General features: G+C 37.9%; 3 protein-coding genes across 5 annotated transcripts; 1 reads left to right on the top strand and 2 right to left on the bottom strand.

The window, feature by feature from the left end:
- Window positions 1–4929: 4929 nt before the first annotated feature.
- Window positions 4930–5775, bottom strand: LOC145140204 (uncharacterized). Its single transcript, XM_079073773.1, has one exon. The coding sequence runs from the start codon at window positions 5773–5775 to the stop codon at window positions 4930–4932; it is 846 nt and encodes a 281-aa protein (XP_078929899.1).
- Window positions 5776–33815: 28040 nt separating this feature from the next.
- On the top strand, window positions 33816–38604 carry LOC145135926 (protein SPA1-RELATED 4-like). 3 transcript variants are annotated; one of them, XM_079070138.1, is made up of 8 exons: window positions 33830–34073; window positions 34152–34882; window positions 34969–35126; window positions 35364–36219; window positions 36471–36617; window positions 37248–37559; window positions 37977–38036; window positions 38281–38604. In XM_079070138.1, the coding sequence occupies exons 2-8, from the start codon at window positions 34280–34282 to the stop codon at window positions 38467–38469; spliced, it is 2325 nt and encodes a 774-aa protein (XP_078926264.1). In that variant the 5' UTR covers window positions 33830–34073; window positions 34152–34279; the 3' UTR covers window positions 38470–38604. The 3 variants fall into 3 exon arrangements, with proteins under 3 accessions (XP_078926265.1, XP_078926264.1, XP_078926263.1); XM_079070137.1 differs by having other exon boundaries at window positions 33831–34073; window positions 34177–34882; XM_079070139.1 differs by lacking the exons at window positions 37977–38036; window positions 38281–38604 and having other exon boundaries at window positions 33816–34073; window positions 34177–34882; window positions 36471–36663; window positions 37248–37403.
- Window positions 38605–39252: 648 nt separating this feature from the next.
- Window positions 39253–42299, bottom strand: LOC145137318 (beta-glucuronosyltransferase GlcAT14A-like). Its single transcript, XM_079071467.1, has 5 exons — window positions 42109–42299; window positions 41055–41734; window positions 40898–40973; window positions 40705–40820; window positions 39253–39825 (listed from the first exon to the last, which is right to left on the bottom strand). The coding sequence occupies exons 2-5, from the start codon at window positions 41647–41649 to the stop codon at window positions 39329–39331; spliced, it is 1284 nt and encodes a 427-aa protein (XP_078927593.1). The 5' UTR covers window positions 41650–41734; window positions 42109–42299; the 3' UTR covers window positions 39253–39328.
- Between the last annotated feature and the right edge of the window lie 29790 nt (window positions 42300–72089).

Here is a 72089-nt window from a genome sequence, read left to right as displayed (position 1 = left end):
GTGGTTAACCGGCACACTAACATGGACTTGTGAGAATGGCAAAAAGGTCTAAACATTATGATTACGGCATCCCTCTTCATAATTGTTTAGACAAACATGTGAGCTATCTAAGGAAAGGTGTATGATTTTGATAAAGTCTTATCAAAGCACTCTTGTATCAGAAATCTGAACTTTGGCAAGAAAGTCAATAAAGTATTGATTTCTAGAAGTCCAGTTGATTTCTGAGTACATGTCAAAGCTAGTGGGAGCATAAGTGTTGTGTTAGTAAGATAATAATCATTGTGCTAGTGGGAGCATGATTATTATGGTTAGTGTTGCAAGTTAGCAATGTTAATTATAGAAAACAAAAGGTTCAATTCGCTTTGAAAAGTTGTTTTGCTATAATTAAGGGAGAGGATTTATACTTCATTCCAATTCTAAAAGCTTAGATTGAGGTTTTAATCAACTTTAGTCAAGGATATATATGAATGTTATGTTGGAATGGTTCAACATAAGGCAATTCTATATATATTGCATTCTCAAATTTCGATTATGATTACGACATCCCTCTTCATAGTTCGAATTTTGAGAACATGGCAAATAAAAAAAATTATAGCATGAATCGGGTCCCATATGCTTCGGGTATAGGATCGATTACATGTGCTATAAAATTTATCCATTCTAAATTTTCCAAATGCCTAGGGCGTTAAGAGGGGAAAAGGAATAGAACTGGATTTGACTAAAATAATTAAGCAATTGTCGAGGACAATCTGAGGTTTGCCAAAGATTGGTTGCTCATGGACAATGGGAAGTATAGAGATAGGACCATATTGATATATTCTGAAAGGAGGCAACTTTTGTTCATAAGTGATTGTCAAAATGGGAATATGGAATTGTCTCCATAGGTGGAAGTTATTCTTTGAATCTGTGTAAGATTAGAGAACTTAATGCAAGAAGGGTGTTCAAAGGAATGTACTTTGAATGTGAGACTTCGTTTCCATGGAGTTGATCTCCATTGGAATACTCTGTAATATATTTTGACAAGTCTTTGTGACTTTGTGCATAATCATTACAAGGGGACCATTGCATATAAGTTTAGAATCTAACAGATTATGGTAAATGGCAAGAATTTGGTATTCTTACATTTACAAAGTAGGGATTGGGATTGTGAAATGAGCATCATTGAAATATTGTCAATCGATATATTTCACAAAGAATGGATCATAGACAAACATAGTGTGCATACTTGGTGTATGGCATAGCTAGTGTTTGGACAAACATAGTGTGCATGCTTGGAGCATGGCATGACTATTGTTTTAATTCAAGTATTGAGTTGATGAATCAAAACATTAAATAATGAGTGATCAATATGGTGCTTAGATAAAGGTGTTTTATTTACTCTCAAAGAGTTTTGGGTCCATATAGGATTAGTATTATTATTGTGTTTCACTTTTCATGTTTTGACTTCCAGAATAACTAGGTCATTCTTCTCGAATGACTAAGTTATTCAAACCATCCGCAGTCGGTCATATGTTGGAAGTAGATATGAATCAATACTATCATGAAGCTGGTTTGTAGATGTCCAAGGTAGTGGACATAGCAAGAGTTGTTGCAACATTCATGAGTGCTCATAAGTTCTGAGTATTGGATTAAACCTACGCTCATTTGAATCACTTCATGGATTTTATCATGAGTGAATCATGAGATGATAATATCTTATATTCTTCAAACCTAGAGATATGAGTTGTTGACTATGAGTTGGTTATACATTGATTGCACGAAAACGCATTGGTAACTCGATGTTATAAAAAGTGCCTTTGTGTATGATTCAACAAGTAGTTAGTACAAGCATATATGAGTCAAAGTTTATCCATTCCTTTTACCCTTAAAGGGATAAAAGCGATATATGTGGGCCCCTCGATGATTTAGTGATGACACCCTGAGTGCTTGGCCAAGCCTGGACTGATTTGATTTGTTCAATTAGTCGGTCGTCATAAATCGGAAATCGGGAAACAATAAATGGACGGAGAGAATGATTATAATCCATGTCTCAGTCCATATGATATCTAGAATGGAGGAATATATGATCACTTATCTAATGGACGCGTTATTGATTTGTTCAGAGTTCGACAGCGGCTTTTAAGAGCTACGATTGCTAGTCGGGTTATGAAGACATACTTGCAATAATAGTTATTAGACTTATCCAAGTGGGAGACTGTTGGATTAGTGTCTAAGTCCATAACTATAATTGGTATATACTTGACCCGACCCGACATGGTCCATTTGGGTTGGATGGCATCATGCATTTGGATAGACTAAAATGAAAGAAATAACACTTAAGTTTTATTAATATATTAAAAGTTATAATATATTAATAAGATTATTTAATTAGTATTGATCAAGAATTAATTTGGAATTAATTAAGTGATTAAAAGGAGACTAATTAAATATATGGGTTGATTATGTAAATCATCCATACTTGTATAATGGGCTAATGCTCCATGGATTATCAAGTTGGGCTAAAAGCCATAGGATGCTCCATGGTGTTTTTGCACCCATGGATCATGGAAATGAAAGGCCATGACAATTAGGGTTTACATGGTGTAACCCTAATTGTGACACACTATATAAGCATCTTATTCTTCCCAAAAATCGGCCACTATGAAGGAATGGTGAGGGCTAGCTGATTTCATGAAGTGTCTCATTTCTCTCAAGTTATTCTAAGTGTATTTGGTGTTCTGTGAACCATTTGAGGTGTCACACTTGGGCCACTAGGCTCTTAAGCTCCATGGAATCAAGCTACAATAAAGAGGTATGTATTCTATCTAGTTTTGTTGTCCTAGTATATATGATTGTATGCTAGTTAGGATAATACCTTGGAATATTCATATTTGCATGTATAATAGAGAAAACATAGATCCAAGGTATTTAGGGTTGCATGTACACTTAGGAGTGTTAGAATGCTCAAAACCCAACAAGAGCAGATTTAGATTGTAGTGGGCCAGGCGAAGAGGCTCAGGACTCATGATTCGGGTCTGGGAATCCATAAGGGCCAGGGTCGTTGTGCAAAGTGTGGGAGGACCCATGAGGGAGCCTGTCAGGAGACAGGAAGGGGATGTTTCAGTTACGGTCATATGGGTTATTTCAGTAGGGATTGCCCTTGAGGATCCGTTCTGATGTGTTTTCACTGAAATCAGGTGGGCTACAAGAAATACGTTTTTCGAGACTGGTGACTGGAACAATGAGGGCACTTTCTCTAGGCACTTTGTGGATCACTGACGGTCGTGAGGGTAGGGTGGAAGCCCCAGCAGTGAGGATCCGAGCATTGCAGCTTCAGTCGGGAGAGGCAAGAGTTTCATCCGGTGCTATCGTGGGTATGTTCTCTTTTGTTTCCTCGTGCCTTATTATTTATATATGTGCTTTTGAAACATGTACTTGTATATGTAAGGCATTACCTTCGGTTTAGTTTCCCTGTAATTGCATGGGTAGTAGTATCAAGGGTCGTTATATGCCATTTTGCACGTCGGGAGTTATGAGTGGGGCACATCTTGTTGAGCTGGATTTAGATTGTCAGACATTTTGTTGTGGGCCATCGGTGGAAGAGATTTGGAGGTACCGCTTGGAAGATCACCAGTCAGTTCAGCGTGTTAGTTCAGCATCGGGGCAGAGGAAGTTTCAGTGCAAGTTCGTTGACTTTTGGAAATTCAAGATAACTGTGGGGTGCAAAGGATATATTAGGATTTGAGTGCAAGAGGGTGGTTGTTGGATCAATGTTCTCAGGACGTGAGGGTAGTCCTTGCAACAGAAGCTTGAGGAAAAGATCACATGGAAGTTGGTTGTCCCCTCTTGGGACAACGAAATCAAAATTCATAAGTGATTGTGTCGCTCAGTATGAGCTCATAGTTCCCAATCCTTGTAACATCTGACTTGTGCCTGTTTCCCATGATTAGGTTGAGCTCACCATTCCTCAACTTCCTACTTTGTCTTAGTCCCTGCATATCAGAACAAATGTGAGTACCACATCTCGTATCAAGAATCCAAGAGTTAGAAGTAGATATGCTATCGAGTTCTATCATGAACATACCTGAGGTGCTAGCCACCTTGACTTTGCCCTTCTTAAGGTCCTCGAGATATTTAGGGAAACTACGCTTCTAGTGTCCCTTTTTTTGGATTTGGTGTCTAAGCCCATAACTATAACTGGTATGTACTTGACTCAATGGTAGCATGGTCCTTTTGGGTTGCCTTCACCAGTGCAATTTGATAGGATGTACTTTTAAGAATAAAGTTATTTGTGATTTATTAATATATTATAAGTATAATATATTGAGAAATCATATTATTTAATTAGTATTGATCAAGAATTAATTTGGAATTAATTTTGTGATCAAAAGAGACTAATTAAATATATGGGGATTGATTGTGTAAATCAATGATACTAATAGTGTGGGCTAATGGTCCATGGTTATTTAGGATGGGCTAAACCATTGAGATAATCCATGGATAGTCCATGGAGGTTAACCCATGGATCCTAGTAATATGAAAGGTCATTAGGGTTTAAAAAGTGTAACCCTAGCATTTGCCACACTATAAATAAACCTCCTAGAGCCAAAATCGGTTGCCACAACATTCTTGAAGAGTGATATTGATTTTGTGCAAGTAACTTATTCTCTCAAGCCGCCTCTTGCATATTGGTGTTTGTGAACCATTAGAGGCATCTCACTTGAGGTGCTCAAGCTTTCAAAGGTCAAGAACTACAAGTCCTTCTAAGAGGTAAGTCATCTAACTAGTTGTATTGTTCATTTGAGAATTTGTATGCTAGTTAGGATATGTGCTTTGGAAAATTGAAAATATGCATGTATAATTAGAGAAAACATAGATCCAAAGCATTTAGGGTTGCATGTGCACCATAGGAGTGTTATAGTGCTCGAAACCCAACACCTTTGACTGGCACTAAAAACAAACGAACTCACTTGGATCAGTAGAATGAGCTATCTCAACTTGGACCTTTCTCTTATGGCCTTGGTCAGACTGTCCGATCTTACCATTTCCCTTTCCTTTGGGATGAGAAACCCTTTTCCTTTTAATAGAACCATGATCAATGGCTAAGACCGGAGCAGTAGGGTTGGAGTTGTTGGATTTCTTCATGCTCGCTTCAGCTGCCTTGAGCATGCCATGCAACTCCATTAAGGTATTATCGAGGTTGTTCATATTGAAGTTCATGATAAACTGCGAATATGAACTACTAAGCGAGTTCAAGACCATGTCAATGGTCAACTCCTTAGGCAGCTCGACACCTAGATTCCCAAGTCTGTCTATGTACGACTTCATCTTTTGAACGTGCGCACACACAGAAGCTCCCTCTTGTTGTTTACATACCATGAGGGACTTAACGATCTCAAATGGTTCTTGCCTAGCTTGCTCTTGGAACATGTCCTCGAGCTGCTGGTTTATGTCAAACGTGCCCCAATTTTCAAAGTTCTTTTGGAGACCAGAAGCCATGGTCGCTAACATAAGGCAAGCCACTTTGGTTGATTCATCGTAATGCTTGTTGTAGGCAGTAACTTCTTCTGGGTTAGAATTCTCTCCAAGTATGGGAACATCTTCATCGAGAACATACCATTCGTTATCATATCTCAATGTGAATCTCAAGGTCCTGATCCAATCAAGATAGTTGGATCCATCCTCATTGAGCCTTTCCCTGTTTAGAAGTGACATCAGAGAGAAGCTTGAGTTTTGAGTTAGAGGAGGTTGAGGAGGAGGAGGAAGATTGTTATTGTTGTTGACTGGGATCGACATCTACAAAAGATAAGATTCCAATTAGTTTGATGTATAAAATTCCTTAATAAATAATCACCCTAAATCAAATTATTAGATTAAGGCTAGGACCTATATTTGGCTTCATGATGTGTAAAGGGATGTCGTAAACACACCATAAATTTATTTAGGTAGACAAAACTCTTTGTCAATTTCAATCACTATGAAATTCCTAGATCTTTGAGATTCATTGACTATCAATGGCATGTTAATCTCGGATTATGTTCATCTCAAATTCAATGACGGGGATGTCGTGGATCATTGAACAGATGGTGAATCACCCATACAAAACTGTGTGGTCCCCGGCTCAAGTTACGCTTGAGAGTCGCGAGTCTCACATCATTCTCTACCTATACTCTCAAATTGACGTGTCGGTTAACCACGTGAGCTCCATCAACAAGTTATAAAGAGAATGTGCAATTTTTATGGACAACATAAGATTCACTTTTAAATAAATAAATCGGGATTTTGTTGTATACTTGTATTTAGAATACTTTTAGATTGGCCATTATCACTATCAAACCCTTTCGGTAACTTCATTCTCAAAATGCAATAGGGCGGTGAGAGTGGTAAGCGCGACGCATTTTAAAAACCGACCTCATTAGGAATCATAGAGACCTCCTTAAACCCTTACATTAGAACGGGTGAGCCTAGTCGCGGTAAGACTGACAATGTCAATATTTAAAATATACGAGGACACATATTGTAATTCTCTTATACATACAATAGATATGGATCTTACATATATACAAGGGGTAATTTTAAAACTCTTTAAATTTCGTTGTCTATTAACTCCAATTAATTACAAGGATGTAATATAACAATTAATAAACATGAGGGATTAATATTCAAACTTATAAATTTCTATTATAAATAATATTAAATATTTAAATTCACTAATTAAATAATAAATATTCAAATTCAAACAAACACATTTAAATAATATTTATCAATTTTCTACATTTAAAACATTTAAATTTGGTATTTATCCATATTTAATAAACCTTCATATTTGAAAAATGGAAGAAAATCTGAAACCCCGATTCTGCCGAGTTCACGTCATGAGCTCCTAGCTCTCACGTCGTAAGCTACGACTAGGGTTTTAACAATTAAGAATTTTTCAATTATTCTTCTATCATTCAATTTCAAAAAAGTATTTTCAGAAAACATGGATCTAGGGTGAATGTAATCATGAACCAATGGCTCTGATACCACTGTTAGGTTATAAAAGCATCAAATACACTCAAACAAGGTAGCGGAAAAATCGAAACAACAACGATATACCTAAGTGTACATGCAACCTATGGATCTATGGTTTCATACTATTACATCTACCCTATGAAAACCGAAAATACAATGGAAGAACACATACCTTTTGTGCAGCCAAAGATCTTAGCGCTTGACTCCTAGTTTGGATGATAAGGACCCAAACCAGAATCCCTCTCTTGGTTCACACCCAATGAACTCAAAAGAGTAGAATAAAAATAACTAGTATGGGATGAACTATAAGGAGAGTTCTTCCACAAGGAGGGAGAAAGAAGGTGGCGAAAATTCAAGCCAAGAATGAGCAAAGTGGAATGAATCCCTAAGGCCCTATTTATAGCCTTGGATACCTCCTAGGGTTTTATTCTCAAGCCCATGTGCGATGGGATACCCTGTGAACGAAATTTCCCTTATCCAAAGGGAATTTTCGTCCATCACCCTTTTTCCTAGGGTTCTGGAGTATTCCTGACTAACCAACTATTGCTTAATTGATATTCAACCCTTCTATTAATTAAACTGTTAATTAATTCCCAAATTGTTTTCCAATTAGTTTCTAATTAATTATTAAACAATAATAATTAATAAACCAGTTCCTCCTATATTTGTTCTACTTGATTTGAGTCTTGAGGGCAACCCACGAGGACCCTGTTATTATTAGAAATATCACCAATAGTTAATGAACTTGGACACACTTCCAACTAGGGGTGAGCAAAACCGAACCCGGAAACCGAAAAACCGACAAAAACCAACGAAACCGAAATCGAAGCATAAACCGACGGTTTGGGTTTGTATTATTTAGAAACCGAAAAATTCGGTTCGGTTTGGGTTTTAGGAATGTGCAAAACTGAGAGAAACCGAACCAAACCAAACTTTAAAAAAAATATTAATTTTGCGATTTATTATGTATGGATGTATATATATATATATATATATATATATATATATATATATATATATATATATATATATATCTTTTCCTTGACTTGTAAACACAAACAGATGGCTGGTGTGTTGGTTAAGGCGGTGGACATATAAGGAAAAATATCAAGGTTCGAGTCTTACTCTCGACGTGTGGAGCTTTTATTTTGTTTACCATTATCAATTCCCTTTGTTTCTTGTATTTCTTAAATCGAAACTTTATCCCACATCGACAGAGGATGAAACATTCTTCCTATTCACCTCTTATATAAAGCAATACAAACTACTAAATGCCTCCAAGCAAAATTTCGAACGGGTTTTGGGTTTAAACCGAAACCATGTTTGAAAAATCGAAAAACCGGGAAACCGAACCCATCGGATTGGGTTTAGGGTTGGTTTTAAATAATTAAAAACCGATACCATCGGTTTCGGTTCGGTTTTGGGTCAAAACCGACCCATGCTCAGCCCTACTTCCAACAATCAGATGCAGGTCCGAGATGAGGACATGCAGAAGACAACTTTTCGGACTCGAAATGGTCATTATGAGTTCATGGTGATGCCTTTTGGGATCACCAATGCTCCAGCCGTGTTTATGGATCTCATAAACCGCGTGTGCAGACCGATGCTGGATCGGTCTGTGATAGTATTTATTGTTGATATCTTGGTTTATTCCAAGACTCAGGAGCAACATAAGGAGCACTTGAGGGAAGTGTTGGAGACATTGAGGAGGGAGAGACTTTTCACAAAGTTCTCTAAGTGCGAGTTATGGTTGCGCGAGGTGCAGTTTCTGGGGCACCTTGTCAACTAGAAGGGTATTCCGGTCGATCCGGCCAAGGTCGAGGCCATGATGCAATGGGAGGTTCCGAGGTCTCCATCTGAGATTCGTAGTTTTCTTGGTTTGGCTAGTTACTATCGGAGATTCATCCAAGACTTCTCCAAGGTAGCTATTCCTTTGACCCGGGTGACCAAGAAGACGGTTACATTTCGCTGGGGGCTTGAGCAGTAGACAACTTTCGATGAGACAGCGGTTGTGTGAGGCACCAATTCTGACCCTGCCAGAAGGTGTTGATGATTTCGTGGTTTATTGTGATGCTTCAATCACAGGTTTGGGGGCAGAGTTGATGCAGAGGGGTTGCGTGATCGCTTACGCTTCGAGACTGTTGAAGCCTCATGAGGCGAACTATCCAACGCATGATTTGGAGTTGGGGGGCCGTTGTTTTCGACCTCAATATTTGGCGGCATTACCTCTATGGGGTTCATTGTACTATTTACACAGATCACAAGAGCATGAGGTACCTGATGGATCAGCCGAATCTGAACATGGGGCAGCATCGATGGTTGGACGTGGTGAAGGATTATGATTGTGAGATCCTTTATCACCCGGGGAAGGCCAATGCGGTGGCCGATGCTCTCAGCCGCAAGGCGGTCGCGGATCCAATCAGAGACATATTCTTAAGGATGACCGTGATTACTCCATTGTTGGATCAGATTCGTGAGGCTCAGGCTATGAAGGAAGAACACCAGAAGAGTGAGCGTATTGTGCATTAGGTGGCTTTCTTCGATTATGATAGTTGTGGATTGTTGACTTTCATCGACAGGTTTGGGTGCCATATTGGGGTGGTCTACACCAGGTTCTAATGGAGTAGGCCCACAAGTCGAGGTTCTTCATTCATCCCCCGGACGACGAAGATGTATAGGGATCTTCATCCTGATTATTGTTGGCTCTGCCTGAAGTGGGATAAGTCATAGTATGTCAAGCGGTGCCTGACTTGCAGGAAAGTCAAGGCCGAGCATCAGCATCCTCACGGCAAGATGCAGTCGTTGGAGATTCTCGTATGGAATAGGGAAGATATCACTATGGATTTTATCACGAATCTTCCCAAGAATACGCGTAGAATGGATTCTATTTGGGTCATCATGGATCGTTTAACCAAGAGCACGCATTTCATTACGATCCAGGAGAGTATTTCTGCAGAGCAGTTGGTCGAGATTTATATCAGGGAGGTGGTGGCACGACATGGGGTGCTGGTATCAGTGGTATCTGAGAGGGATGTTCGTTTTACTTCCATATTTTGGAAACGGTTTCATGAAGAGTTGGGCACTCGTCTCCATTTCAATACAACTTTTCATCTGCAGACCGATGGTCAGAGTGAGCGGACTATTCAGACTCTTGAGGATATGCTATGTGCGTATGTGTTGGATTTTGGTGGGAATTGGGATATGTATCTTCCGTTAGCGGAATTTTCATATAACAACAGTTACCACGCTAGCATTGATCGGCCTCCTTTTGAGATGCTCTACGGGAGGAAATGCAGGACCCCGATTTGTTGGGGTGATGTCAGTCAGCGAGTCATGGGGAGTACTGAGGTGGTACTCAATACCACTGAGTCGATTCAGCAGGTTCGAAGCATGCTCCAGACAGCTCAGAGTCAGCAGAAGAGTTATGCTGACAGGCGCCGGTCAGATTTGGAGTTTTAGGTGGGAGATATGGTTCTCCTGAAGGTGTCACCCTGGAAAGGTGTCATCCGATTCAGAATCGGGGCAAGCTGGGCCCCAGGTATATTGGTCCCTTTAGGGTTTTGGCTCAGGTGGGCCGGGTTGTGTATCGTATAGATCTTCCAGATAGGCTCAGTCAGATTCGTAGCACGTTTCATGTCTCTCAGCTGCGGAAGTGTTTGGTGGATGATTCCGCAGTTGTACCATTGGAGGATATTCAGGTGGATGACCGCCTGAATTATATTAAGAGACCGGTTGCAATTTTGGATCGGAAGACGAAGATCTTGAGGAACAATGTTGTAGAGCTAGTGAAGGTGCAGTGGCTACACCACAAGGGGTCAGAGTGGACTTGGGGGCCCGAGGACGAGATGAGGGAGCACTATCTAGAGTTGTTCAGGGCAGAGGACTTCGAGGACGAAGTCTAATTCAAGTGGGGGAGAATTGTAACGCCCGATAATTCTAAGGTATTTATTTAAATTTGGTTATTTTGTTATTTTGATTTTGGGCCTTGAAGTCGTTGGACCTTTTCAGTTTGGGCTTGGTGTGTCGTACGCGGGGTGAACCACCCAATGTACGCATGGCATACTGGAGTAAAAGGAACGCGAATGCCATGCACGTTCCCGCAGCGTACGAGTGGGTACGTGCGGCGTACGTGTCCAGACCCCAAAACCCTAATATTTAGGGTTTGAGTACTATTTAAAGAACATTATGTCCCAAGGATCTTTTCTATCAGCCTCCCTCTTGTCCTTAATCAGCCTACATGAAACCCTAACTCCATTGTTAAGTTTTCTTGAGCTTGGAAGGTCTTTTTGAGTGTATTTTTGGTGCTTTGAATGAAGGAGGTCATCTTGAAGCTTCATTGGAGGAGTGAGAGTTTGTAGATCCGGGACATCTTCATTTGGCACTCATTAGAGGTATAAAGCTCTGAACTTGTTGTGTTATAGCTTAGATCTAGTTCTAGCTTGGTTTTGGTTAACTTTTGGTCCCATGAGTGAGTTTTGGTGGCTTGATGCAATACCAGAAGTTATGAGTTGCCCCTCTTGACGTTTTTGAGATTTCTAAGTCCTAAAGTTAGCATCTTTTGGGTTGGAACTCACCCATGCATGAGTTTGAGTTCATTTCATGGAAGTAGAATGTTATATTTCGAGTTTGGGTTCATTTGGGGCATGCAAAGTCACCAAGTCAGTGACTTTATGGTTTTAGAGGTCTATTAGGAGCTAGATCCATGACTTGGACGTTTGATATTAAGCATTAAGTGATTAATGGACTCTTTGGCCTTTTGATGATTACGCTCAACATAAATAGGAGTACGCTGCGAGTACTCGTGAAACTTCCCGATCCAGTAAAGCAGCCTGGTACGCGGGGCGTACCAGGGTTACGCCCAGCATAGCGCAATCAGTGGGCTTCGATGTTGGGCATTAGGTTTGGGCCATTTTTTGAGCTTAGAAGGTTGGGGATTAGTTAGGCCATCTGAAAACAAGCTCATTGGATTTAAGGGAATTTATTGGGCTTTAGGGTAAGACCCATATTGGGAGTTTAGGCCCAATTTGAAAAATTAGGCCATAAGTGGGCCCTAAAGGATCATTTGATATTGGGCCTCTTAAATTGTGGATTTGGGCCTTAGTCTTGGATCAAGCTAGGCCAGGGGTAAAATGGTCATTTTACCCTAAGTATGGATTATTGAATTTAGAATGGAACCCAAGTGTTAATTGGGTGTTATTTTGTACTGATAGCTCGGTGAGTCGTCAGGGCAACAACTAGGGATCTTCAATGAGTTTCAGTATTCGAGGTGAGTTTCCTCACTGGGTTTAGCGGGTTTAAGGCACCAATGTCGGCCCTTATTGATTATGCTAGGATGCTAGTGTTGGATTATGTGTCTAAGCCCATAACTATAATTGGTATGCACTTGACCCGATACAACATGGTCCATTTGGGTTGTAACACTCTGGAACAATTTGATAGGATGAATATTTGAGAAAAATGTTATTTGTGATTTATTAAAATATTATAAGTATAATATATTAATTGAGAAATCATATTATTTAATTAGTATTGATCAAGAATTAATTTGGAATTAATTTAGTGATCAAAAGAGACTAATTAAATTAACGGGGACTGATTGTGTAAATCAGTGATACATATGGTTTGGGCTATTGATCCATGATGGACTAAGCTTATGTGAAAGTCCATGAAATATTAGTCCATATGAGTTATGGATCATAAGCCTAAGTGTAAGAATTAGGGTTTGCTTATGACTCTTGGAATTCTACACTATATATGTATTCCTCAAAAGCCAAAATCGTGAAGTAAGAGTTCTTAGAAGCCAAAAACGATTTTGTGTCTCCAAACCTCTCTCTCAAAGTCCTCCTCTTTTACTTGGTTTGTTATAAGACATTTGAGGCATCACACTTGAGGTGCTAGGCTCTTGAAAGACCAATTCCTACAAGCTACAACAAAGAGGTAATCTTCTAACTTACTTTTATGATTCATATGTCAAATTGTATGCTAGTTGTAGGTTTCAAGCTTTGGAAATTCTTGTTGCATGTATAACTAGAGAAAACTTAGATCCAAAGCTATTAGGGTTGTATGTGCACCATAGGAGTGTTATAGTACACAAAACCCAACAGTGGTATCAGAGCCATGGGTAGTTTTTTGTTATATAGATGCATAGCTAATTGTTCAAAGTTGGAGAAGTCGAAAAACTGCACTCTGACAGGAGGATTCGACGAGTCCATACATTAACTTGTCGAGTCCATGCTCATAAGTGATGAAATCGTCGAGTCCATTATCCGACTCAACGAGTTGGATCATCTGTTGGCAGGTTTTCGGGTTTTGTGGCCTCAATTGGATTAGAATCATTACCACAAACTGTTTTGTATCATAAAATCTATTTTTTCTGATATGGTAGTGACTATTCTCATCCAATTAAAAGATAAATTGTCAAATTTTAAGATAATTGCTAGTTTATATGATAAAGTTAATTGTTTGTAATTTTTGATTTGAAATTATCTTACTACAAGAATTGTATTATGATCAAATTAGTAAAAGATAAAAATGGTTATTTTATAAGTTTATAATTTGATCTAAATGTTTTAAGGCGTTACAAATGTTGTCATCAAATTTGGAACTCAAAATTTTTTTTAAGGAGTTACAAATTTTGTCATCAAATTTGGAACTCAAAAGTTTTTTTTAAAGACTTACAATTAAATATTAGTTAAATTGATCTTAATGTTTTTGAAGAGTTCCATAAGTTATGGAACTTGAAAAGTCTCATCTTCATAAAAAAAACTTAACTCCTTAAGTTATGGAGTTCAAAAGTTTTCAAGAATTACAAAACTTGCCCTCAAGTTTTAAAAGTTGAAAAGTCTCAATTAAAAAACATTGAATTCATAGAAACCCTAGTAATTTGAAAAGTTTTCAAAAATGTAACTCATGGGTTGAAAACTTAAAATTAATTAAATAGTTTAATTTGATGTTTTTGAATAGTTCAATTAATTTTTATGGACTTTATTAATAGTTAATTAAATGTTTAATTAAAAGAGTATTATTAAATCCATAATCATATGGTTTAAGTTTAATCAAATTAAGAGTATAATTTATTAATAGATTAAATCATCAAGTATTTTAAAAGTTTAAAATATACTCTTATACTATATAAAATTAAAAGTCTAATATATTATATATGTATAAGTTAAAGGTCAGTCTTACCGTTAGTAGGCCTCATTCACGAAGCCGGTCTATAAGGGGGGGGGGGGTATAAGGATACTGCCTATAAAATAGTGGTTTAATAGGTGTCCACTCTCACCTACCGCTTCCGTGACTAGTGGAGGGTCGTTAGCCGAACAGGTAGGATAGGACATTAATCTTCATTAATAAGTATAATGATATTATAAAGTAACTAAACTTTTATAAATTCCTAATCGTAGTTACTTTAGGAAAAAGGTGAATTTGGTGCTAACCCATGAAATTCCACTTTGCACCTTGCTAAGTCGTTAGTGGAGCATGTGTGTTAACCGGCACACTAACTTGGGACTAGCAAGGGTGGCAAAGGGTAGCTTGGTGTTAATCATGGATCAATGAAGCGTGTGTGGTTAACCGGCACATTGATTAGGTGATGTGTAACACCGAGAGTACCAAGCTAATTTGCATGGTTATTCACACCTTGTTTGTGATCCTCGGCATCCCAGTCACAAACTTGAAGGGAATAATCGAGATTAAACATGTCATTGACAAGTTCAATGAATCTCAAAGAATCTAGGAATTTCAACTCATTTAAAACCTAATATTCATTTTCATTTTTCATGGTGGAAATTGGTAAATCGTCATTTACCTACCTTCAAATATTTTACAATTGGATTACGGCATCCCTCTTCCGAATTGAGAAATATTGTGTTGGGTCCTAGCCTTAATATTTCATTTAGGTGCTATATTAAGGACTTAAATCAACTAAACTTGAATTTCTCCCTTGTAGATGTCTAGTTCAGACAACTATGGTCTTCCCGAATCTTTTGGAAAAAGCTTTCCACATGAAGATGATATTCCACAATATCATACTTCACTTCCTCCACCTCCTCCAATAGTTCTCCCTAACCCACATGTTCTTCGACTTGAAAAGTTCAAGGTCACTCAAACCCTATTGGCAAGCAAACACAAAGATGGAAAGTTTGTGTGTGCAAATGTCTTGGAGATGAAGTCACACATTGACAGACCGGGAATGTTAGGAGTCGTTGTCTTGAGGAAGTTGGCTGTTGACTGGGTTCTTCAATCACTTCCTGAGTCATATGGTGAGTTCATTAAATATTACTATATGACAAAATGCGACATGTCCCTTATTGATCTTACCATTTGCTAATTGCTGCTGAATCAGCAATGATTTGGCGCACTGATAAAGCAAATTTGATTGGAAGATCTGCTTCCCAAACTTCCATGGACATTGACAATGGAAACATTGGAAGTCCAGAAAAGATTTCTCTTCCTAAGGGAAAGGGAATTGCTAAGTCTGAGATTGTCTCGTGTACCATTCCAAAAGAGTCTGTCTGCTTCTACTGTCAAGAGATGGGGCATTGGTTGCGAAGCTGCCTTATCTACCTGAAGGATCATAAGGATGGTAAAGTCAAAGTGTTTGACATTACTTTAGGTAAGTCCACTATCTAACTCTATTAAGTTCCTATTTTAATATTCTTAATACATGATGTGATAAGATTGCATTTTGATGTTTTGTAGGATCGAAGAAAAGAAAGGAAGCTTAAAGGAAGAGTAAGTTGAGTCTGGTCGCGAAGAGATGGATTTCGATCGCATGGTTCGATGATCAGATTTGTGAGCTGCTACTAGGAGTTATGATAGATTGCTTAGAAATATGTAGTAACATAGTTTTTATTTGTAATTGCATTGTAATGAAAAGTTTTTCCGCGTTTTATAAATAAATAAAATTTTGATTTTATCTTGTATTATATTTCCTTGCAATGACATTTGTGAAAATTAGTGTTTATATATTGTTAGAAATATTGAATATGGATTTGATTCTTTAGTTTGTGGTACTGTCAAAATTTACCAGTTAAGGAAAGATTCTCATCACCAAAGTTTCAATTGGATAGAAACTTGGAATCATGCAACTTTTGTTGTGTGATGAATGAGAACCTTCGTCTTTGGGAAATTAAGACTAATTCCTTGTTCACATGTATATGTGAGTCAAGTGAAGGACTAAGGAATCTAGTACACATCATTGTGCACTGGTCAGGTCCACCACAAAGAACGATAAGACTATTCGTTATGATTTACTAAAATTTTAGTAAACATGGTTATACTTACAAGATTAAGTATAATTCTGAATCATTGGAAAAGTTTCAATGTGTGGCAGAACGAATAAGAAGAATCAAATTAGGCAGAAAGATAAAAGTTTCTCCAATCTGAAAGGAAGGGAAAGTAGTTGAGTATCGTGTTTTATGATCATCTTAGTGATTATGGAACCATATCACAATTGATTCTCTAAGGACATCTTAGTGCACAAATATGGCTAAGAGGAGGAATCATGAATTGTTGAAATGGTTAAATCAAAAGGTGAGTCATACTTAGTTCCAATATCAAGTCTTAGAGTCATACTCCAAGATTGTAACTTGGGTGACATATCTTAAATAGGTTATAACACATTCAAATTGGTAGTTGTGATGTTTTGGATAAAAGAAAGACCAACTAATACCAATTGTGTGAAGTGTTATTCTTGATAAGAATCCGCACTAACTCTTGAATATTTGTTTGTCAAGGAATCTTTCCTGACAAGAGAATATTATATGTCAAGAGGACAGTGGGAGTCTTAAAGATCTTGAATAGTTTCAAGAACTAATCAAGAATAAAACCTATTGTTTATCACTAGCACACGACTTGAGGTTTGTAACCTATCGTGTTGACATATTCTTGTTTCCGTGCCCATTCCAGTTGAAGTTGACAATGCATGTGAGTTCTATGAGTGCTCAATTGTTTGCATAACAACTTGGAAGCAATGGTAGGCCCTTGTGCTACCAGGTAGCAAGAAATTAAGATTGAACAAGTTCAGTCCATATGAGTTTGGATTTGTCACTAGCCTTGTCTTGTGATTATGGTTATGACAAATTCACATGGATGGGAACACATACACCATAAAATCTAAGTTACATAAGGTTTCTCTCCTATTCATGAAAATGATTGTGAGGAAACGCTTTCACGGAGTAGATTTTAAGAAGATAGCATTTGTGATATTTGCATTCTCAAATTTGATTATGATTACGACATCCCTCTTCATAGTTCGAATTGTGAGAAATGGAAAAAGGTCTAAACATGAGAGCTGTCTAAGGAAATTGATTAGACTCACATGTGAGCTATCTAAGGAAAGGTGTATGAGTTTGAGAAGCCTAGATAAAGTCTTATCGAAGCGTCTTGTATCAGAACTCTGAACTTTGGTAAGAAAGTCAACAAGTATTGATTTCTAGAAGTCCAGCATATTTCTGGGTAAATATCAAAGATAGTGGGAGCATAAGTGTTATGCTACTAAGAATGTAATTATTATGCTAGTGGGAGCACAATTATTACGTTAAGTGTTGCGAGTTAGCAATGTTAATTATAGAAAACAAAAGTCTCAATTCACAAAGTCGCAGAGTTTGAAAAGTTGTTTTGCTATAATTAAGGGAGAGTAAATTATACTTCATTTCAAATATAAAAGCTTAGATTGTGATATTTTAATCAAATTTAGTCAAGGATATATATGTGAATACCATGTTGGAATGCTTCAACATTGGAAATTCTATATACGGAAATATTATAGCAAAAGATTGGTCAGGTATCATGTCTTTATGTAAGACATTATGAATCGTATCCCATGTGTTCTGAATTTTCCGAATGCCAAGAGTATTAAGAAGGAAATAGGACCAGAACCAAATATTACTAAAGTTGCTAAACAATTGCTAAGAACAATCTAAGGTTCGCCAAAGATTGGTTGCTTGTGGGCAATTGGAAGTATTGTAATGGATGGACCATATTGACATTATTATGAATAGACAAGATTATATTCATAATGAGCTGTCATATGGCAAATATGGAAATGTTTCCATAATGGGAGTTGGATATTAAGAATCTATATGTAGGTTAGAAACTTTTATGCAAGAAGGATGTTCAAAGGAATGTACTTTGAATTTGAAACTTTGCTTCCATGGAATTGTTTTGTTATCAATCCCCAGTAGAATACTTTGTAATTTCATTGTCTAAGTCTCTATGGCTTTGGTGCATTGACATTACAAAAGGATCATTGCATAAGGGTTAGAGCCTAACACATTCTAGCAGTGACAAGAATTTGGCATTCTTACACTTGTAATAAGAATTTGGAATTGTGAAATGAGTTTCATTGGAAATGTCTTCTATTGATCTATTTCACAAAGTAAGGACCATAGATAAACATAGTGTGCATGCTTGGAGCATGGGATAACAATTGTTTTAACTCAAGTATAAAGTTGATAAATCGAAACATTATACAATGAATAATGTGTAATCAATATGGTGATTAAATAAAAGGTGTTTTATTTATATTCAAAAGTTTTGAGACCATATTGGATTGATTATTCTTGTGTTTCACTTTGCATGTTTTGACCTCCCGAATAACTAGATTATTCAAACTATCCACAGTCGATCATACTCTGGAAGTAGGTATTGAAGCGAGACTTTCATGAATGGGTCTGTGGATTGTCTAAAGGTGTTTAGACATAGCACAAGTTTGTTGCAGTATTCATGAGTACTCTTGTAATAAGATTTGAGAATTGGACTAAACCCACGCTAATTTGAATCACTTCATGGATTTTATCACGAGTGATCATGAGACGATAATATCTTACAAGTCGGTTGCACATTGATGATATGTAAACGCACCAGTAACTTGGTGTTATAAAACGTATCATTGTGAGTGATTTGATGAGTAAATAGAGCAAGCACATGAGTCGAAGTTTATATGTTCCTTTTACCCAATGTGGGATAAAAGCGATATATGTGGGCCCCTCGATGATTTAGTGATGACAACCCTAAGCGCTTGGCCAAGCCTGGACTGATTTGATTTGTTCAATTAGTTGGTCATCATAAATCAGAAATCGAGAAACATCACATGAACATAGAGAATGATTATAATCCATGCATCAGTTCATACGATATCTAGAATGGATTAATATATGATCCCTTATCTTATGGACGCGTTACTAATTAGATCAGAGTTCGTCAACGGTCTTTTTGAGAGCTACGATTGCCAATCGGATTTTAAAGTCATACTTGCAATTATAGTTATTAGACTTATCCAAGTGGGGGACTGTTGGATTATGTGTCTAAGCCCATAACTATAATTGGTATGCACTTGACCCGATACAACATGGTCCATTTAGGTTATAACACTCTAGAACAATTTGATAGGATGGATATTTGAGAAAGAGGTTATTTGTGATTTATTAATATATTATAAGTATAATATATTAATTGAGAAATCATATTATTTAATTAGTATTGATCAAGAATTAATTTGGAATTAATTTAGTGATCAAAAGAGACTAATTAAATTAATGGGGACTGATTGTGTAAATCAGTAATACATATGGTTTGGGCTATTGATCCATGATGGACTAAGCTTATGTGAAATTCCATGAAATATTAGTCCATATGAATTATGGATCATAAGCCTAAGTGTAAGAATTAGGGTTTGCTTATGACTCTTGGAATTCTACACTATATATGTATTCCTCAAAAGCCAAAATCGTGAAGTAAGAGTTCTTAAAAGCCAAAAACGATTTTGTGTCTCCAAACCTCTCTCTCAAAGTCCTCCTCTTGTTCTTAGTTTGTTATAAGACATTTGAGGCATCACACTTGAGGTGCTAGGCTCTTGAAATACCAATTCCTACAAGCTATAACAAAGAGGTAATCTTCTAACTTACTTTTATGATGTATATGTCAAATTGTATGCTAGAGGTAGGTTTCAAGCTTTGGAAATTTTTGTTGCATGTATAACTAGAGAAAACTTAGATCCAAAGCTATTAGGGTTGTATGTGCACCATAGGAGTGTTCGTCACACCCCCGAACCGGGACGACGGAAATGTCCGTGGGCGGGTGACTTCATCTTGAAATATCATAACAATTGAATATGAATGAAACATAGCAACCATCATCATCATACATTACGATATCAACATACATAGTTTACATCATTGTGTTTGTTTATGAATTACATCCAAATACATAATGTATGATAAATCAACAAAAACACATCAAATATCCAAAAGTCCATAGCTGCCAAACTGCTTAGTGTGTTCCTGAGAATACAAGTCGTTTTGAAAAGCGTCAACATAGAATGTTGGTGAGTTCATAAGTATGTTTGTATGAAACCTTTGTAATAGTTTGTAAACCTCCAGAAAATCCAATATTTTCTTGTAAAAATAGTTTGTAAGTCTCGTTTCAAATCATGTATAATTGCATGTGTATTCTTTGTTTATCTTGTTTGAAAATGTATAGAGAGTGATTCCCAGAAAATCCTGTATTTTCTGTTTTATGAGAAATTGTGGCCTTAAACCCTAAGACCGAAGTGATGTGGCTACTTACAAAATAGTCGACACAATGTTTGTACTTAGTAAAAATGAGTGGTATGTATATTCAGCGTAAATCTTATAATAGTATTGTTATTCTCTATGTGAGTCGTTATAACCATACTAATATGACGGAGTGCCTGTCTTGACGTTCTTCAGGCGTCGGTTTCTAAGAAGATATTTGTCACCCTAGACTGGCATGTCTAGCTGTAGCGAGCAGCTCAGGTGTGGGGTGTCAACCCCGTATAGATCTATACACAAACTTCCGCTCTCCCTCCAGGAGACTCTGGTTATAACTACAAGACTTACGGTGTACACTAAGTAGGTACGAGTGAAGGAGTGTCTCACAAGGGCCTTAACGGAATTTACGCAAACATTGAATTTCATTATTTAACGTTATAAATAATGTTACTAGAGTGTATTTTCGACCTATAAGTTATAAGTGACAAAAATAGTCCTTTTTACAATAAGTGTCAAAAATAACCCATTTCTATCATTTCAGTCAAAAATGATCCAATATTACCAAAATTGTCAATAAAGGCCCAAATTCTACTAAAATGTCAAAAGTGGCCCAATATTATATAAAATGTCAATAATGGCCCATTTTACCAAAAATGTTGAAAATGGACCAATAATGTCGAGATTGTAAAAAATGGCCCATTTTTACTAAAGTTGACAAGAATAGGCACTTTTACAAAAATATTCATTTAAGGCCCATTTTTACAAAAGTGTTTAAAAATAGCCCATAGTTACTAATAAGCCCACTTTCGGCCCATTTATACTAAAATTGTCAAAAATTGCCCAAGTTTAAAAAAGCCTATTTTCGGCCTTTTTATACTAAAATGTTCAATAAAGGCCCAAGTTTATCAAAATGTTCAAAAATAGCCCATTCTTACCTTTATGGCCGAAAATAGTCAAATTTTTAGTGAGACTTCCACATTTTATCGTTTTTCATGTTTTCATGCCAAAAATTATTTAGACATATTTTTGGACTAATCTTTGTGATATTTACCATGCATCAAATGAATATACTTCATTTAGAAACTAGCTTTTCATTTTTAACAACATATTAAGTTAACTAAGTCGAACAACTTGAAATTCAACCAAATATCTGGGGTTCATGGACTCTTAGCATGAATTTCACAACATTTAACACACATATCCTACAACACATGCACATGCAAGCAAATAAACAAGATTTACACAAGACTTTGACTTGTATCCTCCCCCAAAAGAAAGAAAACTCGAAAAATAGGGGTATGAAGCTCACCTTGGGGGCTTTTCGGTTTGAGGAGGAAAGTGGATGTCGTTTTAGGCCTAGAGTGTTTCCTTGTCAAGATTTTCGAAGTTGAGGTGGTTTCTAGGATGTAAAACACGAAAATGATGTTGTAAAGGAATGATCTTAGTGTAAATTAGAATTAAAATAGATTGAATGTGATATAGACTTACCAAGTTATCAAAGGCTTGAAGAGAATCTCTTGAAGATACACACCAACTCATAGTTTTTAGGAGAAAAGAGTGAGAGGAAATAAGAGATATGATTGAATTTTGAGAAGGAATGGTGGTAGGGAGTGTGGCTTCGGCCGAGTATAGGGAAAGAGAGGAGAGAGAGGAGTGTATAGAAACATGTTGGACAATTCTCCATGCCCAGATGTATGTAATGCAAATACTTGGGTGTATGTGATACAAAAGTGAGGTGTCACATTTACATTAATCTATTTCTTTTTTTTTTAAATCCGATCGGGCTTTATGGGAAGGGAAAAGAATTAGGCTTCGGTTTTTCCATGGATGGCCGAAAACACATTGGGCCCAATTAGATTTTCGGTTTAGGTGATGGCCCAATAGAGATCTTTGGCCCATTAGGGCCCAAAGAATGGTCTTTGCCCAATGAGACTAAATAGAAGAGTTTTCGGCCCATTAAGCTTTGAAATATTTCTTCACGGCCCAATAAGGACCAATAAGGGTCTTACGGCCGAAAACGATGCTAATTAAGAATTTTAGGCCCAATTATGGCCCAAATATGGGTTCTCGGCCCATAATAAGGTTAACTAGGGCTTTTGGCCCAAGAAGGGCCCAATAACAAGGTCTTGGTCCATTAAAAGGTTTGAACCGAGAAAGCTTGGGTTAAGGCCCAAAGTTGAGTGATCATGGCTTATTGGGTTAGATTTTGGGCTTGCACGAGGAAGTTTCGACTTGAAAAAAAATTTGGATGTATACACTTGTATAGTATTGAAGTTAATTTATACTACAAATAGTGTCTCTTAGTTACACAAAGAAACTATTTCTACATGGATAGAAACTTCTAGCCCTAAAATGCTAGTTGTGACATCATCCCCCCGTTAGAGGGAATTTCGTCCCGAAATTCTTTCAAAAGCTACCCTTAAGAACTAGAGAAAAGATGAGGGTATTTCTGCATCATTTGATCCTCGCGTTCCCATTTGAATTCAGGTACGCGCTTGGCACTCCATCGGACCTTCACAATTGAGATGTGACTTTGTTTCGTACGCTTCACTTCCCTATCCATAATTTCGACTGGTTCCTCAACGAACAGGAGATTTTCATTCACCTCAATCTCATCGAGTGGAACAACGAGGGTTTCATCCGATAGGCATTTCTTGAGGTTTTACACGTGAATGACAGGGTGTACGTTGCTGAGCTCCGATGGTAGCTGCAACTTGTAGGCCACTGGGCCGATCCTGGCAAAGATCTCGAATGGTCCGATGTATCGTGGATTTAGCTTTCCCCGCTTTCCAAACCGTATCATCCCTTTCCAGGGAGAGATTTTCAGTAGTACGCGATCTCCTACATGAAACACCAGCGACTTTCGTCTCTTGTCTGTGTAGCTCTTTTGTCTGTCCCGAGATGCTTGGAGTCGTGCCCTGATTTGGACAGTTTTCTCAGTTGTTTCCCGGATGATCTCAGGTCCTGTGAGGGTGCTGTTTGGTACTTGTCCCCTTGCATGTTGGGTGTCTCCTACCTCAGCCCAACAGAGAGGTGATCTGTATTTCCGACCGTATAGGGCCTCGAAGGGAGCGACTTTAATGCTTGTATGGTAGCTGTTGTTGTAGGAGAATTCGATTAGTGGCAAGTGGGTATCACATGCCTTGCCAAAATCTACTACACAAGCTCGGAGCATATCTTCTAGTGTTTGAATTGTTCGACCACTTTGGCCGTCAGTCTGGGGGTGGTAGGAAGTATTCATAGCAAGCTGAGTTCCCAATGCTTTCTGGAGTGAGTGCCAAAATCGTGAGGTGAATCTACTATCTCGGTCAGAGATAAAAGATATCAGTACTCCGTGTAGTCTCACCACTTCCCTTATGTAGATCCGTGTTAGTCTCTCCACTTTATATGTCTCTTTTATTGGTAGGAAATGGGCGGATTTAGTCAACCGATCGACAATCACCCAAATGGTATCCAGTCCGTCTGCCGACTTAGGCAATTTGGTTATGAAATCCATTATTATGCGTTCTCATTTCCACTCGGGTATCATTGGCTGTTGTAATAATCCCAATGGCTTCTGCTATTCTACCTTATCCTTTGCGCAAGTCAGGCACTTGCCCACGTAGGTAGCAATCTCCGCTTTCATATTCGGCCACCAATAATGTTGTTTGATATCCAGGTACATTTTATCGAAACCCGGATGGACGGAGTATCGTGTCTTGTGTGCTTCGTTCATGACTACGTCTCTGAACCCTCCAAATTTTGGGATCCAGATCCGATCCATGAGGTAGTGTGCTCCGTCCTCTTTGATTTCGATATTCTTGACCATCCCACATAATGCTTCGTTTGCGACGTTCTCTGACTTCAAGGCTTCCAGTTGAGCCTCCTTTATTTGAGAAGAAAAGTGGGAATGGATTGTCATCGTTAGGGTTTTTACTCGGTGACCCGAGTATTCTTTTCTGGTTAATGCATCGGCCACCACGTTCGCCTTTCCCGGATGGTACTTGATCTCGCATTCGTAGTCGTTTAGCAGCTCGACCCATCGTCGCTGCCTCATGTTTAGTTCTTTTTGATTCAGGATATGCTTGAGGCTTTTGTGGTCTGTGAAGATGATGCACTTTTTACCATAGAGGTAGTGCCTCCAAATTTTTAGGGCGAAGACCACAGCTCCCAGCTCGAGATCATGGGTGGTATAGTTTACTTTGTGGGTCTTTAGTTGCCTAGAAGCGTAAGCTATCACTTTCCCGCACTGCATAAGTACACAACCTAGCCCTTGACTGGAAGCGTTGCAATACACTACGAAATATTTTGTTCCCTCTGGCAGAGACAACAACGGAGCACTGCAGAGGGATTGCTTTAGGGTTTGAAAAGCAGCTTCTTGTTTTGCATCCCAGTTAAAGGGTACGCCTTTTTGGGTTAGGGTGGTGAGGGGCTTGGCGATTTTGGAGAAATTCTGAATCAACCTTCTGTAATAACCAGCAAGGCCCAAGAATTTCCTGATCTCCGTTGGCGTCCTCGGGGTTGCTCAGACCTCAATAGCTTTGATCTTGGAAGGGTCCACATGAATCCCTTCTTCACTGACTACGTGTCCTAAGAAGTCCACCCTGCGAATCCAGAACTCGCATTTGGAGAATTTTGCATAAAGCTTCTCCGCCCTTGGAGTTTCCAAGACCTGCCGTAGATGTTGGTCGTGTTCTTCTCTGCTCCGAGAGTAAACGAGTATGTCATCGATGAAAACAATTACAAATTTGTCAAGGAACGGTCGGCAGACTTGGTTCATTAGGTCCATAAATGTTGCGGGTGCATTCGTTAGACCGAAGGGCATAACCACGAATTCGTAATGTCTATAGAGGGTTTGGAAGGCAGTTTTGGGGATATCTTCCTCTCAGACTCGCAGCTGATGGTATCCGGATCACATATCTATATTGGAAAAGTAACTGGCTCCTTGAAGCTGGTCAAATAGATCATCAATCCGAGGGAGAGGGTATCGGTTCTTGACAGTGAGCTTGTTTAACTCCCGATAATCGATGCACATTCTAAAGGATCCATCCTTCTTCTTGACAAACAAGACCGGAGCTCCCCAGGGTGAGAAGCTTGGTCTTATGAATCCTTTGCCTAGGAGTTCGCTCAATTGGCTAGATAACTCCTACATTTCCACAGGGGCTAACCTATAGGGTGACTTGGCAATTGATGTGGCTCCGGGTATCAGGTCAATCCAAAATTTGACCTGTCTTTAGGGAGGTATTCCTAGGAGATCTTCGGGAAATACGTCTGGAAAGTTACATACCAACGGAATATCCTTGATGTTCTTTTCCTCTTTCTGTTTGTCCACTACGTGGGCTAGAAAGGCATGATTCTTCTTGTCTAGGCACTTTTGTGTCTTGATGCATGATATGAGACGAAGGTTTTCACCTGGTTTATCGCCGCAAATAATTAGTGTTTCATTGGTGGGAAGGTGAAGGCGAACGGCCTTCTCGTGGCACATTATATCGGCATGGTGGGGGCTTAACCAATACATGCCGATGATCAGATCAAAACTTCTAATATTAACCAGCATCAAGTTGATTTGAAACGAGCGATTATTTAGTGTTAACGTGCACCCTATGAAAATGTATTTGGTTGTTTCTGTTTTCCCATTAGCCATCTCCACCGTGAAGGCTTCGCTTAGCTTTTGGGGGTTTTGATTTAGTAGGTGTTTGAATTTATGACTCACGAAACTCCGTTCCGCCCCACTATCGAATAAAATGCATGCATAAGTGTTGTTGAGGGGAAACGTACCAATGACTACAGCCGGATCTTGTACCGGCTCACCCTTCCCCAACGTTAGGACCCTGTCGGATCCCCCGACACCCTGGTTGTTGGCTTTTGGACAATTCTGCTTGAAATGGTCAGCCTCCCCACATCTGTAACACGTGCGGCTGGCCCCAGCATTGTTGGGTTAAGGGTTGTTTTGTTATGGGGGCACTCTTCAATACCGGACAGTGTGCCCTTTTCTATTGCAGTTTGTACATTGGAAGCCCTTGCATGCCCCGATACGATGGAAACTACACTTGTCACACTTTGGGTGGGAACCTGCATAGGGCCTTGAGGTGCTGGTGTGGTTGTTGTGGTTGCAGCTGGGGTTTGTATGGTCTGAGTGGTAGCAACGTGAACTGCTACTGTTTGTTGTTTCTTAGAAGAATCTGAACCATGTCCCCCTTTTCTTTTACTTCCCTTATTCCTCTTGTTGCCGTATTCCTTCTTGGTCTCTGCATTTGGAATCTTGGTGCCCTTTTTGTTCCCATGATCATACAGCTTTTGCGTCAGGCGCTTTGCACTATCGAACGTTTCAGGGTTGGCAGCAATCACGTCTCCCTGAATTGGAGGAGTTAACCCCCAAATAAAGCGTTCGATTTTCTTGCCTTCAGAGGTTATCATCCCTAGGCACGAGAGTGCCAGCTCACTGAACCTAGTGATATAAGCTTCAACATCGGAGTTTTGTACAATAAGGTTCCAGAGTTCTTGTTCAAGCTTTTGTACTTCCCCACGAGGGCAGTACTCAGCCAACATCATCGTCTTGAGATCCTCCCAAGACATAGCGTTTACAACTGGAAGGGTTAAGGCCTTGACATGGCCATGCCACCATGATAAAGCCCGATCAGCAAACGTACATGTTGCGAACCTTACCTTGCTTTTTCCGGACAATCACAAATTTCAAAGATGGATTCAGTCTTCTCAAACCAGCGTGTTAAAGATATCACTCCACCGGTTCCGTTGAAAGTTCTGGGTTTCGCATTGGTAAAATCTTTATAGGTTCAGGTCCTTGTAGGTCCCTGATTGGCTCCATGATTGGAACTTCCCGTTCCCTGACCATTACCACCCCCGTTGTTCCCGTTGTTGATGTGAGCCAACGCTGCAGTAACTGCAGTTGAGACTGCTGCCTGGAATGCAGCAGAGTTCATCTTCGGCGGAGGCGGCGGTGGTGGCGGTGCTGTAGTGTTTTTGCGGATATATCTTCGTGGCATTTTCCTGCTATGAGACAGGAATGTCGATGAGTTTATGAATCCTTTTTGTTTCCAACGGTTACGGTGTTTCGAGTGTACTTATAATTGAACCATATAATATCAAATATAAATAAAGAGAGAGAACATAGCAGATAACAACATCACAAATAAAACACAGAATCGTTTCATTAATGATTAATTTATTAGTACAATACATGAAAATTGGCCTTCGAAAGGCCTACAGTACATAGAGAAAATAAAAATCTGCTAGCATAACGACTCTACAAGTAGTGTAATCACTTAATCGCAGGGTCAGTCCTACATACATAAAGTAAAAGGAAGAGGTGGTCACATCAGGAGCAAGTGGTGGGTAGGATGGGTCCTACTCACGGCGGGAGGTCTCCAGTGGTGCTGATGACGAAGTAGATGCGCCCTGGAGCCTGGCCAACTAGCACTCGGTGACACGCAGCCGGGATTCTAATGTCGTCTTTCGCTCTTGGTAGTCTCTCACTACATCCTGAGTCTGCCTCTCGGCCCTCTCCACGGCTGCCCTCATGTGGTTCATCTGATCAGCGGTGGCCTGGGCCTGATTGCCGATATCTCAGGTCCTCCTGACCATCACGGGGAGGGCGCGGTCTGTGGGCCCTCCATGGATAAGATCGAAAAATCCTCGATCCATGCCGAACGGGGGACGCATCCCCTGATGTCTGCTCCATCACCAAAGGTCGTGATCCATGGAGGCGTAGGGTCATTAGGGCCCATCCGATGTGTTGGGACCCATGTCATGTAAGGCGGATTGATGACTTCGGACTCGGCGTCCAAGTCATCCTCCTCGATTTCCTTGTCACTAACATCCAGCTCTTCCTCCTCAAAGTCTACCTCGGGTGCTTCGGGCTCCACTTCCAACTCCTCTGGGTCTTCCTCTGGTTCCGCCTCTAGCCAACCAACATTTCCCTGATTGGAAATGTATGGGCCTGGGTGAAAGCCAGCCATGGTGTATGTACGAGAATGTAAGCACAAAAAGGAGATATAAGAAAATACAATAAAGGTTTCACTTACTGTCAAAATACTCCTATAGTATTTTAATTGTTTATGTTTAATTCTTCGATCCTTTGGGTATTAGGTTGACAAGTTTCAGATTTGTTGTCCACCCCGATTACTCCCAAACACATGTTGGTCGTATTCTGAATAAATATAGTTGATCATGCTATATTTATCCCCAATACGATTACATAACTGCCTGGGTTTAACCGCGATGTCCAACTCTTCTAAAAACTTTTAATTGTTTCTTATTTTTGTTCAGAGTGTTTTAGTCCCATTGTATTTATAGTTGCATATCTTTTATGGTTAGATATGCTAGTACACTATAAACAATGCTCTGATACTAATTTGTCACATCCCCGAACCGGGACAGCGGAAACGTCCGTGGGCAGGTGACTTCATCTTGAAATATCATAACAAATGAATATGAATGAAACATAGCAACCATCATCATCATACATTACGATATCAACATACATAGTTTACATCATTGTGTTTGTTTATGAATTACATCCAAATACATAATGTATGATAAATCAACAAAAACACATCAAATATCCAAAAGTCCATAGCTGCCAAACTGCTTAGTGTGTTCCTGAGAATACAAGTCGTTTTGAAAAGCGTCAACATAGAATGTTGGTGAGTTCATAAGTATGTTTGTATGAAACCTTTGTAATAGTTTGTAAACCTCCAGAAAATCCAATATTTTCTTGTAAAAATAGTTTGTGAGTCTCGTTTCAAATCATGTATAATTGCATGTGTATTCTTTGTTTATCTTGTTTGAAAATGTATAGAGAGTGATTCCCAGAAAATCCTGTATTTTCTGTTTTATGAGAAATTGTGGCCTTAAACCCTAAGACCGGAGTGATGTGGCTAGTTACAAAATAGTCGACACAATGTTTGTACTTTGTAAAAATGAGTGGTATGTATATTCAGCGTAAATCTTATAATAGTATTGTTATTCTCTATGTGTGTCGTTATAACCATACTAATATGACGGAGTGCATGTCTTGACGTTCTTCAGGCGTCGGTTTCTAAGAAGATATTTGTCACCCTAGACTGGCCTGTCTAGCTGTAGCGAGCAGCTCAGGTGTGGGGTGTCAACCCCGTATAGATCTATACACAAACTTCCTCTCTCCCTCCATGAGACTCTGGTTATAACTACAAGACTTACGGTGTTCACTAAATGGGTACGAGTGAAGGAGTGTCTCACAAGAGCCTTAACGGAATTTACGCAAACATTGACTTTCATTATTTAACGTTATAAATAATGTTACTAGAGTGTGTTTTCGACCTATAAGTTATAAGTGACAAAAATAGTCCTTTTTACAATAAGTGTCAAAAATAACCAATTTCTATCATTTTCGTCAAAAATGATCCAATATTACCAAAATTGTCAATAAAGATCCAAATTCTACTAAAATGTCAAAAGTGGCCCAATATTATATAAAATGTCAATAATGGCCCATTTACCAAAAATGTTGAAAATGGCCCAATAATGTCGAGATTGTCAAAAATGGCCCATTTTTACTAAAGTTTACAAGAATAGCCCATTTTTACAAAAATATTCATTTAAGGCCCATTTTTACAAAAGTGTTTAAAAATAGCCCATAGTTACTAATAAGCCCATTTTCGGCCCATTTATACTAAAATTGTCAAAAATGGCCCAAGTTTATTAAAAAGCCTATTTTCGGCCCTTTTATACTAAAATGTTCAATAAAGGCCCAAGTTTATCAAAATGTTCAAAAATGGCCCATTCTTACCTTTATGGCCGAAAATAGCCCAATTTTTAATGAGGCTTCCACATTTTATCGTTTTTCATGTTTTCATGCCAAAAATTTATTTAGACATATTTTTGGACTAATCTTTGTGATATTTACCATGCATCAAATGAATATACTTCATTTAGAAACTAGGTTTTCATTTTTAACAACATATTAAGTTAACTAAGTCCAACAACTTGAGATTCAACCAAAAATCTGGAGTTCATGGACTCTTAGCATGAATTTCACAACATTTAACACACATATCCTACAACACATGCACATACAAGCAAATAAACAAGATTTACACAAGACTTTGACTTGTATCCTCCCCCAAAAGAAAGAAAACTCAAAAAATAGGGGTATGAAGCTCACCTTGGGGGCTTTTTCGGTTTGAGGAGGAAAGTGGATGAGGTTTTCGGCCTAGAGTGTTTCCTTGTGAAGATTTTCGAAGTTGAGGTGGTTTCTAGGATGTAAAACACGAAAATGGTGTTGTAAAGGAATGATCTTAGTGTAAATTAGAATTAAAACAACTTGAATGCGATATAGACTTACCAAGTTATGAAAGGCTTGAAGAGAATCTCTTGAAGACACACACCAACTCACGGTTTTTAGGACAAAAGAGTGAGAGGAAATAAGAGATATGATTGAATTTTGAGAAGGAATGGTGGTGGGGGAGTGTGGCTTCGGCCGAATATAGGGAAAGAGAGGAGAGAGAGGAGTGTATAGAAACATGTTGGACAATTCTCCATGCCTAGGTGTATGTAATGCAAATATTTGGGTGTATGTGATACAAAAGTGAGGTGTCACATTTACATTAATCTATTTCTTTTTTTTTTTAAATCCGATCGGGCTTTATGGGAAGGGAAAAGAATTGGGCTTCGGTTTTTCCATGGATGGCCGAAAACACATTGAGCCCAATTAGATTTTCGGTTTAGGTGAGAAGACCAATAGAGATCTTTGGCCCATTAGGGCCCAAAGAATGGTCTTTGACCCAATGAGACTAAATAAAAGAGTTTTCGGCCCATTAAGCTTTGAAATAATTCTTCACGGCCCAATAAGGGTCTTACGGCCCAACACTATTCTAATTACGAATTTTCGGCCCAAATATGGGTTCTCGGCCCATAATAAGGTTAACTAGGGCTTTTGGTCCAAGAAGGGCCCAATAAGAAGGTCTTGGTCAATTAAGAGATTTGAACCGAGAAGGCTTGGGTTAAGGCCCAAAGTTGAGTGATCATGGCTTATTGGGTTACATTTTGGGCTTACACGAGGAAGCTTCGACTTGAAACAAAATTTTGGATGTATAAACTTGTATAGTATTGAAGTTAATTTATACTACACATAGTGTCTCTTAGTTACACAAAGAAACTATTTGTACATGGATAGAAATTTCTAGCCCTAAAATGCTAGATGTGACAGTGTTATAGTACACAAAACGATTGTCAAGGAAGACCCAAAATGGAATAAAACGGACACATTTGCGGAACAACAATCGAAGAGGTCTCGCGGCTCAGGTTCGGTCGACGTTTCGGACGCACACACGAACATCGACCTCAATGCAAACACGGATGAGATACCGGATGACTTCAACGACATCGAAGAGATCTCCCCGCCTCGACGACCGATAGGTCGCGACAAAGCGAGACATGCTCAACGACACGCGGAGGAAGGTGAAAGTAGACGTCGAGAGCAAACCGAAATGAAACAAAAATTTGACGATCGCAACGAAATCGCGCGTAAAAGATATGATTTGCAACGGGAGCATTTGGAGTCCCTTCGTCGTGAAGTCGAGGAAGATCACATTGCGAAGGATTTGACAATTCTTCAAACTAGCGAGGAGAATATGCCTCCGAGACGGTTGGAGGTGCTCCGAAAAATGAAGGCGGAGATCGAGCTGAAATATTTAGGCGAATAATAGTGTATCGGTTTTATATTTTTAAATTTATTATGTTTTCGGTCGATGTTTTTTTTTTCGTTGTAATGTCGTTTTTTTTAAATGGTATGTTTAATTATGTATTTAGTTTAATTATGTTTTATTTAATTTATATATTTTTAAAAGATATTATGACATAAATTAAAAAAAATAAAACAAATTAGAAAAATAGAAATTAAAAACATCAAAAAATAAAAAATAAATAGAAAATAGTATGTGTTATCACATTATTTGATTAATTATGTTTTATTTAATTTATATATTTTTAAAAGATATTATGACATAAATTAAAAAAAAATAAAACAAATTAGAAAAATAGAAATTAAAAACATCAAAAAATAAAAAATAAATAGAAAATAGTATGTGTTATCACATTATTTGATATTCGATACTCTGCGCACATCGGTAAAGGCCTTACTCTATTCCTTGTCAGGAATAGCGGCCTTAGTCTACTACTATCGGCTATCTCACTCTCGGGAAATCGGGGGTTTTGCCTAAACTCTTCCGACTGAATATGATAAAGCCTATAAAACAACGAGCTGCTATCATTTCTTTATTATAGATTGAGATCTTCTTCGAACTTGATGCACAAATAGATAGAATAGCAGCAAATAGCATCTTTCTTGCCTGCATATTCTTGGAACTCAATCTCTTTTAGAAAGCCTAATAAGATGGACATTTTTAGTGTGACACGTGTTGGTCCATCCAATGGCCTAAATGCATAGTATCAACAAAATGCGTTGTTAGCGCCGACATTCATCGCCCTGATTATGGTGAACTATGTTTGGATTCTGCTCTCTAGCAACCACTTGCTTCTGGATATCAATAATAACTTATAACTTATTGGTGGAAGTTTATTTCCAAAATAAGTCTAACGATTAGCTGAATTTCTCATCCACCTATAAACATCATCGGACCGATTTTCTCATCAACATACAAACATCATCGGACCGAATTTGGTAACAATCAAACCCATGTGCTAAAAGATGGGCAATACTCGAAGGTCCCTCACAATGTACTTTTCCTATGATTTTGTAAAATCAGTTGTAGTCTAAACAAGATCTTTACTCATCGAAGATTTTCTTTTCCAAGATAGAAACCGTAAAAGAGAAAGATTTCATGCATCCTCTTCGAACTCATCATCAAAACGATGATAAACTCTTTGAGTTCTCTTGCATTAATTACTTAACTTGATCTTCTACAAGTCCACTTGCAGTTCACCCAATCGAAATACAACAAAGAATGATCAATCATCTTTATGTCTCTTTTTCTGACACCATGCTTCAGTTCAGCCGACAATCATCGTTCATGAAGGAACTTGGAGCATCAAAGCCATTCGTCGGATTCCATTGATCATGGTGAAGATCCCTTTCCCTTTTTCAGCATGCTTAATTGTATTCTATTTAATTAGTCCCTAATCAAGTTTTATGTAAGTTAATCACTTGTAATTGGCTTAACTAGCATCCAAATCTTTAATACGATTTTTTATAATCTGATTAAACCCCACCACCAGGATTTCTGGTCATCACACGTTAATGAAATCTTTTAAAAAAAATCGATTGGTAAAAGGGTTAAGAGGCCATGGAAGTGCCACGTACGTTGATGTAGAATAAGTGGGTTAGAGACGATGAGTCTTTCTAGGGTTTCATAAAGAAATAATATAATATCACCACCTTCTGTTTTTTATTCAGTTTAAGGAAAAAACAATTGGGTATTTCAGAATCTTGTTGGGGATTTTGTCTTCTATTTTCCTTTTATGGTAACAAAGGGATGACCACTTTTATAGTTTGAAAAACGCTATTGTGATTTGTGGTTTTGTTCCAAAGCTAAAGAAACCTCAAGAGTCTTCTTCCATGGTGATTTAGTGGTATCTTTCTTCTTCCTTTGTTGCACCTAGTTTAAAACTGATCTTTAATTTTATATAGTTAAATAATTATATCCAAAGATTTTCGATATATGAATGTTTTCAGGACAAAAGGGATTTGGTAATTGTTCTAAAGTTTAGAACTTTCTAGAAGATTGTTTATGGAGCTAAAATAAGATTATGATCTTGGTGTGATCTTTAAAAGGTGGATGATAATGGACCACTCATCTGAATTCGGTAATCAGATGTCTAATTTCAATTCTTCAGAAGCTTCAAATAGAAACCCTCACTCAATTCCTTCCGGTACTACTACGGGTCATGACTCCGGAATCATAACCGAAGAACGGAAACAGCGATTCCAGGGGAAACACAACGGTGTTAACTTAAGAGAATGGATAGACAACAGAAACCGAGTCGTTGATGCCTTTGAATGCTTGCATATATTCATACAAATTGTAGAAGTTGTCAATTTGGCACATTCAAAAGGAATTGTTGTTCATAATATTCGCCCTTCTTGCTTTATCATATCTTCGTTAAACCGCGTCTCGTTTATCGAATCCGTAGCTTGCTCTGATTCCGATTCCGATGTTAAGGGATCGTGTTCCTTTTCCGCCCAAAATCCTGTAAATGTCTCGCGTACGGTTTCGGATTTGCATTCGGGTTTGGAGAATTTAGAAGAGGAATGGAATCATCGATTCCGACCATTCCCGAAACAAATGGAAAGTAATTGGTACACGAGCCCGGAAGAGGCAAGTGGTGGTCAAAGCTCTTGTGCTTCTGATGTTTATCGACTCGGGGCTCTTCTCTTTGAGGTTAGTTTGTATTTATGTTCAATTCTAGTATTCAAGTTTTTATGGAAGTTTTTTAACTAACCCGTTGAGGGTATTTTCGTCAATAGTTGTATTGTACGTGTAGCTCTGTTGAAGAGAAGAATGCAACAATGTCTAGTTTGAGACATCGTGTCTTTCCACCTCAATTACTACTTAAATGGCCAAAAGAAGCTTTATTTTGCCTTTGGTTATTGCATCCCGAGCCAGATAGTAGGCCAAAAATAGAGTGAGTTCCCTTTAGTAGTAAACCGAAGATTTAAATGCAAGAAATAGCAATGTACTTTCATTAATTTGTTTATTACAATATTCTACTTTCATTTATTTTTAGTTTGAATTGAAACTATAATGCTATAATAGAAAGAAATGAAAGTAGAATGCTATGATAGAAAGGACATTGCTATTTCTTTCATTTAGACCTAAATTGGATGATTTTGTGCTGATATTTTGTTATGTATGCGATCAGTGAAGTATTACAAAGTGAGTTTCTTACTGGACTTAAAGACAACTTAGACGAACGTGTAGCAGCAATAGAACTTAAAGAACGAATCGAAGAACAGGAATTATTGCTAGAATTTCTTTCGATGATGCAAAAACGCAAGCAAGAAGCTGCAAATTCTATGCGAAGCACTGTTTCCGTTTTAACTTCAGATTTGCAAGAAGTTATAAAATTGCAATCATCAATCAACATAAAACTAGAATCAAATTTGAATCATCGATCTATAAACGATGATGATTCCGCAAACCCAGAATCAAGAAAACGCATCAGAGCAATAACTCACGAAGACGAGTATCAGACATCTGAAAATCGAGGAAATTTGATCTCTAAAACCCCTCGATTGATGAGAAACTTAAGGAAGCTTGAATCCGCTTACTTTTTGACTAGGCGCAGGGCGATTAAACAAGAAATTAAACCAATTAGCATCGATTGTAAAGAATCAATTGTTTCGGGTAACGATTTTTCATCAAGAGATCGGATTGTGGGTAGGCAAAATCGATGGATGAATTCGTTCTTGGATGGATTGTGCAAGTATTTATCTTTTAGTAAATTGAAAGTCAAAGCCGATTTGAAACAAGCAGATCTCTTGAGTTTTTCGAACCTTGTGTGTTCTTTAAGTTTTGATCGCGATGGAGAGTTTTTTGCAACAGCTGGTGTGAATAAGAAGATTAAAGTTTTTGAATATGATTCGATCTTGAATGGGAATCGTGATATTAATTACCCTGTTGCTGAAATGGGAAGTAACTCGAAGCTAAGCAGTATATGTTGGAATAGATATATTAAAGGGCAGATTGCTTCCAGTAATTTCGAAGGTGTAGTACAGGTACCTTACACTTTCAATTTTTTTTACTTTAAAAAAACTTAGCAAATATACCATTGTACTTTTTTTTTCTTTATTAGAGCATTATATTATGAAACATTTAAAATTGTTTTGTATTTGGATGACATTGCAATAATTCGGTAGATTTTTCAGAATACAATATTGTAATTAGAATTGAAGAAATGAAGTAGGATGCTATAATAAATAAGTAAATGAAAATACATTGTTGTAATTGCTAATTTGGAACATTTTAGGTATGGGATGTTACACGAAATCAAGTATTTACAGAAATGAGAGAGCATGAGAGCCGAGCATGGTCTGTGGACTTCTCCTCGGTGGATCCCACCCTGCTAGCAAGTGGAAGTGATGACGGTTCCATTAAGCTCTGGAATACCAATCAGGCAATTCTATACTTGCACTTGGTGGATGTCCGCTTTCAAACTAAACGTACTACAATTATCAAATTATCAATGCAAACCACATTTTTATACAGGATTGGACAAACTTTCTAAGGCTATTTTAAATAATGAGAATAAGAAGGATATTCATGTCTTTTGTGCATAACAAGACTCTATCCCACCTTTTAGGATGGGACACATTATTGCAACTTTGTCCCATCGGTCCTGGTCCCATCCACAATATAAGTTTTTTCTGGTCCCATCCACAATATAAGTTTTTTTCGTTTTGAAAAGGCAATGAAAAAACTTCTTTTCTTTTTGCAAAAAGCCTCCTCACTATTATGGGAGCTTTTCCACTCAAAGATTTTCAATCTTGTAAATTTATAAGTTAAATAAGTTGATGAAATAAGCGCTATTATTGTGGAGTTTTCTTGTGCACTTAATGATTGATGAGTTGGCACTTACATATCACGAAAAGCTCTTTTATGGTGGATGCTCCCATGCATGCCAAAAGCTTTTATCATGTCATATCGTCTCATATCATGGATAACATATGGGATCTGCTATCTAGATTAAGATCCAGATGATGCATGTATACTAAGTTTTTTTTTTCTTTTTTTCTTACATGTGTAGGAAGCAAGTGTTGGGACCATTAAGACAAACGCAAATGTTTGTTGTGTTCAATTCCCTCCGGATTCAGGGAACTCACTAGCATTTGGATCAGCGGATCATAGAATGTATTACTATGATCTTAGGAATACAAGTAGACCACTTTGCACGTTTGTTGGACACGATAAAACTGTTAGTTATGTTAAGTTTATAGACTCGGGAACTCTTGTATCATCATCAACTGATAACACTTTGAAGCTTTGGGATTTGTCGGAGTGTTCTTCCCATATTGTTGACTCTCCGCTTCAATCGTTCACGGGTCATGTGAATGTAAAGGTTAGTTTTCTATTGTTTTTACCAATGAAATTTTTTTTATAGTAGAGGGGTCTTACTGAAACATTTTTATAGGGCCTGAAAGGAGCTTCTTGTGTTCACCAATGACACTTTTTTTGTTCACCAGTGAAACTTTTTTTATAGTTGAGGGGTCTAGATAAAACTTTTTTATAGTTAAAGGGACCTGAATTGAACTTCTTATTAGCAGGTAGTAAAGAATATGAAACTGTTTTTAGTTGAGGGTCAGGTTGAACTTTTCTAGAGTAGTGGGGAGTGAATTTTAGTTTTTGAGGCCCCTCAACTATTAAAAAGTTTCATTTAGGCCCCTCAACTAATATAAAGTTCAAGAGTCAATTTCTTTTACCAACAAACATATATAAATCAAGGGTATTTTCGTCAATTTTGGTTTTTTCTCTCCAGAACTTTGTCGGTTTATCTGTATCCGAGGGTTACATCGCAACCGGTTCAGAAACAAACGAGGTACTTTCCAAGTTTTAGTTTTTCTTTAAAAAAAAACTAATCATACTCATTTGTCCACCACGTGACTTAATTCTTAACCAACTAGCTGATGGACACCTTTATAACATACCTGATACCACTAGGCCAGAGACCGGCTGGTTTCAAGTTTCAATTAATACCCTGAATACCCTTTTTGGATTCGGCCCTATTTGTCTTTAAGTTTTTCTTAGATTGAATGTTGATAATATTCTAAAACACGTGACAGGTTTTCATCTACCACAAAGCTTTCCCTATGCATGCATTTTCATACAAATTTAACACCATAGATCCAATTTCTGGTGATGAAGTGGATGACAATGAACAATTTGTGTCATCTGTTTGTTGGCGAAATCAATCTTCGGTTTTGGTTGCTGCAAATTCCATGGGAGATATCAAGCTCTTAGAGATGATTTAGTTTTACATGTAGAATTGTATATAAAAATTCGGGACAATTTTTGCTATTTTAGAGGATGATTATGGTAGATAAGAATTAGTATTTCGTTGGACTTAAATTTTAAATTTACAATTAGTTAAGTATTCCATTTGTAAATTTATAATGCTTAATATTGTATAAATCTTAAAATTAGTAGATATTATAAATTGTCTTTGAGACCATCTCCAACCCTAACGTCATTTTCTATACAAAAAATGAAACGAATCATTATAATGATTCGTCAAATCCCAACAACTTTAAACATAATTTTCAAATTACTTTTTATAATAACCTATTTAGATTTTCTAAAATGCCAACCAAGTAATTCGTATATAAATAAACCAAATTAAATATCATCAAAACAAACATTTTATTAACGATTTAACAAAAAAAAAAAAAAAAAAAAAAAAAAAAAAAAAAAAAAAAAACTTATAAGCAAGCATCATTAAAAAAATATTTAAAATTATAAAAATATATTTCAAACAATTATACAGTCCACATTCAACTATACAACTAAAGTAATTAGATATATAAAAGCTCACTTAAAACAATTAAAATAAACTAAACTAGTCTACTAGATCTATAAAACTCAACATTCACTACACACAATAAAACTCAAATGTGCGTGTGTATATATATATATATATATATATATATATATATATATATATATATATATATATATATATATATATATATATATATATATATATATATATATATATATATATATATATATATTCGCAAACGACCAACACCCAAAAATGCTATAACATACGATCAAAACTATGTCAATTGACGCATCAAAATATTCTATCTCAAAAAATCAAAATATATAAACCTATCGACATTGATTTCCATTTTTAGCTGATTTAATCAACTTGTTTATAAGTCTCTTAAGCCGTTTAGCCCCGGGTCCGGGCTTGACCCGTGTGACTTTCCCAACTTTAGAACAATTCGGTTCACCTTTGCACCATCCACCCGGAGTAAAGCTCCCATTGGTTCTATTTAATAACTCACTATCAATTGTATCAAGAACAAGGGTATCTTGGTCAAATTTACGTGCAAATGCGGCCCCACTATTGAGCATATTAGACGTGTCATTTGTATTGAGGACATGAGGATGTTGTTTTGGAGGGTTGTCCCATGATATGAAGTGCATATCGTGGTTAATGACTGTGGGAATGAATTCGGGTACATTGCATATTACGGTTTGGAAGTAGCCTTCGGGTGAGGAGACAAAGTTTGTGTAGTACATGAGCATTGTTCTTGGAAGATTGTCCCATCCCCATATGCAATATTCTACAAATGGACGCGATAAAACCATCCATGCGGATCCTACAAAAAAAAAGATTAACAGTTGATTTTAAAGATAAAGTGGTTAATCGATTCCATTCCATCTGACAAAACAAACTTTTTTTTTCTTTCTAATGGAATGAATCATTCTTTTCGAGAACGAATAGAATGGTCAGTCCATTCTAATGAAAAAAGTTGTTTGTTTTGGCTGGTTGAATGGAACGAACGAACTAATTTTCATTCCTTAGGGTGTTTTATTTTTCATAAAAAATTGTAATATTACCCATTTCCACAAAAAATTTATTATCTGAATAAAATTTAGTTATCATCGTACAACGAATGAGATGACAAACGGGCAACAAGAATACTTATACCTACAAGTGTCAAAAAAAGTCCCAACCTAATTAACCCGACCCAAACCCGAATAAGACAAACAGGGTCAGGTTTAATAGGGTCTAAAATTGAAATAAGTTAACCTGAATAACGCGATTAAGGCCATGACATATTGGCATTATTAGCTTTACCGTTTGTACGGTACAACCCTTTTAAGCTATACCCTTCTTCATGTATGTTGTAGGTTAAAAATCCGGAATCCTTTACTTTATTCTTTGCTAAATACGTTAATGGGAAATAAAAGCATGTTGCGTAAGTAGATTTTGAGAAAATAATGACACTTCGAGCTTTAAAAGGAAAAATCAAACGATCATAAATTTTGTGTGATGCCTAATTAGATTAGCGTTCCCAACAGTAGGAATTCATTGTGATTCCATAGTTTTGACTTTTGAATTTCCATAAATATATTAGCCAACAAATTACTGTATTTTGGACACAAAAATCAAAATACAATGGTTTTCAACTTTTCATATTCAAATTTCCATAAAGAATGATTTTCATTTGCTTAATGATTGAAACAAAACTAACCTGTAAACAATTTAAAAGCAGTTGGTAGAGGCCGATTTGGTTGCACCCAAAATATATCAGACTTCTTATTCTCATATAATCCAGGATCAATCATCAATGGCATCGCTCTTTGATCCCTGCATATAAAACATAAAATTCAATTTCTAAATAATTTCATATTTAAATCCGTGTCTTCAAGTCCCAAAAAGCTTACTCCTTCCACCCCAACTGACCAGTATGCTCAACAAAATTCCAGTCTCGTTTTATACCACGAAACACAGAAAGAAGATCTGCATATAAATTCAAGAATCAAAATCTCATTTTCACATAAAAATTGAAGCTTTCTTTTTCGTTGATTACTATTTACTAACCATCTTGAGTGACTAGAGGATAATCGGATGCACTGAGGTTTATAAACCAGTCCCAATCTTGATTCCTTTTAAGAAGAATCGCACATGCGTGAAGAGTATTCGACACCATTGTTGGACCTCTATAAGTTACCATATTCGCTTTTTTGATCACATAAACATTCCCAATTTCAGCAAACATGGGATCTTTTTCAACTCGTGACGCGAGCTCGATTCTCTCGTTGGGTTCCGATTCAAGATCAAGATGAAGAACGTAATGATTCCATGGATGATATAAAGCTCTAAGTGTTCTCCATAGTTTATTCAAATCCCCTTTTGATCCAGAAATTAAATAAGCAAATCGAGGTGTGGAAGGAAGAGAAGATGATACAGGAGGCGATTTGAATTTATCTTCGGCGAAATGTGGAGTTGTTGATTGATTTGGGGAAATACGAGAGTTGAATATTGGGAAATATGAATTCAATTTGTACAATGGTGGAAGAAGACCCATGTTGAAACAGGTCGCTAAAAGGAATAAGGATACAATCGATGTTATTGCGAGAGGGAATGCCCATCGTTTTTCTGTATGAAATGACTTGATTTCTTTTAATCGTAGCATGATCTATAGATTTATTTGTTGGATCTTGATCGAAAAATTCAAGAGCCTGTAAGTTTCAGAAGATCTTCAGACATTGATTGTGACACTGTTGAACAAAAAAAAAAGGAAAATTAGTTTTTCATTGTTCGTGTTTCCATGCGTAAATTCGATTGAAATCGAATCAAACCAGATCACAGATCGAAAACAGAATCAAATTACATCAAATCAAATCACACACCCATATGAACAAAATGTTAATATTCTCAGAACTAATTCAGAATCTTCAAACGAGATTACGTTTTCGACAAGAACAAATCGCATCTTAAAATCCAGAGAATTAGGAAAAGGAGACATACCCAGAAACATACGCATCGAATTTCAACGCATACAGATTGAATCACAACAAAACAACAAAAATGATCGCATAACCATTACAAACGAATCAAAATCGAATAAAAATAATTTCATGAAATTGATCACCTTGTTTGAATCTGACTCTGAGCATCCACGTTGAAAGGAATAATAGGGAAAAGTTATAGCAGTGAAGAAAGAATTGGTGGGAGACCGAAGAACAAAACAAAGTGGTCGTCGATTTGATTCGTATTATTTTTTATTTTCGTTGAATCTTCATGTTACTGTTTTGTTGGGAAGATAACAGATTAGTATTATGGTTAAATGCTGCTTAAATCGACACGACATCATAAAATTAGACGGCTGTTTTGTTGCAAGAACAAGTATTTATTATTTATTATTATTATATTATTATTTAATTACTAAAAAATAAAAAGTAATTATTATAAAATTCATTTTATTTGAATCAAGATCTATAGCCTTAATTGAAAATTGGAAATAATTATCGATTTGATTAAGTATTCGATTTGACTTATTGTGTAATTATTTATGGAGTGGGGCCATATAAAGAGTGACATGTGTCCTGCCTTTGAGAGTCTAACATGTTAAAACGGAAAAAATATGTTAAGATTTTTTCATGGAGACCATTTAAAAAAACGCGATGACTATGAGACTAAAGTGTCCATTATACCAAAAATACATCAACATGCATCTAGATAAGTATGCTGTAACATAGAAAAATAAAAAAAAAATAGCTATAGAATGGTTGGAAATTTTATCGTTGGTTATAATTATTTCAGGAAGAAAAATATTTAAAAACTAAATGTTTAATTAGTTTTACAATGTGCAAAAATTAGAGAGACCGAAGTTTAATTCTTCACTTTATGTTCAATTTGATGGTGAAATTGTCATCTCACATCGCTTGGTGTGGTTAAACAAGAATATACCACACCTTTACACTTTGGTTGCTATCACGAAGAAGCTTAAGAGTTAAGACCCATGATCGATTGCAATTATGTGAGGTCACCTATAAATCCCGATGGGTTTTCTATAAATCTAATGGACTCAGATAGCCACGTATTTTTAGATGTAATTTCCCACTAGACCAAACGGAGTGGAGAGCGCTAATTGCTCGCCTTGGACACAGGACACGCCTTCGTCGCTTACACCGTCCTCGGCACGCGCCAAGGGGGATCGCCTTCGTCCTCTCATTGGTGGAGTAGCGTGAAGAGAGAGATGGATGTTTGCAGCTTTTTGACTGAATTTAATATCAATTGAAGACTATTTAACCAATTTAAAAAAAAAGATTCTCTTATTTTATTAAAAAAAAAAACTAATTTTTGTATAAAAAATCAAATCAATTTTTTTAAACCACTATAAATACATTTTCAATCTTTCTCTATTTTACACAAACTCTCAATTCTTCCTCTCGTATCTCTGTTTCAAATTTCATCATGTCTTTCTCAAAACAAACAACCCTAAGAAGGAAGAAGAAAAATTCTTCAAAATCTGACAACTCGTCTTCACTAAACCCTACATCACCAAATCTTTCACTAAACCCTACATCATTGATACCTTATAGACATTCGTACGATCAATCACTTTACTCTCCAACAAATTACCATTTTGCGGGCATGGCTCTAAATATGTTTCAATATTCTCAATACATAATCAATCACTTTACTCTCCAACAAATTACCATTTTGCAGGCATGGCTCCAAATATGTTTCAATATTCTCAATACATACCAACTCCAGAACAAAACCTTTTCCAAACCCAAACTAGTTTCCAACCCCAAAACACCACCCAAACCTAAATCCTAAATGTCAAAACATTGAGGAAAACTCACCTCACAATCTGAAGAATAGCTGATCAATACTCTGCTCCCAAATACCAACTCAACCTAAATCCTAAATGTCAAAACATTATCCATCAATAATATTTTCCCTAAAATGCCCTTGGTCAAACTTGGTCAACGGTCAGAAGTCAAGTCAACATCTAGCCGAGTCACCCAACCGAGCCAACCCGACCGAGTCGACCCAGCCGAGTACGCTGGGCGTACTCCTCTGTACGCAGGGTGTACTCGGTGGTTGACCAGACTACGGGACGCTGACTGCGTACGCGCAACGTACCACTTGGTACGCCCAACGTACGTGCCTTGTTCAGCCCTTTCCCCATTAAGAGCTTAATAATCCAAATCTTAACGTCCAAAGTCAGATCCAAACCAAAATACCCTCAAGAGTCATAAAGTTTCCAAATATATGACTTTGCATGCCCATTAAGTGCCTAATACACAAAATCTCAACATCTTAATGCCTTAAGACCTTTTATAGCATGCATGGAGCAAAACTAACCATCAAGACCACATTTTTGTGACTTAAGACCCCTCCTAAGGTCTGAAAGGACGACTTATTGGGTCAAGAACATGTCATGCTCAAGAATCGCCATATTTGTGACAAAAAGTTGTTGGATTAGGTGTCTAAGCCCATAACTATAATTGGTATGTACTTGAATTGATAGCAGCACAGTCCTTTTGGGTTGCCCTCAACCTAGCAACTGGACAAGGAAATTATGAAAGGAGAGATATTAATTTATAAGATTAATGAATTAATATAAATGATTTATTAATATGTTAAAAGATTAATATATTAATTAGAAATCATTATGTTTAATTAATAGTTAGCCAGAAATTAATCAGAATTAATTTTGGGGTTAAAAGAATTAATTATAAAGTGCAGGGACTAGTTTGCAATTAACTAATAGTTGAGTGGAAGGCTCCAGAACCCCTTGGAAGGAGGTGGACGAAATTCTTAGGGGAAACCCTAGAGATTTAGTCCAAGGGGTCCAAATAAGGCCTTTGGATCTTGCTTAGGCCCTAAGCAAAGGATAACTAGGGTTTTCCCTAAACCCTAGATCCCTCAGCTATTTAAGGAGCCTCCTGGCTCACATTTGAGGACACTGATTTCTTTGGAAGAAACCCTAAGGCCGAAATTGCATACTCTCTCCATCCTCTCTCCTCCAAGTTTCCTTCTTGCTAGTTCTTGGGTGTGATTCCATTAGAGGCATTACATTTGTGGTGCTAAGCTTCCAAGAAGATCAAGATCAAGATCAAGAGGATTATCAATTGTTTGCTATAACAATTGAAAGGTATGTAACTCCTAAACCCTAGTTTGTTAATTTCAAAATTAGCCTCTCTCCTCTAGGGTTCTTGTTTTGCAATTCAAAGTTATATGTTCAATAGTTAAAACATAGATCCAAAGTAGGTTGCATGTGAACTTAGGAATTGTTTTCTAGTTTATTTGTTTTACCTAAAACCCATCAGTGGTATCAGAGCCATTGTTTGTTTTAAATTGAATTGCTATAATTGTTGAATTGCAAATTAGGGTTTATAGCTATTAAACCCTAAAGGCCAAATTTTCGATTTCTAGGGTTTTGGATAAAAGGGTTTTTTCGAAAACCCTAGCCTCCAAAGAACCCTAATCGAAAATAGGGTTAGGGTTTTGAAAACCCTAGCCTCCTCCCTTGTAAATTTCAAAATTGCTAGAAGTTTTAGGGTTTCTTGTTTTGGATAATTGTTACTTAATTAGATTAATTGGATAATTATCGTTACCCTATTTTTCGAAATTTAGAGGGATAAGGATTAGGATTAAATTAATTGATTAATTTAATTAGATAATCCTTACAAGATTTAATAATTTGATTAATAGTTAATTAAAAGATAAATATTAAATCTAGTTAATTGGTTTATTTAAATTTAAATTTAATAGTTTGAATTTCGAAATTTATATAAACCCTTGAAGTTTTAAAATGTTTTAAAACACACCCTATATATGTATTATGATTAAAAGTTTAATATTATATATGTATAAGAATATGGTCAGTCAAATCGCTAGTATGCCTCATTCACGAAGCTAATCTATAAGGGGGGTATAAGGAAACTGCCTATAAAATGGTAGTTGAATGGGTGTCCACTCTCACCCACCGCTTCCTTGATTAGTGGATGGTCGTTAGCAGAACGGATTTGATAGGACAACTACTTCTCATTAAAAGTATAATGACATTAAAGAAAGTACGAGAACATTATTTTTAAAATCCCAACTCTAGTTACTTTAGGAAAAATGTGAAAAGTATGCTAATCCATGAAATTGCACATTATGCTTTATTGGTCGTTAGTGGAGCGTGTGTGGTTAACCAGCACACTAAAGGGCACTAATGAAGAGTAGTAATGGGTATCTTATAATTGTCATTTTGATGGAGCGTGTGTGGTTTACCAGCACATCAATAGTTAATGATAAAGACAATGAGGTTACCAAGCACATTTGCATGGTTATTCACATCTTGTTTGTGATCCTCGGCATCCCAGTCACAAATAGAAGAGCATAATCTGAGATTAAAACATGTCATTGAATAGTTTCAATGTATCTCAAAAGAATTAGGAATTTCACTTCGTTTGTTTCGTCTAATGGTGGAATTGGTGAATCGTCATTCACCTACCTTTATGAAATTTACACTTGGATCTCGGCATCCCATTTCTAAGTTGTGAATCTTCATAGTTGGATCCTAACCTTGATATTTTATCTTTGGGTTATTATATTGATGTATCTTGAAATCTAACTAAAAATTTCTTTCTTTTCAGATGTCTACTCCTGGAAACACTTCTGCTTCATCCTCCTCCAACCAGAACTTCTCTTTGCTCAATATCTGCTCCAAAGTCGTTATGGATGGCTCAAACTATAACGATTGGATGCGCAACATCAAGATGGCTCTTCGTTTTGAGAACAAATAATATGTTCTTGAAAAGGAGCTCAAAGAGCTTGATGAGTCTGAAGCTACTCCTGAAGATCTTGCTGCCTACAAGAAACATTACGATGATGCTACCAAAGTGGCGTGCATCATGGTGGCAACCATGTCCCCAGAACTGCAGAGGTACTATGAGGACTACTGGCCTTTTGAGATGAATAAGGACCTTATGGAAAAGTACCATAAGCGAGCTCGTCAAGAAAAGTTTGAAGTAGTCAAGTCACTCATGGCTTGCAAGATGAAAGAAGGGGAATCGGTTGTGTCACATGTGCAAAGAATGCAACGCTACATAGAGCGTTTGGTCAAGCTCAACATTCACTTTGATGAGGAATTGGCAATTGACATGGTCTTGAACTCACTACCTGATTGTTATGGTCAGATTATTCTAACTTACCATTTGAACAATACTGAGCAGAACTTGGCCCAATTGCACAACTTGTTGCAGACAGCTGAGGCAGGAATGAAGGGTAAAAGTATACCCTCCACGCCTACAAGTGCCCCTGTGTTGGCTATTGGACAGGGAAAGGGGAAAAAGAGGAAAGTTCCTCCCAAGCAAAACTAGAAGAGCAAGGCTCAAGCTGGGTCGTCTAGTAATGGCCCAAAGGCTAAGCTCAATGGTTCCACTCCCCATGTTTCTGATCCAAAAGAGGTTGTTTGCTTTTACTGCAATCAAAAGGGGCATTGGAAGAGATCTTGCCCACAATATCTGCAAGATATCAAGGATGGCAAAGTGAAGCCATCTTCGGCAGGTATTTACACTATTTCTGCTAATAACTCATTATCTTCTCGTTCATGGGTCCTTGATACAGGATGTGGTTTTCATATCTGTTCTGATTTGCAGGGACTAAAGGAAAGTGAGGAGATAGAGCAAGGAAGGATAAACTTGATCATGGGAAACAGAAAGTCTTCACCAGTGACCAAGATCGGAGTTTATCAGCTTCTGCTTAGCAATGATGTTAGATTAGATTTAATAAATTGTTGCTATTCGTCTGAGATGACGAGAAACATTATTTCATTTCATGCATTGTTCAGACAAGGTTTCAAATATTCTTTTAATGATTTGAATGGTTCAATTTCTGTTTATAAGAATGGTGTTTTTATGTTTGAAGCTTTACCTTGTGATGGTGTGTATGAAACAGTGACTTGTGTTGATAGCTTAGGAAATAGTGTACTTAATATTGACTTGTATAATAGTGTAGACAAGGCATGCTTATGGCATTGTCGTCTTGGACACATTAACAAGAAACGCATAGCCCAACTCCAAAAGGATGGAGTGTTGGAATCATTTGACCTAAAATCAGATGATATGTGTGAATCTTGTCTTTTGGGAAAGATGACAAAATCACCATTCACAGGGTCTTGTGAAAGAGGTGAAGGTCTGTTGGATCTCATACACACAGATGTGTGTGGGCCCTTCAGATATGGATTATAGCAGATATGGATATATCTACTTGATCAAGCATAAGTCAGAAACTTTTGAAAAGTTCAAAGAGTTTAAGCATGAAGTCGAAAATCAATTGGGCAGAAAGATAAAGATACTTAGATCCGATAGAGGCGGGGAGTATCTTAGTATCGAGTTTAACGACTATCTGAAAGAATGTGGGATAGTCTCACAATTGACTCCTCCTAGGACACCACAGTTAAATGGTGTAGCTAAGAGGCGTAATCGAACCTTGTTAGACATGGTTCGTTCTATGATGAGTCGGGCTTCGCTTCCCATTCACTTCTGGGGGTATGCCTTAGAGACAGCCGCCCACATCCTCAATCTTGTCCCTACAAAGAAGGTTTCCAAAACACCTCACGAAATGTGGACAGGGAAAGTTCCCTCGTTAGCACATATTAAAGTCTGGGGTTGTGAAGCTTTCGTAAGATGAGAGACTCACGACAAGCTAGCAGCTAGAAGTGAGAAATGTGTTTTCATTGGTTACCCAAAGCAGTCTTTTGGATATTTGTTCTACAGGCCTAGTGAGAACGTGGTCTTTGTAGCACGAAGAGGAGTCTTTCTTGAAAGAGAGCTCATATTCAAAGAGGACAGTGGGAGCACTATTGACCTTGAAGAAATTCAAGAGTCAGCCAATGAAGGAACCTTAGATGACACTAGCACTCAACCAGAGGAAACAGTTCCTGTTGAACCAATCGATAACTCATTACCTCTTAGAAGATCCACTAGGGTGAGTGTGCCACCTGAGTTGTATGGTTTTCATATTACTTCAGATGGTGACACATTCATAAGTGACAGAACACTGGTAAACTTAGATGAACCAGTCACTTATAAGGAAGCAATGGCAGGCCCAGAGGCTTCCAAGTGGAAAGAGGCAATGGACAGCGAGATTAAGTCCATGTATGACAACCAAGTTTGGAATTTGGTTGATAGTGCACCAAGTCGTAAGACAGTTGGGTGCAAATGGATCTTCAAGAAGAAGACAGACATGGATGGAAATGTGCACACATTCAAGGCTCGACTGGTTGCAAAAGGTTTCACTCAAACCCCAGGGGTTGACTATGATGAGACCTTCTCGCCAGTGGCTAAGATTAAATCTATTAGGATATTGCTCGCCATAGCTGCCTTTCATGATTATGAAATCTGGCAGATGGATGTCAAAACTGCTTTCCTTAATGGGAAGTTGGCTGAAGATGTTTACATGAGTCAGCCAGAGGGTTTTGTTGATGCAAAGTTCCCCAATAGAGTGTGCAAGCTTGAGAAATCCATTTATGGATTGAAACAAGCATCTCGCAGTTGGAATCTTTGCTTCCATGAGAAAGTCAAAGAGTTTGGTTTCTCTAGAAGTGAAGATGAGTTCTGTGTGTATATCAAGGCTTGTGGGAGTATAGTAACTTTTCTGGTGTTGTATGTCGATGACATATTACTCATTGGTAACGACGTTCCAACCTTGAAAGAAGTTAAGTCTTGGCTTGGAAAGTGTTTTGCCATGAAAGACCTTGGAGAAGCTGCCTATATTCTTGGGATTAGAATATTGAGAGATAGAAAGAAGAGACTAATTGGACTTAGTCAGAGCACATACTTGGATAAGGTACTAAAGAGGTTTAGTATGGAAAATTCCAAGAAGGGAGAGCTACCTATCCAGAGCAATACCAAATTGAGTAAGACTCAATGCCCGAGTACAGATGTTGAAATAGATGACATGAGTCGTGTACCTTATGCTTCCGCTGTCGGATCGATCATGTACGCTATGACATGTACTCGCCCTGATGTGGCATTTGCTTTGAGCATGGTCAGTCGCTATCAGGGAAACCCAGGTAGAGCTCATTGGATAGCAGTTAAGAATATACTCAAGTATTTGCAAAAGGACAAAGGACTGGGTCCTTGTGCTTGGTGGCAGTGATACTTTGAGAGTAGATGGTTACAGTGATGCCAGCTTTCAGACGGATAGAGATAACTTCCGTTCTTAGTCGGGCTGGGTGTTTTTACTGAATGGAGGAGCAGTTACTTGGAAGAGTTCCAAGCAAAATACGGTGGCTGATTCTACTTGTGAATCAGAGTACATAGCAGCAAGTGAAGCGTCGAAAGAAGCAGCTTGGTTGAGGAACTTCATCGGGGATCTCGGAGTTGTTCCAAGCATCCAGGAGCCTATGGAACTGTTCTGCGATAATGAAGGAGCGGTTGCCTTGACAAAGGAACCGAGAGATCATGGTAAGACCAGACATATCGACAGAAAGTAACATTTCATCAGACATAGAGTTGAAGAAGGCCATCTTATAGTAAAGAGGGTGTCATCTGAAGATAACCCAGCAGATCCCCTCACAAAGGGTCTGAGTAGGGCTAAGCATATTCAGCATGCTCGGAGCATAGGACTGAAATATGATATTAGTTTTAGTAGTTAGATTAGTTTTATTCTGAAACTTGTAACAAAGTAAATGTAATTGACTTTTGGTGATTAAATAATAAAGTATTATTTATAAGTTTGGTTTCTGCCTTTTGTCAATTGTTTATTATTGTGTTTCATTTTTGCATGTTTTACTTCCTGAATAATAAGATTATTCAAACTCCACAGTCACTTATACTTTTGGAAGTAAGTAATGAATTAAGACTGTCATGAACTGGATTGTAGATTGTCTAAGGATAGACATGGCAATAGAATTGCTGCAACGTTCATTAGTACTCAGAAATTGAGATTTGAGTACTGGATAAACCCTCCCTCAGAGTATCACTTCATGGAATTCATCACGAGTAATACTGAGACGATAATATCTTATAATCTTGAAACGAAGATATATGAGTTGCAATTTACAAGTCGGTCATGCATTGGTGATACGAAAACGCATCAGTAACTTGGTGTTATAAAACGTATTGTCATGTATAATTTGATGAGTAAAAGATACAAGCATATGAGTCAACGTTTATTCGTTCCTTTTGCCCTAATAGGAAAAGCGATATCTGTGGGCCCCTCGATGATTTGGTGTTGACTTATGTGTTGGGCCCAGCCAGGATTAGATTGATGTGTTCGATTAGAAGTCCTACATCATCAGAAATCAGAAATCAGGAAACATAGATTCTGGACAAAGAGATTGATTGCATCCCATGTCTTTTGTCTAGGGATATCTGGCAGAACGAAGGATTATATGATCACTTATCTTAGGACACGTAACTGACTGGGTCAGAGTTCGGCAGCAGCTTTTTGGAAGCTACAATTTGCTGGTCAAATTTAGAAGGCATACTAGCAATTATAGTTACAGACTTATCCAAGTGAGAGACTGTTGGATTAGGTGTCTAAGCCCATAACTATAATTGGTATGTATTTGAATTGATAGCAGCACAGTCCTTTTGGGTTGCCCTCAACCTAGCAACTGGACAAGGAAATTATGAAAGGAGAGATATTAATTTATAAGATTAATGAATTAATATAAATGATTTATTAATATGTTAAAAGATTAATATATTAATTAGAAATCATTATGTTTAATTAATAGTTAGCCAGAAATTAATCAGAATTAATTTTGGGGTTAAAAGAATTAATTATAAAGTGCAGGGACTAGTTTGCAATTAACTAATAGTTGAGTGGAAGGCTCCAGAACCCCTTGGAAGGAGGTGGACGAAATTCTTAGGGGAAACCCTAGAGATTTCGTCCAAGGGGTCCAAATAAGGCCTTTGGATCTTGCTTAGGCCCTAAGCAAAGGATAACTAGGGTTTTCCCTAAACCCTAGATCCCTCAGCTATTTAAGGAGCCTCCTGGCTCACATTTGAGGACACTGATTTCTTTGGAAGAAACCCTAAGGCCGAAATTGCATACTCTCTCCATCCTCTCTCCTCCAAGTTTCCTTCTTGCTAGTTCTTGGGTGTGATTCCATTAGAGGCATTACATTTGTGGTGCTAAGCTTCCAAGAAGATCAAGATCAAGATCAAGAGGATTATCAATTGTTTGCTATAACAATTGAAAGGTATGTAACTCCTAAACCCTAGTTTGTTAATTTCGAAATTAGCCTCTCTCCTCTAGGGTTCTTGTTTTGCAATTCAAAGTTATATGTTCAATAGTTAAAACATAGATCCAAAGTAGGTTGCATGTGAACTTAGGAATTGTTTTCTAGTTTATTTGTTTTACCTAAAACCCATCAAAAGTGTCTTAAAGGAAGAGATGTCTAGATATACAAGATGAAGTGATCAAGTTGTGAACTTTATACCTCCTGGTGGTTCCTAATAAGAAGATAATCTTATATCCAAGATGCTTCCAAGCTCCAAGATCTTTGTTATAATCAATATTTTCCCATGAAAAGCATTGATTTCATTAAACAATATATATAAGAATACACGCACAACATATGGGCTACATAAGGGCTGCTATACATTGGGCCCTATATAACAAAATACAAAGACTATATATGAATATAAATGACGTCTAACAGCCCCCCGTAGTCTGAACGGGAGATCGAGACCGGACGTTCAGACTAGATCTGAAATCAAGAAACAAAGCAGATGGTAACCCTTTGGTAAAGATGTCATCGTACTGAGAGGAGGAGGGAACATGAAGAACACGAATCTGACCCATAGCGACTTGATCATGAACAAAATGAATGTCGATCTCGATATGTTTAGTGCGTTGGTGTTGGACAGGGTTCGTAGACAAATAAACCAAATTAACATTATCACAGTAGACCAAGGTAATAGTAAGAGTAGGGATGCAAATGGGGGTGGATATTGGCGGGGACTACAACCCCGTCCCCGACCCGCATAATCCCCGATGGGTTCGGGTGAAAAAATCCCCATCGGGTATGGGGAACTCGTCGGGTACCCGTTTTTATAGCTCAAGGCTTATTTAATTGGCTTTAGCTTTGATTTTTCCTTAAGAAAAACATAAAAACTCAATGCTCGGCTTACGATTAGCTCACAAAAATGTGAATAAGCTAAAATACTCGGTTCAAAATTCACATTTATTTAGCTAGTTCTAAAAAACTAAGAAGCACTCTTAACAAGCACTTTCAAAATATAAAATCAACTTAAGGGGATTTTTAATTTATAATGAGTTCCCTCTCATCATACATACTTATAAAGCTAGCATTTTTTCTTGAATCTCATGCATTTGAAACCCCCATTTTTAACTTCCTCAAACCACATTCATTTGAAACCTCATTTTTTAACTAATGCAACTCAAAAGTTTTCTTAATTATGATTTAACACTCAAAAGTTTTATAACTTATATTATGTTTAATTAGCAATTAGTGAAAAGTTTACTATAAAAAGGCAAATCTTTTGTGTCTTTTGTGTTATATAAAATCTTACATGTAAGAAGGATGTCATAAGAAAATGAAAATAAAATTTTTTTCAACAGGCATAATTCTTTTAGAATGTATTTGCAGTGATGAAGTCCCTAAAAGAGCTCTACAAGTCAAGTTTGTGGATGAATGTATCATTTTTTACTCATAATTTGATCGTTACATACTTATAAAGCTAGCATTTTTTCTTGAATCTCATGCATTTGAAACCCCCTTTTTTAACTTCCTCAAACCACATTCATTTGAAACCCCATTTTTTTAACTAATGCAACTCAAAAGTTTTCTTAATTATGATTTAACACTCAAAAGTTTTATAACTTATATTATGTTTAATTAGCAATTAGTGAAAAGTTTACTATAAAAAGGCCAATCTTTTGTGTCTTTTGTGTTATATAAAATCTTACATGCAAGAAGGATGTCATAAGAAAATGAAAAGAAAATTTTTTCAACAGGCATAATTCTTTTAGAATGTATTTGCAGTGATGAAGTCCCTAAAAGAGCTCTACAAGTCAAGGTTGTGGATGAATGTATCATTTTTTACTCATAATTTGATCGTGTTATATTTTTTTTCCAGTAATATAAATAAGATCATTCAAAATCATATGTTTAGAGATATTTTGTTTTCTCAAACCATACCATTCAAAATCATATGTTTAGAGATATTTTATTTTCTTAAACCATATTGATTTGAAACTTACATAACTTTTTATATTCCTTAATTAAAACCTTTTATAGTATTTATAACTTTCCAAATTTTTTTTTTGCATTCTCTTATTATATATGTAGTTATATTAGTACATTTTTCTTACAAAAAGTCGTCATTTGGTTGAAGATATTGTGATTCAAAAGTTTTCATATAGTTCAAGCATTCACGATCCAAATATGATGATTTGAAGAAATGGGTTATGTCACATCGATGGTAATTGTAATATGATTTTTTCTTTCAACCAAAACAAATGAAGCTTTTCTATTCTTTCTTTATATTCAGTTTCTCATTTTATCTTTATATGTGATTTGTGTGAATTACTCAATCTTGAATGTGACTCTTCAAACATCAATGTTTTGCTTGGAATATCTTTCTGATTCTTCTTTTTCAAGAAAAATATTTTGATTGTAGGTTAGTGAAGAATTGTCATCAAGTTTTTATGGTTGAATGATGTTAAATGAAGAAAGAAGATTCAGAAAACGGATATAGGTTTTTTTGTTTGAGCAAGTTGACAAATGTTAGTTTTTTCTTTTGATTTAAATGTATGTTTATGTAACATCTTTATTTATATATTCAACCACCCAATGCTCTTATTTAATTGATTGTAGTTTTTCTATTTTGATTATGTTTATTTTCTATTATTCTTTTGTTGGGTTATCCTACACAACATATTTAAAAGACAATATTTAAAAGATAATATAATTTTTAACATTTTATATGTAAGTATGATAGACTTATCATGATATGTTCTTCATATGAAAGTAATTTATCAATATTATTACGACAAGAATTACATATGACATTTACGAATATATATATATATATATATATATATATATATATATATATATATATATATATATATATATATATATTATATGTGATTTGTTTAACATGTATATGCACATATGTATGTTATAAATTTATAATTAAATATCTTTATGTTTAATAATTGAAGAGATTAAAATCATGCATCAAAACTAATTATTTAGATGAATATAATAATAATAATAATAATAATAATAATAATAAATACACATTTTCAAGTACCGCATTCATTTGAAACTCACACTACAACTCAAGAGTTTTCTAATTTGTGTATATTTATTAGTTTCAAGAGTTTTTAAATTATGATTATTAATTAGTAATCACTAATAACTTTTTATTTTCTTTTCTTTTATAAGGTTGTAAAGTTTTGCTCATTAAAAACATTAATGTATTTGAAGAGATTTGTGATTTAAATATGAAGAGTTAATATAAATGTTATAATAGACGTTTTAGTGTTTTTATGTTATTAAAAGTTATAATGTTTATTTTTCATATTTTTTATTATTCGTTGTATATATATATTTTTTAATAAAAATTTTATAATAGATATTTTTCTATTTTTATGTTACTAAAAGTTGCAGTTCATATTTTTGTTCATACGTTTTGTTACCTGTTATATTATCATTCATTTGATATATAATTTACACAATTTTAAACGGTTTATAAAATTATCAAATAATTGTACATATCACAATGACTTATAAATTAAACTATAATGTTTAATAAAACTAATATGCTAACTATATGTTTGCTTTACTTATATGTTTGCTTTACTACTAACATTTTGTTTCAAATTAGAAATATTAAATAATAATTTAGTAAAAATTATTATTTTAACTATATAAATATATTCTCGCGTAACGCGCGGGGATTCGTCTAGTTTGTTTATATCACCAAACAATGTGGGAAGTCAAATACAACCATAATTGCAAGTGATCTTCCCCTTATATATCTGCTTCCCTTCACTTCACGTATCTAGTCGGACAATGTGAGACTAGCCTTTTTAGCCTACGACATTTATTTAGAAAACAAAAGATTTATTTAAAAAAAAGTGAGCGTACATAAATTAAACTATTTAGGATTCATTGATAGCCAAGAACTGAAATGTTACTATTGACTATTACGTGTAAATTAGTATTATTATTTGCAGTCTATGAATTACACTATAAAGGAGTATTAAACTGTTTAAAAAAATGTGTTAGCATGGAATGAGGATGAGATTGACTAGGTTATTAGAATGTGTAATAGATACATAAAAATCACTTTTCTTGCTAGTGTCATCAAAGGTTTTGGCTTTTGTGATTTTAGTGTTGGTGGACACTTTTACTCCAAGATCCCTCTTAATAATTTATAGTATAACTTGTGAATATCTCTCAACACTTAAATAAGTAGTATACCAATTTTTAGCAGTTCAATAACGAAACTTAAATTGGTTTAACGTTACTTAGAATAAAAATAAGTAAAAATGTGAAACATCCCAAAATTTAAGACCAAAAATTTCATTTTTTAATTATTAAATAAAACCATAGTATCTCAAAACATCATTTCAAAACATATGTCAATATATCAGAGTAAACATCCCAGGCTAAAACATCATGGTGCGTGCAATGCAGTCATCCCGAGCTCTTCCCTTTGCTTCCGCAAGTACTTGAAACCAAAACTGAAAACTGTAAGCACGAAGCTTAGTGAGTCTCTCCAAAATACCACATATCATACACATAATCATATATAAACATATCGTGGGCCCTACCCCTTCATCGGGCCCCACCCGGCATCGGACAATGTCCGGCATCGGGCCCCGCTCGACATCGGATCGAAATCCGGAAGCATACTAACATTCCTCGGGCATTGCCCGGCATCAAACCGTAATCCGGAAACATACAAATAGAGAAACATGCAAGAATCAAAAAGACATCAAGCATACAAACATATCTTGGGCATCGTCCGACATCAGACTGTAGTTGTAACATCCCTCTCTGGCACGTATCACAATATTGTATGCTTTGGGCCACTCGGCACGAGGACTTCCCAGGGGGTCCCCCATCCCGGTACTACTCTCACCCGAGCACGCTTAACTGCAGAGTTCTTATGAGATCAGCTGCCCTCACGGCTTTAAAACGCGTTATGACAAGGAAGGTATCCACACCCCTTATAAGGAGTGTTTAGTTCTCCTTCCAAGCCGATGCAGGATTAGGTGCATCCCTCCTTCACCCCCCCCCCCCCATTATAGGGTTTGACGTCCCTTTCGAACACATCGACCCGTGCCCCAGCTCCAGCGGTGAAGAGCCGCACATTTCAATTGACTACCGAGGAGGCTCGGGCAGCGCCAGACGTCGTGGCTGGTACGTGTCTTATCTTGCCTACTTGATATTGATTTGTATTACTTATGTGTATATATGTGCTCATGTATAGTGACCTTTTTGGTCAATGGTATGTCGGCTCACGTTCTATTCGATTCAAGTGCTACCCGATCATTTGTATCTCTTGCACTTAGCAAGAAGTTCCGAGATACGCCGGCGACTTTGGATTCCCCGCTTGAGGTTGAGATTGCGGATGACCGCACTATCAGTGATGCGAGGGTGTATCGGGACTGTGTCCTGAATGTGCTTGGGGAGAGATTTCGTGTTGATCTAGTCCTGATACTGTTGCGAGGGATGAAGGTGATCGTCGCGATGGACTGGTTGGGAGCCAATGGGGCCATGATCGATTGCGAGCGCCAGCTAGTAAGGGTTCGAACCCCAAGTGGGGGAGAACTAGTTATTCATGGAGAGAGGGCCTCGCAAGGGCTAACCCTCTATTCAGCTGTGAGAGCTAGGAGACTTCTTCATCAGGGTTATTCGTGATTTTTGGCGTACATCTCAAATACGAGGGTTGAGCCTACGACAGACTTGGGTAGTGTGCCAGTTGTATGAAATTTTCGGGATGTATTTCCCGAAGAGTTTCCAGGGGTGCCTCCGAAGAGGCAGGTGGAGTTCCGCATTGATTTGGTATCGGGTGTCGATCAGATAGCCAAGGCACCATACCGGCTAGCTCCACCCGAGATGCAGGAGCTATCTACGCAGCTTCAGGAGCTACTAGACCGAGGGTTTATTCGTCCGAGTAGTTCCCCGTTGGGGAGCACCGATCCTGTTCGTGAAAAAGAAGGATGGTCACAGGATGTGTATTGATTATCGGGAGTTGAACAAGTTAACGGTGAAAAACCGTTATCTGCTCCCAAGGATCGATGATTTGTTCGATCAGCTACAGGGTGCATCTTGGGTTTCCAAGATTGATCTTTGGTCGGAGTACCATCAGATGAGGATTCGGGATGAGGATATACCGAAGACAACTTTCAGGACTCGGTACGGGCACTATGAGTTTGTGGTGATGCCATTCGGGCTCACCAATACCCCAGTAGCGTTCATGGATCTCATGAACAGGGTGTGTAGACCGATGTTGGATCGGTCGATGATTGTTTTTATTGATGATATCCTAGTCTATTCTAAGACCAAGGAGCAACATGAGAAGCATCTGAGAGAGGTATTGGAGACACTGAGAACGGAAAGGCTTTATGCCAAGTTGTCAAAGTGTGATTTCTGGTTGCAAGAGGTGCAGTTTTTGGGGCACATCATCAACCAGGAGGGTATTTCGATTGATTCAGCCATGGTTGAGGCAGTGATGCGGTGGGAAGTACCGAAGAACGCATCCAAGATTCGTAGCTTCTTGGGTCTAGCGGGGTATTATCAGAGATTCGTCCAGGATTTCTCCAAGATCGATGTGTCATTGACCTGTTTGACCAAGAAGAATGTGACTTTCCGGTGGGGCCCGGACCAGCAGTCGGCTTTCGAGACCTTGAGGCAGAGATTATGTGAGGCTCTGATTCTAGTACTACCTGAGGGGCCGGATGATTTGATAGTGTAATGTGATGCATCGATCTCGGGGTTAGGCGTTGTACTGATGTAGAGAGGGCATGTGATCGCGTACTCCTCGAGGCAGTTGAAGCCTCACGAGGCGAACTACCCCACTCACGACCTGGAATTGGGGGCAGTGGTGTTTGCCCTCAAGATTTGGAGGCACTATTTGTATGGAGTCCGGTGCACCATCTTCACTGATCACAAAAGTTTGAAGTATTTGATGGATCAACAGAACCTGAACATGCGGCAGAGGAGGTGGTTGGATGTACTGAAAGATTATGATTGCGAGATCTTGTACCACCCAGAGAAGGCAAATGTGGTGGCCGATGCTTTGAGCCGCAAAGCGGAAAGTGCTCCGATAAGGGATGTTTGTTTGAGGATGACGGTGATCTCTCCATTGATGGATATGATCAAGCAAGCTCAGGTGGAGGGTGTGAAGAAAAAGAATTGGAAGATAGGGCGGATTTGGGGTCAGTATCCCTTGTTTGTTCGGGATAGCCAAGGTCTTCTGACACAGTGTTGTCGGGTGTGGGTACCGGTAACTGGGGGTGTGAAACAGAATATTTTGGAGGACGCACACAAATCCAAGTTCTCTATTCACCCGGGGGCCACGAAGATGTACAGGGATATGAAGTTGAGTTACTTGTGGCCCTGCATGAAGCGGGAGATTATATGGTTCGTGGAGCGGTGCTTCACCTGGACGAAGGTCAATGCCGAGCATCAGAGACCTCACGGCAAGGTTCAGCCGTTACCCGTTCCTATGTGGAAGTGGGAAGAGATCACTATGGACTTCATCACGAAGTTACCAAGGACATCGAGGGGTGTGGATGCCATATGGGTTATTGTGGATAGAGCGACGAAGGGTTCCCACTTTATTCCGATCTCTGAGAGCATCTCCACAGAGAAATTAGCGAATATTTACGTGCGAGAGGTGGTGGCTAGGCACGGGGTGCCAGTGTCAGCAGTCTCTGACCGGGATGTCCGATTTACTTCTAGATTCTGGAAGAAGTTCCACGAAGAATTGGGCACTCAGTTACTTTTCAGCACAGTGTACCACCCCCAGACAGATGGCCAGAACGAGAGGACGATCCAAACACTCGAGGATATGCTTCGGGCATGCGTGTTAGATTTTGGAGGAAGTTGGGATACATACCTCCCACTAGCAGAGTTTTCGTATAACAATAGTTACCATGCTAGTATCAATCGACCTCCATTTGAGATGTTGTATGGTCGGAGGTGTAGGACCCCAGTTTGCTGGGGTGAGGTTGGACACCGAGTCATGGGGAGCACCGAGGTAGTGTTCAATACTACCAAATTGATTCAGCAGGTGCGCGACCGGCTACGAGTCGCATAGAGACCTCAGAAGAGCTATGGTGACCGGCGTTGATCGGACCTCAAGTTCCAGCTGGGGGACTTTGTTTTACTGAAAGTGTCGCCGTGGAAGGGAGTCATCAGGTTCCGGAAGAGGGGCAAGTTAGGGCCCCGATATATTGCCCTGTTCAGGATTTCGGCCCGGGTGGGCAAGGTGGCTTACCGTTTGGATCTACCGGACAAGCTCAGCCAGATACACAACACCATCCACGTGTCTCAGCTTCGGATGTTTGTCATAGACGAGGCCGAGATTATTTCTTTGGACGACATTCAGGTAGATGAGAGTCTGAACTATATTGAGAGGCCCGTTTGCGATCCTGGATAGGAAGACTAAGGTTCTTCGGAACAAGGAGGTGAAGTTAGTGAAAGTGTAATGGCAGCACCGAAGAGGCTCCGAATGGACATGGGAGCCGGAAGAGGAGATGCGAGATCACTAACCGAATTTGTTTGCGTCAGCGGACTTCGAGGACGAAGTCTAGTTTAAGTGGAGGAGATTTGTAACGCTTATTCCAGGAAGTCTTGAAGAAAGAAGTAGCAATCTTGGAGGAGTGATCTTGGATCCATAAACTCTACATCAAGGGCTGTATTTTGATGGCAGTTGAGTTGGAGCTGCACGTTGGGACTTATCTGATCTTATCTTATCAGTTCAACATTTTTGAGAGGTGTGTGACAACCCGAAATTTCTATCTTGTAAAGCCATTCAATTCAATCAAAAGTCAGACTTCTTTCTGCTATCTTTTAGCATTATTAAGGGTCTGTTTGAGTGTTCTAAGCCTACTACATTCAAGGATTGGGTGTTATGAAGTATCTACTAAAGTTCATTGTGTAGCATTCAAGCCGGAAACTCCATCACAAGGAGTTTACGGCCGCAAACTAGAGTTTACGGCCGTGAACTCTTGGCAAGCCGTGAACTCTTCCCTATATCCTATACTTCCTTCATTTTTCTTCACTTATCACATCTTCAAGTCAAGAACACTCATTTCTCTCTCAAGTATCATCAATAACACTTCTATTTCTCGACAAAGCTGTAAGTGATTCTTTCATTATTAGTTGATATCCTTCTTGATCTACTAAAACCCTATGATTTCATCTGTGAATTCATCTCTTTTGGGTTAGATCTTTAAATCATCAAGAACACCAAGAACACACACTAATTCTTTGGACCATAATCACCCCTTCAAGCTTCCAAAAAATAAGTATCCTTTCCATATACTAGTTATCCATTAGAAACTCTTGAATTACAACCAAGAATCAACCATTTTAGCATAAACATCAAGAGTTTAAGACCGTAAACCCTTCATATGGCCGTAAACCCTTCTTAGTTCATGAGGTGGTCGTGAACCCTTCAACCCATGGCTGAAACCCTTCAATTTCTTGTGTTGGCCGTAAACACATTGGCCGTGAACACTCTTGGGCCGTAAACATATTGGCCGTGAACATCCCTTGGCCGTAAACACACCCTTGTGTGGCCGTGAACACCCTTTGTACAATCATATGTGATTGTAACACTTCATTCCAAGTGTTTCCTAGTCCCTAAGGTTGTTCCCTAACATGATTAGTTGTTATATAAACTAATTATATACATATATGTGTCATTATATGCTTATTAGGATCCGTTGTGCTCGAGACTTCCCTTGGCATACGTAGCATCCTAATCGACCGTACATTCAAATCACTCACTACAGGTGAGTTCATACCCCTAAACTTATGTTTTAAATGATTTTAAATGCTTTTATGGGGGGAATACAAGTAGAAAACATTATAGTTATAGTATCACTCACATGTGATTTATAACTATCAAACAAGAGATTTCTTATACTTCAAAACTGTGTTAACAAACAAACTATTTCAAATCATTTTATAAACTGACATCAAGTCATCAATAACCATTCACATGGTTAAAACTCTTTTATATGCTAAACTCTTTATCAAACTCTTTTAAACTTATATATTGTCAAAATCATGTCTATATAGATATAGTTATATAAATAAGGTTGAAAGGGCTTAGGACTGATAACTCGCTTTATTTCCTGTTCCTTGTTTGGTTGTGGACTTAGGGTATCAGTTGTTTGTCCGAGTGTCGTTTGAATCTTGGTTATATATTATGTATATGTGTATAGATATAAAAGTTCTTCCAATCAGTTCAAGATCTTTGGGTAGCAAAGGTGTACAAACATGATCAGTCATTCAAACAACGGTACTAGTAAACTATAATAGGTATAGTTTAGAGGATTACTACTCACTATTTCTAGAACAATGAAACTTACAAGAGTCAGTTCATACATGAGTCAGTTCAGACATACTATAACGAGAAACAGAAAGAAGATACTATAACGAGAAACAGAAAGAAGATACTATAACGAGAAACAGAATAAACATACTATACACTAGAGCAGAGAGAACATACTATACAAATACAAGAACAATATAACATTAATGTGAGCCACTACTTCATGGCATGACAATATACTGCTGTGTCACGTTTTGTAACCAGAGTCTCCTGGAGGGGGAGCGTGAATTTGTGTATAGATCTATACGGGATTGACCATCCTACACCTTGCTGCTAGCTACAGTGGGACCTGCAGGTCTACGGGTGACGAATGTCATACCATTTCGACGTCTTTGATCATCGTGTTTTACTAGTCAATCAAGTATGGTTATAATCTCATCACATTTTACCTTAATTAAACAATTGGTTTAAGGTAGTTAGTACTACGGTACTTACTATATACAATACTATAGTACCTATTCATTTTCCCATTACATTAATATAGTGATCTTCTCACATAAACGGTAATGTAAACTATTTTCTGGTAATAATAGACATACTTGGGAATAGCACTCACTTTTACAAAAGAACAAACATACAGAACAGTCGGGTCTTGGTAGAAGACTACATTTCATTATAAGTAGAAAATATAGGATTTTCTAGGAGATACAAACATTTACATTTACAAACAGTTACAAACATTTACATCAAACACTTACAAACATTTTCATCAAACTTATACAAACATTTGACACTAAAATACTTATGAACTCACCAGCTTTAATGCTGATCTACTCTTTCAAAATAACTTGTATTCTCAGGTCACCAGTAGACAGGTACACTGGACCAGGTTTTGAGAAGACGGAGCACATTCAAGACTCGTCTTTTATTTTGATTCATATTTTGGTGTCTTTCAAACTATACATAGAACACACTTGTATTAAATTATATTATTAATGCAATGGATGATGTTGTTGCTTGTTTACTATTGTGCATTGTTATGATACTGTACATGACGTCCTCCGCCCCCGAACGTTTCCACCGTTCTGGTTTGGGGGTGTGACAGATTGGTATCAGAGCTCTGTTTATAGTGAATTGAGTATATCAACCCATAAAAGATATAGAACTATAAACACAACGGGATTAAAATACTCTGACCAAGAGTTTATACTTTTAAATAATAAAATATTTAACTAAAGTATACATACAAGCATTCATACTAGGATCAGTGTCATACTAGAACAGAACAAAAGTATTGCGGTTGTTGGACAACACAAGTAGTCTTGGGGACATATAATCAGATCTGGGAGTGATATATTCTGATCAACTATATCTTTCCGAGAAGTGATTAGCATGTGCCTAGGAATGGTTGTGGTGTTGCAGCAAGTCTAAATACTTACCAACACTACTACAATGAAAACTTTAGAACATAACATAGAATTAAAATACTATGGGAGTATTTTGTGTTACTATAATTACTTATTTGAGAACTAAAAGGTCTTTTTTAGTAGATCAATAGTTGCTGAGTGGATACGCTAAGGTTATATGTGACTACGTTGTCATAGACTTAGAATATGTGATCTTTGCTTTACTTCCTGTTCCTTGTTTGGTTGTGGACTTAGAGTTAGGGTCACTTATTCGAAGGTCTATTCTGTTTTGGTTACATATGACTGGTATGCACTACGCAAGTATTGAAGTAACTGGTAAGGATCATCCTATAATTATCTTAAGTAGTACGTCTATTAACTATCTCTTTTATCCCTATTCTCACGTAGATAACATGGTTGTATTCCATCTCCCCGGCGACCCGTACTTTCCCAACCAAGGAAATGGTGGCTGGCTCAATGCAGAGCCAGAAGAGAATCATGCAATTCCTTTGGATGATGACTTCGCAGAAAACTTCCCGAAGGATTCTGACTCTGAGCCAGAAGTCAATGATCTACCCCTAGTGGCTCCAATCCCAAATCCTAACCCTCATCCGGCTTTTCAAGGCCCGACGCCTCTGTGGGCTGAGAACTTGGGTAGATGGAGTCAAGAGTAGGATCAACCCTTACCCTATAACGGAGACAGAAGCTTCTACAATCTGAGCGAGGGAGGCTCAGCAGATAGGATCCTACCTATTTTGGTTCGCAGGGTTGCTAGAAATGACGAACAGGGTAGGGCAGCCATCAACCGAGTCATGGACGTTGATGTCGATGCGGGAGTCAATACAGTCCGCATTCACCATCTACAAGATGCTCATGGAAGAACTCTGGACCACAATGAGGTCCTGCAGAGAGAACTTACTGCAACCCAAGCTGAAGTCAGGGAACTTCGAGCACGCCAAGCAACGTTCGAAAGGCGTATGCAGGAAATGGAATGTCATCAGGCAGAATCAAAGGCTCATCCGATCGGTTCTCGTCGCAAGTAGAGTCTAATCTACTTTGTCTTTTGGATATAAATAGGTTTATGTATGGACCCTAGTGTTAATTTCCCGCTTATTTTAAGATCTTGGACTTTCAGTCTATTAGGTCTTTGTGCTGTCAAAATTTTCTTTTTATGGTTTGATGTAAGACCTACTTCAAGGTCATTTTTCCCGAACTTGTTACATCATTAATGCCAATATTATTGACAAACATCTAATCTTTTGGGAAATCTTTATCCAAATGCTTTCATCCTTCTATTCTTAGATCTTTATTACAATCATACTTTCATATGTTTTGTTGGGCTATGGTGATTTAGTCCATGAACCACTCTCATTATACTCACAATTGAATTCTTACCAATATCTTCATCTTTTTAAACTTTTAGTTGAAAGATGCCTCCACGTCGATCAACGAGACGCAATCCTCTGATAAATCCTACTCAACCACCACCTCCTCCACAATTCAATCCAACAGCTATCCAAGCTACAGTGGCTGCGGCTGTTACGGCAGCCTTAGCTCCATTCAGTGCTAGTGGTACTAGCGGAAGTGGAACAACAGTTCATTCCACTCAAGGTGATGCTCCTGTGCGCTCTAGAGAGTGCTCGTATAAGGACTTCACCAACTGCAAGCCCATGACCTTTAACGGGGCTGGTGGAATCATTGCCCTCTCGCAATGGTTCGAGAAAACGGAGTCGATCTTCGAGATCTGATCCTGTCCGGAAGGGAGCAAAGTTAAATTTGCTGCCTGCACCTTCGCGGACAGAGCCCTGACATGGTGGAATAGCCATGTCAAGTCACTAACCCTGATAGTGGCTAATGCTATGGGATGGAAAGCTCTGAAGGAACTTATGATTGAGGAGTACTACCCGAGGGGCGAGGTTCAGAAACTTGAACAGGAACTCTGGAGCCTAACCATGAAGGGCTCCGACATAGTTGCCTACACTGCCAGATCCAACAATCTGGTGGCACTATGTCCGGGAATGGTCCCTACTGAGGGAAAGAAAGTTGAGAGGTATATCTGGGGGCTGGTGCCTCCATTCCAGGGGAATGTCTTACCTTCAAACTGTTGGATAAGGTGTCTAAGTCCATAACTATTTCTGGTATGTACTTGACCCGACCCGGCATGGTCCATTTGGGTTGCATGGCACCATGCAATTGGATAAACTAAAATGAGAGAAATAACACTTATGGTTTATTAATATATTATAAGTTCTAATATATTAATAATATTATTTAATTAGTTTGATCAAGAATTAATTTAGAATTAATTAAGTGATCAAAAGATAACTAATTAAATATATGGGTAGATTATGTAAATCTTCCATATCTTATATAGTGGGCTAAGAGGCTCCATGGATTATCAAGTTGGGTTCCACCCATAGGATGCTCCATGGATGCTCCATGGGAGTTACAAACCCATGGGTCATGGAAATGAAGAGTCATGACACATTAGGGTTTACATGGTGTAACCCTAGATGTGTCAACACTATATAAGAAACCCATTCTCCACCAAAATTGGCTACACATGAGAAACAAGAGGGCTAGGCCGATTTTAGAAGTGTGTATTCTCTCTAAAGTCATTCCAAAAGCATTTGGTGTTGTGTGAAGCATTTGAGGCATCACACTTGGGGTGCTAGGTTCACAAGGTTTCAAGGATCATAAGCAACAACAAGGTAAGTTATTCTATCTTTCATGCAAGTTAAAATTTGTTCCCCATGTATGCTAGATAGGAATATAACCTTGGAATTCAACTTTGCATGATAATTAGACAAACATAGATCCAAGGTTATTAGGGTTGCATGTACACTTAGGAAGTGTTAGAATGCTCAAAACCCATCAGTGGTATCAGAGACAGGTTCGTTTGTTGTTTTTTTTTTGTGTGCAAACAGCTTGAAAAAAAAATCGTTTTTCTGTTTTCTGCTCATATGAAAGCTTGCACATTTGTTGCTGGAAATGGACTAGAAACATTACCCTAAATTGTTTTGATGTTTTAAAGCTTGTTTTAGATGGTGTAATGTTTATGCTAATCCATTTACAATGGCAATTATTAAAATTACAAGTCTTTTTTAAGTGTAATTTTTGATTCTTGAAAGTGTTCATATTCATGTTCTTGAACTTATGAAGATTAGATGATCATAGGAATTGTTTGTAACCTTCATGGTAGTTTAATTCATGATCATAATGTGTTTTAATGGAGTCCATAACTTGTCCTCAAGTTATGGAAAACCAAAAGTCTCACTTTTATTAAAGCCATTAAAAGAACACAAGAGTTATAAAAATGAAGAGTCTTCATTTTTATTACTCAATTAATTCATAAGTTATAAGAAATGAAAAGTTTTGGAAGTTTACAAAACTTGCCCTCAAGTTTTGGAACATGTAAAGTCTTGATTAAAACTTTAGTTCCAACCCTTAGAATTTTAAAAGTTAAAATTCAACCCTTATACTTTATAATATTATATGTTACTAATATATATATGTATAACAACAAGTCGTCTTACCGCTAGTACGCCTCATTCACGAAGCCGGTCTATAAGGGGGGTATAAAGGTTGTTGCCTATAAAATGGCAACTTAATGGGTGTCCACTCTCACCCACCGCTTCCTTGATCGGTGGAGGGTCGTTAGCCGAACGGGTAAGACAAGGACTTATAAATTCTCATTAAAAGTATGATGAATATTATAAAGTAACTAAATGCTTTTATTAAATTCCCAATCTTAGTTACTTTAGGAAAATGTGAATAAGGTGCTAATCCATGAAATTACACTTTACACTTTGTTTAAGTCGTTGGTGCGTGTGTGGTTAACCGGCACACTAACTTGGACTTAACAAGGTAGGTAAAGGGTGACTTAAGGTTTACCATAGCATCGGTGGAGCGTGTGTGGTTTACCGGCACATCGATTGAGTGATAAACCTTGAGGGTACCAAGTGATTTGCATGGTTACTTCACACCTCGTTTTGTGATCCTCGGTATCCCGGTCACAAAACTTGGAGGGCACACTCGAGATTGAAACATGCCTTTGAAAAGTTCATTGAATCTCAAAAGAATCTAGGAATTTCTAAGAACCAATTAAAAACCTAATATTTATATTTCGTTTTTCATGGTGGAAATTGGTGAATCGTCATTCACCTACCTTTCAAATATGTTATAGCTTGGATTACGACATACCTCTTCTAAGTTATAATATATTGTGATTGGATCCTAGCCTTAATATTACATTTGGGTGTTTTATTAAGGACTCTCTTAATATCTAAACTAATCTTGTTCTCTTCTTTCAGATGTCTTCAAACAATGCTGCTTCTGGCTCTAATCCTAATGGCTCCTTTACCCTTATGAACTTGTGTGGGAAAGTTACTTTTGATGGATCCAACTTCAATGAATGGATCAGAAACATCAGGATGATTACCCGCTACGAGGACAAAGAATATGTCCTTGACAAGGAGCTTAAGGAGATTGATGAGACCACTGCAACTCCCCAGGAGATCGCTGACTTCCGGGCACATGAAAGGGATGCTACAAAAGTGGCATGCATCATGTTGGCCACCATGACAGCGGAACTCCAAAAGTCCTATGAGGACTTCTACCCTTTTGAAATGCACCAAGATCTGATGGAAAGATACCATCAAAGTGCACGACAAGAGAGGTATGAAATCATATGCTCTATCATAACAACCATGATGAAGGACGGGGAATCCGTCACGAGCCACATGCAGAAAATGCAAAGGTATGTGGATCGGTTGCTGAAGCTTAATGTGAACTTCCCTGAGGAGCTTGCAATAGATATCATTTTGCACTCCTTACCATCGTGCTATGATCAATTCCGCATGACATATCACATGAATAAGGAAGAGGTCACACTCAGCAAACTTCAGGGACTCCTCAAGACCGCAGAAACAGGTCTTAAGGGTAAGTCGGTTGTTAACACTCCTACTCCAAACTTCACCCCGGTTTTGGCAATCGGGAAAGGTCGAGGGAAGAAGAGGAAGAGCTCTTCGAAGGGTACCAAGGCTAGGACCCTTGATGGCTCTTCTTCAAGTGGAACCAAGAAAGGTTTCGTCACTCCTTCTTTTGACCCAAAAGAGGCTGAATGCTTCTATTGCCATGAAAAGTCACATTGGAAGCGGAACTGCCCAAAGTACCAGCAAGATGTGAAGGATGGGAAAGTTAAACCCAACCATGCAGGTATTTACACTATCTTATCTAATAACTCACCCCATTCTAACTCTTGGGTCCTTGATACAAGTTGTTGTATTCATATCTGTTCTGATTTGCAGGGACTAAGAAGAAGTGAGAATGTGGAGCATGGAAGAATAAACTTAATCATGGGGAATAGGAAAGCTTTACCTGTCACCAAGATTGGAGTTTATACTTTATCGCTAAGTAGTGGGTTTAGTTTAGATTTGAATAAATGTTGTTATTCGCCAGAAATGGCAAGAAATATTATTTCCTTTCATGCATTGTATAAACAAGGTTTCACCTTTTCATTTGATAATGAAGTTGGTTCGATTAATGCTTTCTTTAATAATGTTCTTTATTTTAAAGCATTACCTTGTGATGGTGTGTATGAAACTGTATATGTGGTTGATAACTTAGGAAATAATGTATTGTGTATTGATTCTGTTAATGATAATAACTTGGATAAAGCATCATTATGGCATTGTCGTCTTGGACATATAAGCAAGAAACGCATAGGCCAACTCCAAAAGGATGGAGTATTGGAGTCATTTGACCTAAAGTCAGATGATAGTTGCGAATCATGCTTACTTGGAAAAATAACAAAGTCACCCTTCACAGGTTCTTGTGAGAGGGGTGAAGGTTTGTTGGATCTTATACACACGGATGTGTGTGGGCCCTTCAAACATGCCACAAGGGATGCTAATCGTTATTATTTGACTTTTACTGATGATTACAGTAGATATGGATATGTCTACTTAATCAAGCATAAGTCAGAGACTTTTGAGAGGTTTAAAGAGTTTAAACAGGAAGTCGAGAATCAATTGGGCAGGAAAATTAAGATGCTTCGATCCGATCGAGGTGGTGAGTATCTTAGTTCAGAGTTCCTCGACTATCTTAGGGAATGTGGGATTGTCTCACAATTGACACCTCCCAGGACACCGCAGTTGAATGGTGTAGCTGAGAGGCGTAATCGAACCTTGTTGGATATGGTTCGTTCCATGATGAGTCGAGCTTCGCTACCAATCTCATTTTGGGGGTATGCCTTAGAGACTGCCGCCCATATCCTTAATCTAGTTCCTACAAAGAAAGTTGCCAAAACTCCTCATGAGATGTGACTGGTAAAGTACCCAAACTAGACCACATTAAGATTTGGGGTTGCGAGGCTTTCGTGAGACGCGAGACTCATGATAAGCTCGAACCTCGAAGTGAGAGGTGTATTTTCATCGGCTACCCACAGAAATCCTTTGGTTACCTTTTCTACAGACCTAGTGAGAATGTGGTCTTTGTAGCTAGGAGGGCTTTCTTTCGAGAGAGAGAGTTCATAAGCCAAGGAGACAGTGGGAGGCAAGTTGACCTTGAAGAAATTCAAGAGTCAAGTGGTGAAGGAACTTCAAACCCTAGCACTCAACTTGAGGAGGAAACTCCTGTTGAGCCAATTGACAAGTCTGTACCTCTGAGGCGTTCCACAAGGGTTAGGAATGCACCTGAGCATTACTATGGATTCCATATTACTGCGGAAGGTGATACACTTATCAGTGATGAGACACTGATAGGTCTGGATGAACCTAACAGTTACGCGGAAGCCATGGCAGGCCCTGAGTCAGCCAAGTGGAAAGAGGCAATGGACAGCGAGATACAGTCCATGTATGACAATCAAGTTTGGAACTTGGTTGAGAATGTACCAGGTCGTAAGACTGTAGGGTGCAAATGGATCTTCAAGAAGAAGACCGACATGGATGGTAATGTACACACTTATAAGGCACGACTGGTTGCAAAGGGTTTCTCACAAACTCCGGGAGTTGATTATGATGAGACCTTTTCTCCAGTGGCCAAGACTAAGTCTATTAGGGTTCTGTTAGCCATAGCCGCATTTCATGACTATGAAATATGGCAAATGGATGTCAAAACCGCTTTCCTTAATGGAAAGTTGGCTGAGGATGTTTACATGAGTCAGCCAGAGGGTTTTGTCAACACAGAGTACCCTAATAGAGTGTGTAAGCTTGAGAAATCCATTTATGGGTTAAAGCAAGCACCTCGCAGATGGAATCTTTGCTTTGATGAGAAAGTCAAGGAATTTGGCTTTTCTAGGAGTGAAGATGAATCTTGTGTATATGTCAAGGCTAGTGGGAGTATAGTTAGCTTTTTGGTATTGTATGTGGATGACATACTACTCATAGGAAATGACATCCCAACTCTGCAGGAAGTTAAGTCCTGGCTTGGGAAGTGTTTCTCTATGAAGGACCTAGGAGAAGCTGCCTATATTCTAGGGATAAGGATCTTGAGAGACCGGAGTAAAAGACTAATTGGACTTAGTCAGAGTACTTACTTGGATAAGGTGTTGAAGAGATTCGACATGCAGGACTCTAAGAAAGGAGAGTTACCCATCCAGAGTAATGCCAGATTGAGTAAGACACAAAGCCCTAGTACTGAGGCTGAGATAGCATAAATGAGTCGAATACCTTATGCTTCGGCTGTAGGATCGATCATGTATGCTATGACGTGTACTCGACCTGATGTAGCCTTTGCTTTGAGCATGGTTAGCAGGTATCAGGGGAACCCTGGCAAGGCACACTGGACTGCGGTAAAGAATATCCTCAAGTACCTACGGAGGACTAAGGACTGGGTCCTTACCCTCGGTGGGAGTGAAGACTTGAGAGTTGTAGGGTATAGTGATGCTAGCTTTCAGACTCATAGGGATAATTTCCACTCTCAGTCAGGCTGGATCTTTACCTTAAATGGAGGAGCAATTTCTTGGAAGAGTTCCAAGCAAGAGACAGTGGCTGATTCAACTTGCGAATCAGAGTATATAGCAGCTAGCAAGGTAGCAAAGGAGGCGATATGGCTGAAGAACTTCATTGGAGACCTTGGAGTTGTACCAGCTATTAAAGAGCCAATGGAAATTTTTTGTGATAGTGAAAGTGTAGTTGCCTTAGCCAAGG

The sequence above is a fragment of the Lactuca virosa genome, chromosome 9 (assembly GCF_052849685.1).
Source record: "Lactuca virosa cultivar CGN04683 chromosome 9, Lactuca_virosa_CGN04683_v6, whole genome shotgun sequence".
Lineage (NCBI taxonomy): Eukaryota > Viridiplantae > Streptophyta > Magnoliopsida > Asterales > Asteraceae > Lactuca > Lactuca virosa.
This window is presented reverse-complemented; position numbering and strand designations above follow the sequence as displayed.

Bases quoted from the DNA above. Each gene is read 5' to 3' on its own strand.
- LOC145140204 (XM_079073773.1), bottom strand. From the start codon at position 5,775: ATGTCGATCCCAGTCAACAACAATAACAATCTTCCTCCTCCTCCTCAA.
- LOC145135926 (XM_079070138.1), top strand. From the start codon at position 34,280: ATGATAATGGACCACTCATCTGAATTCGGTAATCAGATGTCTAATTTC. The intron at 36,220-36,470 runs GTACCTTACACT...GGAACATTTTAG, and splicing joins ATTTCGAAGGTGTAGTACAG to GTATGGGATGTTACACGAAA. The intron at 36,618-37,247 runs GCAATTCTATAC...TTACATGTGTAG, and splicing joins AGCTCTGGAATACCAATCAG to GAAGCAAGTGTTGGGACCAT.
- LOC145137318 (XM_079071467.1), bottom strand. From the start codon at position 41,649: ATGCTACGATTAAAAGAAATCAAGTCATTTCATACAGAAAAACGATGG. The intron at 40,974-41,054 runs GTTAGTAAATAG...ATTTATATGCAG, and splicing joins TCCTCTAGTCACTCAAGATG to ATCTTCTTTCTGTGTTTCGT. The intron at 39,826-40,704 runs GTTAGTTTTGTT...TTTTTTTTGTAG, and splicing joins TGCTTTTAAATTGTTTACAG to GATCCGCATGGATGGTTTTA.